We start from the raw sequence: 72,089 nt of genomic DNA on the forward strand, positions 1-72,089 counted from the left end.
AAAGAGTGCTGAATCTGGAGTGAGTGGACCTAGGTTCAAATCTTTCACCTGATATTTACTGAATAGATGAGATTAGAAAAAATCATTTAACTTTCCCAGGGCCTCAGCTTCCTTATGTGATAAAATGGAGGCTAGATCAGAAGGCCTTCAAGGCCCCTTGTAATTATGGATAGATGATATGGTCTATAAAATTGCCAAATGATCATGAAGATACTGCCCAGCTGTGTATGCTACAAAACTGATTTAGCTTAGGTTTTGGGTTCAAGAACTGGTTTTTATGTCTATGGCTAAGTTGAAGTTAGAAAGGCATCTTCTTATCTACCAAATTGTGTGAATAAAAGGAGTCATTCAAAATACCTAAACCTCATTTTCTTCATCTGTCAAAGGGGATTAATAATAGCTATATCACCTAAATTACAAAGCATTCTATAAACTTGACAGCATTTTATAAATCTTAAAGGGGTAGATAAATGTGAGTTATTATCATCACCAACATATCATCACCACCATCATTACTCTCATGAACATCTCCTTATTATCATTTATCAGTTAGGGTCCTTGCCCTCTGACTCTCACCATACCATTTCCCTGACATTATTTGTTTTCAATGCCAGGGATTGTGCAGCAGCATGTAAGTAATGGTCTTCCACATAGACAATACTGCCTAGGTAGTGGAATCTGAGTAGCAAATGATGTTCTCGAGTGGTCAGATATCTCCTTCATGAGATGCCTGAAATTCCACCATTAGAGATTAATTCCTTTGGGAATAGACATTTTTTTCACAGCATCCTTTTTGTAAATTTACTTATTCCTGAAGGTACTAAAATACAAAATCACTTCCACATTAGTGTGAATGAGTTTCAAATCCCCCTCCCCTGTGATAGGAGAAATAGAATAACATGAACACTGAACCAAGGTTTGTTTGAAAGAGACACAGAAAAGGAACACACACCAAAAGAACATCAATATTATTTCATGAAAAAGTCAGGATTATTCAGTATTTATATACATTTTGATAGACAGGTGATAGATAATTTAGATTAGATAGATCAGTGGAGGGAGGGAGAGAGAGAGAGAGAGAGAGAGAGAGAGAGAGAGAGAGAGAGAGAGAGGAGAAAGAGAGAGAGAGAGAGAGAGAGAGAGAGAGAGAGAGAGAGAGAGAGAGAGGAGAGAGAGAGAGGAGAAAGGGAGAAAGAGAGAGAGGGGGAGGGGGAGAGAGAGAGAGAGAGGAGAAAGAGAGAGAGAGAGAGAGAGAGAGAGAGAGAGAGAGAGAGAGAGAGAGAGGAGAAAGAGAGAGAGGAGAAAGAGAGAGAGGAGAAAGGGAGAAAGAGAGAGAGAGAGGGAGGGAGGGGGAGAGAGAGAGAGAGAGAGAGAGAGAGAGAAACCAAGCAGGTACTTATAAATCACCTACTGGGTTCTAGGTACTAAAAGTAGAAAGATAAAATTGAAACAGTCCATGCTTTGAAGAGCTTAGATCACAATGAAAGCTGTAAAAACACTAGGGTGTGGAGACTTCCTCCATCATAACAGCAATTTGTCTATAACTTGTGACCTTAGAGAGCTGTCCAAGGTACCAAGAATTTACTGACTCTACCAAGGGTCACACAGTATGTAGCAGAGGAAGAATCTGAACGCAAGTTTTAATGATGTTAAAGGTCATATCCACTTCACAATACCCATGTGTGTATTTTTTCTATAAATATGGGTTTATGCTAAAATATAGCATAGTAGAGTGGATATAAGGTCTAACATTGCAACTAGGAATACTTGGGTTTAGACCCTCTCTCAGAAAAATACTGTGTGAACATGGGGAAGTTCTTTCACTTCACTTCTCTATAAGTACCCCTTGCTGCCCTCTAAGAACACACACACACACACACACACACACACACACACACACACACACACTCAACCACTTTCATTCACTGAGAGACACAATGTAGAAGAATGTATTGGAGCCAAGAAGAATGAGTTTCCAATCCTGCCTTTCACATTTACTATGTGACTAGAGTTGGTTCACTTAATTTCTCTGAAATTTACTTTTCTCAAGCTCAATGATATACACGTAAGCTGCATAGAAGGATTGTGATGAGGCTCAAAGGAGAAAATAAATATAGCTAAAGTGCTTTGAAAACCTTAAAGTTCTATGTAAATACCAGTTATCTTTACTAAATTTAGTTTGATTTTTTTCAGTTATTTTTTCAATTGTGGCCAACTCTTTGTGACCTCATGTGGAATTTTCTTGGGAAAAATACTGGAGTGATTTTCCATTTCCATCTCCAGCTTATTTTAAAAATGAGGAAACTGAGGCCAACAGGGTTAAGTGAGTTATCCAGGGTCACATAGCTATTAAGTGTTTGAGGCCAGATTTGAATTAAGGAAGATGAATTTTCTTGATTCCAGACCTAGCACCCCCATCCACCATGCTACCTAGCTGTCCTCTGGTCTGATAGCTTCCTTTTAATCAGTCGTCACACATTCACTTCAACTCTACATCTAGGATAAATATGATACTCTGCAAACTTGTAATTATAGTTGTTTTAAATCTTTGATCCATGTTTGCCTTGTGTAGTGTACCTTGTACATTGATTGAAAGTCAATTCTTCTCCATAATAGATATTTGTTGGGTCTGAAACCATTTCTTACTGAAATCTTCCCATTGCTATGCTATTTTTTAATTTGGCCCGTATTACATTTCTATAATAGTCTCAATCTTTTTTTTTTTTTAATATCTTTAGTCTCATTGATTTTCCCCCATCTTGACATAACATTTTGTGATGTTTATAATTTTCACCTGGTAATGTATTCTAAAATCAAGTAGTAAAAGACTAGCTTTATTATATGTGTAGCTTTATTACATATCTAGAAAAAAATCACTTTTTTGTAGCACTTTGAAGTTCATAGAGCATTTTTCTTGCAATTAACTGGAAAGGTAGTATTTACATTTCTACCCATTGCACAAATGAATAAACCAAGGAATAAGGAAAGATAGTGATTTGCCCTGGATTACAGTCAGTAGGTAAAATTGGAGCCCAAGTCTCCTGACTAAGCAAAGTCTTCTTTTCATTTCACCATGATTCCAATTGTCTAGTTGTTTTTCTTTTCTTCTTATAGATGAACTTCTCTATCAAATTTTCAGCTTTCATAAAAATATTCGAGATATTCATTGATAGTATTTGAAACATATGTACACAAACACACATATATGTCATATAGAAATACAGAAACACTTTAACACATACAGATACATAAACACAATAGTCCACTTTTTCAAGCAAGACATTACCTTTTCATAATTAACTATTCATGTTATTTCTCTTTCTGTCCACTTTTTCTTTTTCTTTCATTTTTCTTTCTTCCCTTGTTCTTCCTTTTTTTCTTTCTTATTTCTATTGAAATATATATAATTCCAAGTTAACTTAATAACCCAGTATTTGTATTTTTCTTACTGTTATGTTTAATTTATCTTTGCTATCATATTTGATAGCTATACTGCTAGTGTAGAGGAAAGGAATAAAATGTTTTATGGATTCTGTTTATTTCTTCCTACATCCCCTGGATGCTTTGACTTTCTCTAGAAATTTTGTCATTTAATTTCTTTATTTTCCCTAAGTATATGCTTATATCACTACTTAGAAAGTTTGTGGATAAACTGCAGTGAGACAACTTGAGTTAGAATCCTGGATCTATTTCTTTACCACCTATGTGACCTTGAATAAGTATTTTTCTTTCTCTAGGCCTCAGTTTCCTCATCTGTAAAATAAAGGGTTTAGGTTAGTTGATTTTTAAGATTCCTTCCATACCTAAGTCTTACATCCCTGATGTTATTCTTTTTCACTTTCTGACAGTTAATCCCACTGGGATTTTTATTAATATATTTCATTTCACTTTGTTTGATAACACTTTGCAGATACAACATTTTTTATGAATTGAAGGTTTGTGGCAACCCTGCATCAAGCAAGTCAACTGGCAAGTCTATCCAACATCATGTGCTAACATTATATCTTTTTGTCACATTTGTGTAATTTCACACAATATTCCAAATTATCATTATCATTGCTATTATTATTGATATGGTGATCTGTCCTCAGTGATCTTTGATGTTACTGTTATAATTTTAGGGGACATCATGAACCACCCCCATATAAACAAAAAATTTAATCTATAAATGTTATGTTTGTTGTGATTGATTCATTGATCAGTCATTCGTCCATCTTTTTCCCTCTCCTCAGACCTTTGAAATTAGGCCAATTAATAACTTTATCATGGTCTCTAAGTGTCCAAGTGAACATAAGAGTCAATCAATGCAGCAGACATCATTGTTGTCTTATTTTAGGAAATTATCACAGTCACCACAACCTTCAGCAACTGCTACCTTAATCAGTAAAATGTCATCAACATTGAGGCAAGACCCTCTACCATCACAAAGATCACTACTTACTGAAGGCTCAGATGATGGATAGCATTTTTCTTTAGCAATAAAATATTTTAATTAAGTTATGTGTATTTATTTAGATATAATACTATTTTATTTCATTTTTAATTTATGGAATAAACTGAAATTTCCATAACATAGTATAATTTTTTTTAAAAAGATTACTCATGGAACTGCAAATCTATTATGTATGACTTGATACTCCATTTAAATATATAATAAAGTTGCAATGTTAATTTTCTCTTCCCTTTCTCAAGCCCTAGAGATGGCTACCATTACACATATAATATGTAAAATTATTCTGTACAGACTTCTGGTTATGAGTTCTTTCTCCGGATGCACATAGCATCTTTCTTCATATGTCCTTTGGTTATGGTTAATTTGGGTATTTATAATAGTCAAAATAACATTGCCTCAAAGTTATTCTTAAAAACAATATTGATGCTGATGTAGGTAATGTTCTCTTTAAAAGTATTCTAGCCTCCTCTCCTCCGCACTGTGGGTGTGTTGGTGGGTGGAGGGTGTGATGGAAACAGTGTGATGGTAAGAAGTATTAAGCCTCTTCGTGTGTTAAGAATGGGTCATGTTCCCTAACAGCAGTGATCAGTTTACTTCACAGTCATGATGTTTCTATTTAGGGAAGATTGGAGAAATCACAGGAGGGACTCAGAGATGAAAACAGCAACAGGACAAGAAGTTTTCAAGCTGTACCAGAGGATTTTCAGGCTTGTAAGGAGGTGGCATGCAGAATAAGGGCATATGGAAGATACCATCGAGAAAAGCAGTACATTATAAATGAAGCCAGAATGTTGTTCCAGAAAAGCAAAAAATCCTATGGATTCAGAACTAATTAAATTATGTATAGATGAATGCACAGCAAGAATTGAAATAGGATTGCATTATCAGATTCCATATCCAAGGCCAATTCACCTGCCTCCAATGGCCCTCACTCCCTTACATAGTTGTGGACTTCAAACCCAGAAGCTAAGAAAGTTTTCCAAACCATTATATCTCAAGTCTCACAATGAAGTTTCTTAATCCAAAAAATAGGTTCTCTGCGTGAATGGTGAGCCAGGCAGGGCCTGAGTACAAACTAGATGATGAATCTTTTCTACTTAAGTCAAGTCAAATAAAGGAAGGACAAAGGGGTAAAAAAAAGTATTCTAGACCACAGTAGCATAGGTATGGAGTTAGAAGGGGAGAACTTCAAGGTGACCCAGACCAACATTTTATGGTGGAAGAAACCAACCATAAAATAACTCCAGAGTCTCAAAAGGACTAGATCATAATGGAAAAGGAAGAATCCAAAATAACTCCAAGATTCTAGACTTTAAGTGGAATTGGTGCTATCAAACAGAAATAAAGAAGTTGGAGTTGGGAGTTGGGATGAATTTTTCAATGGAAAAGGATGAGTTCAGCTTTGAATGTGTTGAATTTGACATAACAGTAGGCCCTCTGTGAGTGTTTCCATAGGGCTTTCTGAAAAAATAAGCAAATGCAGTTTATAAATGCATATTTAACCGTCATTGATTTATATTATAATTTCAATTGGAACTAAACTTGCCAACTTCTTATTGTACAAATTAAAGATTGAGAAATGACCTGAGTCTATTTCCAGAAAACATCAACACTTTTAAAGAGATGATCTAAAAAGAAGCAGGAGTATCATCAGGGAATAGATGCCAATGGGACCAAGAATCAACATTATATATATATATATATATATATATATATATATATAATATTATATATATATATATATATATATATATATATTTCCTACAGTAGTTACTAGGCCTGAAGAATTAAAGAGAATACTTGGGAGCAGACAGTTTTCTAGCCACAGGTATAGTGGACGCCACCAGGTTTTCACTGGTTTCTTTATTGCCTTGATATACGTACCTTAAAAATAGCTTTAACTTATGGAATAAAACAAGCATTTCCATAATATAGTACAATAAAAAATGATCATACATGAAACTGCAAATCTACTATGCACAACCTGATATTCCTTTCAAATATATAATATTGCTATTGCTATATACAGTGTTCTTTTGGTTCTTTTCATTTCACTCTTCATTTATTTCATGCAAGTTTTTCCATACTTTTCTAAGATCATTGAGCTCATCATTTCTTATACCATAGTAGCATTCCAATCATATACCATAACTTATTCAGCCATACACCAATTAATGTGCATGCCTGCAATTAAATGTTCTTTGTCACAACAAAGACAGCTGCTATAAACATTTTAGAACATAGAGATTCTTTTCCATTTTCCCTACTCAGACTTAGGGGTGGCATTGCGTAGTCAAAGGCAGATTAATAATTCTTTGGTCACAATTACAGATTGTTCTCCAAAATGATTGGGTCAATTCACAATTCCATCAATAGTGAATCAGTGGCCCAGTTATTCCACATGCCCTCCAACATATTTTGCTTTTCCCTTCATTTGTTTTACCCAATCTGGTAGGTGTAAAATGATATATCAAGATTGTCTTAATTTGCTTTTCTCTAATCAATAATGATTTAGAATATTTTTTCATATGGCTATAAATTGTTTTGATTTTTTTTTCCATTGGAAAACTGCCTGTTCATATCCTTTGACCATTTATCAATTGGCAAATGACTAGTATTCATATAAATTTAACAAAATTTTGCATATATTTTTGATATGTTCTTCATCTATTCTTGCTAAACATACTTTTTGCCTCTATTTGTCCTTATTTTCAAAAAGGAACAGATAACAATTATATCAGACAGTATTTCATATCAAAAAGGAATAGTTAATGAATGTTGCAACAGAGTATAGCAATTCTTGAAGAATTTTAATTTTTTCACTGTAAAGGAAAATTATAGAATATTTGAGTGTCAACTTCCAAAATTATGGCTAGGCCACTATATTTGAATCCACATTCTGCCACTTACTCCTTATGTAACTTTACGCAAGTTACTTCACCTCTCTTACCCCCAAAGGTTCTCATCTATAAAATAAAAGGGATTATAACAGATTACAACAATCTTTCTAACTCTATGCCAATTATCCTTCAAAGATTTGTTGGTAAGCCCTATACAGAAAGGGATGAGGATGGTGATAGAGATGGGCACAGGGATTGGGACAAGGATGCATACAGAGGTTGGGAACTGGGAAAGGAATATGGATAGGTACAAGATGATGGATAGGGATATAGATAGGATCTGGGATTATATTGTTATTCAGATCTCCTAGGTAAGAAATTCCCTCTATTAAAGCGAATCTATGCCATCTCTGTAGCTTATAGCCATAGAGATTTGCCTAGACCACAGAGATGCTATGTGCTTTCAGCGGGATCATGCCACCAGATCAGAATCAAGATTCTAACTCCAGTCTTCCTGACATTGAAGGTGGCTCTCTAGCAATAATGACATACCCCCTATTGCTCAGTGATATGATTTGAAATTCCAAGGCCACAAACAGAAGTGCTTGATCCAGAACAAGGAATTGTGTGCTTCATTTTCTTAGTTCCTTCCAGCCTCCACTGCTGGGAGCCCCGTTGCCAGCAGTCCATAGTGAAGGCAGTACTTGATTTACTGACCCATGCATGGCATTAGCATTTTTTTCCTATTTCTATAGTCCCATTATTGGCCTATGGCAATATTCACTGTGGTAATGACTTGGAGATACACAGAATCCTGTGATTTATGATGCTGCTGATCAGAAGTGAAATGGGCATGAGAGAGAAATTTGCCTATCTTCTTCATTTTACAGATGAATAAAGACAGGTAGGTTAACCTTATAAAAAGCAAAGATTTGAACCTGTGCTTTCTGGTCACCATGTCAATGCTATTCTCCCCATCCCATGCTGGAAGCCAGAGTTGCTGCCATCAGGGCAATCATAGACAATTTAGAAGCAGAAATGTTCTGGTCAAGAATGTGACTGATATTGTGCTGTGTTGTTTGCTGTGACATGCCTTAGGAATGAGGGTGCAATTTAAATCTAGACTGGAAATGGTATTTGTTTTATTCTCTATGGTAGAGTGGAACAGAGAATACCCTGGTTTTGGCATCAAGGACCAGGATTGGAATCCTAGCTGTACTTTTTCTCTTTCAACATGGGAAAGTCATTTACCTTTTATGGGATTTAATTTCCTTATCTGTAAAATTATGACATTGACTAGATGTCTAAGGAGACTGATAGCTATAAATATGTGATTTTATCAGGTATGAAACTGACAAGAACATTGAGAAGCCATCTTTTTTATTCAAGTTCTATGTAGGCACTGGAGACTTCGTTTTACCCAAGATGAAAAGGCACTAGGTAAGAAAAATAAATGCTTTCATTTCATGTGACAGATGTCTTGTCTGCACATAAATATTTCCCAAGCCACACTTTTTTTTAAAATACGCTTTTATTAACACAATGTTTTTAAATTCCCTAAATTTATTGAGCTCTCCAAAATAACAAAGATTTTTTTGAGAAAAAAAAGAAAAAACAAAGTCAGTAAAAAACAATCAGTACATTAAAAAAGTCTGAAAATTCATGACACGTTCCACATCCATGGACTTCCCACTTCCAAAAAGCAGTGGAAAGGAATGTTCTCTTCTTTGTTCATTTTCGCATTTCTTCTTTAGCATCAAGCATATTCATTGCAATTTTGTAACCTTTTTTATTGTTATCATGGTGGTTGTGCTTTTCAATTACATTGCTGTAGTCACTGGGTATGTCATTTTCTTGCCTATGTTCACTTGATGTTGCATCTGCCCATGAATATCTTTCTGTACTTCTCTGTATTCATCCTTAGCCATTTTTATGATGTATTTAGATCTTTACTAGCCTACCCAGTCTGAAAACACGTATTTTTACTACAGCAAGAAATAACGGAATAACAATTTTTTGCAAAATAATTAAAAACATGCCAGGATAGAGTAATAGTATGTAAGATATTAAAAGTTCAAGCAAAAAAGTATTATCAATCATAAAAACATTATTAGTAATAATAAAGTCATTGTAGTTAAAGATTAGAGAGATGACCTGTCTCTGAAACCTAAAGTCTATATGACCCTGCACAAGTCACTTGACTTCTGAATAAACTGGAAATTGTCTAAGAATAGGAGGTGTATGTCAGGGGTCAAACTTTGTTGGTAGGTGGAAGTTACCTGCACACATGTGTGTGCGCACGTGCACATACACACACACACACACACACACACACACACGCACACTGCTAATGTCTGCACTTTGGGATTATAACTCATTTACGCTTCATCATCTTTGTACATACGTTCATATATTGTCTCTTCCTTTAGAATGTGAACTCTTTGAGCCTAGAATCCCAAGGCATTACCACAATGCCTGACATATAGTAAGTTCTTAAAAAATCCATGTTGTTGTCCAAAATTTTTTATGCCAATAAAAGCAGAGATTTGTTCCAAAAACAAAGAGCAAAAACTACTGTTGAACTATGATGTATCATTTCCAATTAGGATATTTCCTTATTTGTAGTTAATTCAAAGGAATCTTGCTTTTCAGAATGAGAGAAGATACCCAGATGGCACTGAATATTAACCCCCCAAATCCAATTGCATCTCAAGTCTTAAGAAAATGCTCCTATTCTCCAGCTTGTTTTGTTTTCTTTTTTCTGAAAATAGATTGAGTCCTACATCTGAATGCTACGCCTCCAAATCCTACATCTGAATGCTATGAATCCTCACCACAAAAAACGAGAAATTCAATTTCATGATCAAGGTATTTCACAGTCTGGTGTTGTATTAGGGTTCAGGTCCAAAGGATGGCTAAAGGCAATCATTCTGAAGTCACTGAATTCATTCTTTTGGGCCTTACCACCCATCCAGAGCTGCAGGTTGTACTGTTTATCATATTTCTCATCATCTATTCTGTTAGTGGTGTGGGAAATCTTGGCCTGATTCTACTAATCCAGGTCAGTTCCCATCTTCACACACCCATGTACTTCTTCCTCAGCCACTTGGCCTTTGTGGATTTTTCTGTTACTTCTACCATTACCCCCAAAATGCTCATTAACTTTGTTCAGGAAACCAATGTTATTTCTTTCCATGCATGTGCCATCCAGGTGTATTGCTTCATTTCATTTGTAAATCTTGAGATGTTTCTCTTGGCTGTGATGGCCTATGATCGCTATGTAGCCATAGGTAAACCCCTACTCTACACTGTTGCATGTCGCACAGACTCTGTGTACAGTTGGTAGCTGTTCCTTATATATACTGCTTCTCCATGGCACTCTTTAACACCATCATCACATTTCATTATTCTTACTGTGCCTCAAATGTCGTTAACCACTTCTACTGTGATGACATTCCTCTCTTAGCCTTCTCCTGCTCAGACACTCATGTGAAAGAAATCTTGATATTTGCCTTTGCTGGATTTGACATAATCTCTTCCTTATTGATTGTCATCATCTCCTATGTCTTCATCATTGCCGCCATCTTGCAGATCCGCTCAACAGAGGGCAGACTCAAGGCCTTCTCCACCTGTGGTTCCCACATGGTGGCTGTCACCATTTTCTATGGCACAATGATCTTTATGTATTTGCAGCCACGCTCAAACCATTCCCTTGACACAGATAAAATGGCATCAGTGTTTTATACCATGGTGATCCCCATGTTGAACCCCCTCATTTACAGCCTGAGGAATAAGGAAGTAAAAGCAGCTATTAGGAAAGTGTTGGGAAATAGCTGGGCAGTTGTTCATCTAAGACATTTAGGCAAATGAATCAACTCATCCAGCAGCAGACAGTATCCCAATATCCTTAATGGCTGAGTTTACAAGGTACTTTTGTTTTCAGTCTTGCTATAAGCAAGATAATGTGAAATTAATTTCTGAACAAAAAAAGTATCACAATTGTTTCTATATGTTTTTGAAATAACCACTATCTTAAATCCATAGCAAAATGGTACTGTTTCTTAATTCTGCTAAGTTTACTATTGTCCACATTTTAAGACCACTGTGAAATGAATGTGTTTAAGAAGAAGCAAGGCAGCAGAGTGGATAGCATGCCAGGCCTGCACTCAGGAACACTCATCTTCCTGTGTTGAAACCTGGCCCCATACACTTACTTACTGTGTCACCCTGGGACAGTCACTTAACCCTGATTACCTCTGTTTCCTCATCTATGAATTGAGCTAGAGAAGTAAATGGCCAAGTAATCCCGTGTCTCTGCCAAGAAAATGCCAAATTAGGTCATAAAGATTAAAAAATGACTGGAAATTTATGAAACAATAACAAAACTGGTAATTTGATGGCTAAAGTAATGTACTCCTAGTCAGGAAGACATGATTGCAAATTCTGCCTCTAACACTTCCTATTTTTGCAACCCAGGGAAAATTATTTCTCTTCTCTCAGATTCAGTTTCCTCAGCTATAAAATAGCATCTACCTCACAAGGTTTTCGAAAAAAAAAATGAGAGAAAATGAGTAAATTGTTTTTCAAACCTTAAAGTTATATATAAATGCTAGATAATATTATTATTTAAGCTTGACTCAATCAATTAGATAGTTTCATTTGACATTATATTGATCTATACTTGTCCATCAGAGAAAACGTATACAGTTGGAGAAGGCTGTCATCCTGTGGAAACAGTGGAGTACAATGAAAAGAGTCCTCAACTGACAGTCTGCATTATGATTTGGCTTTGCCACTATTGACTTGTATGAACTTTGCTTATGGGAACCATAGAATTCAAATTAGGCATGGCCCATAAAATCATAGTGCCAAAGCTGGGAGAGACTATCTGACCCAAAGGCCTAGGGAAGGGCAAAGTGGTTGAGGAAAAAAAAAGAGAAGGTCAAAGTTTCATGCTAATTATCACTGAGTACAAGCTTAAGTGTGGATGCTGAATTTATAGAGGAGGCAAGCTATGGTGAAGGAAGGAAAAGAAGGAAGGAAGAAAAAGAAAGAGAAAAAGAGAAAAGAAAGAAGGAAGGAAGATAAGAAGGAAGGAAGAAGAAAAAAGAAAGGGGGAAAGAAAAATGAATGAAAGAAAAATAAAGAAAGAAGAAAAAAAGAAAACATAAATGAAAAATAAAGAGAAAGGAAGGAAGGAAGGAAGAAGGAAGGAAGGAAGGAAGGAAGGAAGGAAGGAAGGAAGGAAGGAAGGAAGGAAGGAAGAAGGGAATGAGGGAGGAAAGGAAGGAAGAAGGAATGGAAGAAGTGAGAAAGGTAGAAAGGGAACAAAAGAGAAAAGGAAGGAAAATTGGAAGAAAAGAGGCAGAAGGGAGAGAGGAAACAAGCATTTATTAAGCAGAACTATGTTCCAGAAACCATGCCAGGCTCTTCACAAATATTATATCATTTGGTCCTCAAAACTGTCTTCATTTCTTTTTCAATAAAAGGAATGGAGGCAATAGAGGTTAAATGCATCACCCAGGATCATATAACTAGTGAGTATCTAAGGCTAGATTTGAACTCTAGTCTTCCTGACTTCAGCCCTAGTGAGCTACATACTGTGTATCTATTTTTTTTTTAAGAGTTAGTGTGGGTGAAAATTTTATTGCCATGAACAAGCCTCTCTCAATATAGCTTTACTAATTCCAAGTGACATAATCTTCCATCAGGACTAAGCTTGAATGTTTTCCATCGGAGAAGAAGCTCCCAGACTGTGTGCATTGTTGCTGGAGCAACTAAGATTACAAGATCGCTTCCAGGCCCCTATGTTGCACTGGAATGTGGTTGGTACTCTTATTGTACATCAAAACAGTATAGTCATTTATAAAGACATTTTGTTGATATAAATGAGGCAGACAGTGGCACAGTGGAAAGAGCACAGGGTTTGGAGTTAGAGTAACCTGAGTTCACATTTGGCCTTATTAGCTTTTTGACCCTGGACAAATTATTTAACTTCTATTTGCTTTAGTTTCCGCAACTATAAAATGGGGATTAAAATATCATCCACCTTGTAGGATTGTTGTGAGGAACAAAATAGATAATATTTGCACAATCACTGAGGCCAGTACTGGGCACATGGAAGGACTTAATGCTTATTACTTTCCCTTCCTTTTCTGTATATGGGGCTTGATATTTTTCCAAAACTGTTTCCAATCCATTTTCTCTCAGAATCTTTAAGTTGAAAGGTTCTAATAAAGTTTATATTACATGAGGAATGCCTTCCATGATAACATAACCAGCCCAAACTGTTCAAAGACTCTATGTTCTGGGGAATTCACTACTTTCTATATAATGCATTCCTTTTTTGTTTTGTTTTGTTTTGTTTTTCAGTCAACAAGCATTAAGGGCTTAGTATGTATCAGGCACTGTGCTAAGTGTTGGAAAAAATTATAAAAGCAAAAGGAAAGAAAATCCCTACACTCAAAGAGCTTACATTCTATTGGGAAAAGACAATACATTAAATAGGAACTGAAAAGAAAGGGTAGGAGGAAAGAGAAGACATCATTTGTGGGATCGTGGTTCAAAAACCCAAAAATTCACAAAGAGAGGCCTGAGATAAATGAAGAAGTGAGCAAGGCTCGCAAAAGTGCTTCCTCAAAATAGGAGAAATCTTTAATCTAAGGAGGGAGTCATTATGGTGAAAGGATCTTCCAGGATGACTTGACCATAGATTGGCTATATGGAATGATTTAGAGTGAGGAGTCAAGGATGACAGGTGTGTGATCTGAGTAACCATACACTTCGACAAAATGGAAGATCCTTAGGAAATTCACAGAAGAAAAGGTCACCAGGTGGTTGTGGTCCTATAGTCTTCAGCATGCAATGGCAAAGCTGAGGGTGATGCATTTTATTTAATATCATTGCACTAATAAAAATTTTTCAGTTACCTGTGTTTAACCATTTGACAGTACCAAGGATTTTCGTGGAAAAAAAATATCTTTTCTGGCTCTTCCAAAGCTGCAAATGTAGCTTTCTAGCTATACCATGGGGTCAGGGTATTTGGCTGTCACCATCCAGATCCTAGGAGAGGTGGTAATGGAGGTAATGCTAATGGTCTGATTCATCTGGCATAAGCTGTTTCCTGTCTCTCCCTCAGAGTTCCTTGCTGTTGTATAATTGCTATACACAGAAGGACTTGAGTCCTGGTCTTGATGACTTCAATTGCCCTATGCCATCCACTATGCCTATATTCTAACAACTACAAGGTTAAACTCTTGATTCTTGACACTTCTCTCTTTAATGTACTGTGTGTTCCAGTCTAATTGGCTTTCTTCCTGTTTCTCATGGAAAATATTTCATCTTTTTTCCTCTATACTACTGTATAGGGTGTCTACCATGCTTGCCCAGACTTTGCTCCCTCTTCATTTTAAATTCAAATATTAATTAAACACTACCTGGCACATGAGAATGATCCTGTCCCCCTCTCTCACCATCACCCCTTTAGCTACAAGGGCCACTTCCCACAAATTTCCTTCTACTTACTTTGTATATATTTTGAATAGCAATATATTTTCCTGATAGAATGTAAGACATTATTAAACTTTGTCTTTGTATCCTAAAGTTCTAGCCACGCAACTGGAGCATAAATAAACCCTTAATATGAACTTGTTGCCTGATCATCTTTTCTAATTCACTAATTAAAACATATAAATAAGTGAGTTTCAATGATAGATACATTAATTATTACACCTTTGATAGTGATATCATTTAATCCTCAAAATAGTTCTGTGAACTAGACACACAAGAGGAATTGTCATATGGTAGAGGAACTGCAAAGAGATAGAAGCCTTCTGAAAGCCACAACTATTGTTGAAGATACAGAGGGAAGGTACAACACAGGCCTCTTGACTTCTAACCTAGTACTCTTTCCACAATACCATTTCTAACACATTGATCAGTTTGAGGACAAATGCAATTAGAAACCATTGAGAATGGGTTGGAGGCTTCTGTTCCTTGGTTATTTAAAGCTTACAAATGCAATTAAAAGACGATGTGTTCTTTCTTCCCTTGAGTACTATTATTATATTTTTAACCTTCATGGGGTTCCATGTTTAGTCCAAAATGGATATAAAAAGCAATAAATATGTCAGACTTTTCTGAATAATCTTGTGCAGAATCAGAATAATCTGACTTCTAGCAGACCGGTCAGATGGACTGGGTGAGTCTAGCTTGTATATCCCACCCTTATGGATTATTCTGTTATCACACTTGCATAGTATGTGAGTAGAATGGATATTTATTCTGGGCAAGATGAAATGACTACAAGAAAACAAAATTTAAAAAAGTAAAGTGCTCTTCAAGGTCTACAAATAAGAATGCCCTGAACACAGAGCAGTCATAAGAAAATGTACTAAAGCTGTAGCTGTGTCAGTCGAGAGAAGAAGACATATCCAAGAGATGTTGAGACGAAATAAATGCCAAGATTTAGCAACACATTAGACATGTGGGGTGAATGAGATTGAGGAGTCAAGGATTGGAATAAAGTTATGAGCATGTGTAACTGAAGAGGGTGGTGCTTTTCCTATCATACTGACATATGAAAGAGTTGTGATATGAGGAGAAAATTATTGAGTTCTGTTTTTCATATGTTTGAAATGATGTTTCTAGAACATCTAGTCTGACATATTCAACATGCAATTTGTGATATGAGAGTCACTGAGTATAGTGGTTAAAGCTGTACATATAGATGGGGGAGACAAATCTTTATAGAGATGTTACTTACATCTTACGGTATTTGATGGAGTTGCCAGATAAGTGCACATAGAGAAAATCAAAGTAATAAAATGACCATGGAAAGAGCATGTGGTAGACCACAGTCAATTTCTGGCTCGATGTCAATGAAAATTAAACAAAAGAACATAAGAAGTGATAGTCAGATTTCTATGGCACATTGGTCTTTATATACCTACAACATAAATTGAGCCACTCCCTGGACAAACACAAAATGACAGTCTTCTACACAGTTGTGATCCCCATGTTGAGCCCTCTAATCTATAGTTTAAGGAACATAGAGGTGAAAGAGGCCCTGAAGAAGGCTCAAGCTAGAGGACATGAAACATTAAAAATGCTTAAGGCCAGAAAGTGAAGAGGATATTTGAAAATCAGTTGAGAGGACAAGACTTCCTTTTACTTACATTGGCTTTCATGAGTTGACTTCTGTAACACATTCATTAAATCTTTGTCATATCAACAGCTTTTCTTGACAAAGGGTAAGCTTGGACTTTGCAAAAGGTTGCAAGACGTCAGAGGTGCCAGTCAGGACACTCTTGGCCTCCAAATGTTACCCCTACTACCTTCCATTTCAATACTACAAGAAGCTATGATACTGTTATGAATATTCCCTCCTTTACAACCTAACAGATAGTATTAAAAAGTTGTTATGGGTAAAAAGGAAGTCATCAGACTGTAAGACACATGGTGGTATAGTCAAAAGAGCAGACTCTATAATCAGAAAATCAAGTAGCGTTCCTACCTCTAATGGTTTTAATTTGTCTGACCTGGACAAGTCCATTAAACTCTCTGGACCTCTTTTTTCTCACTTTAAAATGGAGGTTAAAATAATTGGCCTCTGGAGATGGTTCAGGCTCTACTGTAGATCTGTGATCCCCATGTGCCTGATAGAACAGCTTGGCTGATTTTCAGATACAGAAAATGCCAACTAGAGTCTTACAATCAATTCTTGACACCATTCTAGCAGTGGAGGAACTGAACTATATGAATCCCTCACTGACATACCTTTCAAGAATTCAGGTTGCTTCTGTGCCCTGATAAGACAGGAATAGAAGAACGATTGATACTACTCAGAATTCCTCCATCAAAGATTGGTTGCTTTTCACTAAGCGAGAGTGTACTATTAAGAGGCTGATAGCCTTGGCCATAATTAGATCAATTTAATCAAAAGTGATTATTAGCTCTCCTTTGTATAGAAAAAAAAGATAAGTGTCCTACCAACCACATAAGGTTTGTTTGTGTGTGTGTGTGTGTGTGTGTGTGTGTGTGTGTGTGTGTGTTTTGTTTTGTTTTGTTTTTGGTGAGGCAAAGATGAGAATGAATATGAAAATGCTTTTGAATATGTCACATACAAAAATAAAAAATAAAAGTCTTATTAACGCCACACAATTGAGAAGTCATTACATATCATATGGCTATTTATTATTTTATGGCTAAGAATACAAAAGGTCAAATTCCATCTGTTGCAGAAGACATTTTTATGAAGTATGCTATCCACGTTAATCTTTTCACTAACAGGATGACTTGGCAACTTGTAAATCATCAATCATCTTTAAGCTTTGAGGTTTCATTTGCTTTTATATTATTTTTGTAATGGTTTTGGGTTTTAAATGAACCAGTCACACAATTTAAAAAATTTTGCTATGACTCTATTCAATGTTCTCTTGGTTCTGCTAATTCAGCTCTTTAATATGTGATACAAGTCCTTCCATATTTTTTCTAAGATCATTAAGCTCATCATTTCTTATAGTACAGTGGCATTCCATTACAATCATTTACCATAACTTGTTCAGCCATTCGCAAATTGATTATCTGCCCTTCAGTCCCCAGTTCTTTGCCACCACAAACGGAACTGCTGTAAACAGTTTCGAACATATAGGCTCATTTCCATTTCACCTAATCATCTTTGGAAATAGAGCTAGAAGTGGTATTGTTCGGTCAAATGGTATAGGCAGTTTAATAACTCTTTGGGCATAATTGCAGAATGTTCTCCAAAACTGTTGGATCAGTTCACAATTCCACCAACAATGAATCAGTGGCCTAATTTTTCCACATCCACTCCAACATTTTTTGTTTTCCCCTTCTTTCATTTTATCCAATCTGGTAGGTGTAAAATGATATTTCAAGATTATCTTAATTTGAATTTCTCTAATCAATAACGATTTAGAGCATTTTTTCATATGACCATAAATTGATGGTTTTGATTTCTTCATTAAAAAATTGCCTGTTCATATCCTTTGGCCATTTCTCAATTGGAGAATGAATTGTATTCTTATAGATATGGCAAAGTTTTTATACATTGGAGATATGAGATCTTCATTTGAGAAACTGTCCACATTTTTTCCCAAATTTTCTGCTTTCTTTCTGATCTTGTAAAGACTGATGATTTGGGGATAATAATTCACTTTTTAGTAAAAATTGTTGGTAATACTGGAAAACATTATGGCAGAAGCTGGGCATAGATCAATATTTTCCACCATTTACCAAAATACGGTCAAAATGGATACATTACCTATCTATAAAGAGAGATTTTGCAAGAAAATTAGAAGACTATGGAACAATTTTTTTTTCAGATTTACAGATAGATGAGCAATTTATGAATAAACAAGAGGCAGAGAACAAAGTTCATTATAAAATGGATAATTTCCATTAAGTTTATTTAAAAATATTTTGCACAAATAAAACAAATATAGCCAAGATTAGACCTATCATTGCACATTTAATCACCTATAGTATAGTGTAAAGATAATTCATATATGCACTGGGAATCCAAGAAATTCATGTGACTTGCTTTATTGTGATATTCACTTTATTATGCTGATCTGGAAATATACCTTCAGTATGACCTAGGAATGCCTGTATTTAAAAAAAGTAAAAAAAAAAATTAAAAAAAATAAACAATCCCTGATCCTTCAAAGAACCCACAGTCTCATGGGGAGACAACATGCAAGCGACTCTATGTAAATAAGCCATATATAGGGAAAAGTTAAAATATTGCAAAATTGGCAGATTATATCAATTTCTATTTTGGTGTTTAATTAAAGTTTTTTAATTTATGATTTTCTAAGTTTTTTTTTAGTTGCATGACCTTTTTGTTGATCATCTCTCTCTCTCTTTAGTTGATGAAAACATACAAAGATATATATTTTCCCCTAAGTATTGATTTAGAGTATGTTACCTTGTGGTTCTCATCATTTTAATGAAACAATTGATTGTTTCTATAACTTGTTCTTTGACTCCTCCATTCTTTGGAATTAAATTATTTAATTTTTTATTAATTTTAATATGCTCTTAAAAGGTCTACTACTCAAAGTATTTAAAGTATTATAATTAGTAAGAGATATTTCTTTTTTTTTTTTTTTACTTTTCTGCATCTGTTTGTAAGGCTTTTTGTGACCTAACATATGGTCAATTTTTTTTCTTTTTTATTAATTTATTTATTTTTAGTTTTCAACAATCACTTCCATAAGCTTTTCAGTTTTGAATTTTCCACCTTCCTTTCCCTTACTCCTCCCCAAAATGGCATGCAGTTTGATATAGGCTCTACATACACTTTCCTATTAAACATATTTTTATATTAATTATTTTGTAAAGAAGAATTAGAACCAGCAGGAAGAACCAAAACAAAGAAGGAAAAAAAAAACAAAAGAAAAAAAAACAAATACTATGTTTAGATCTGCATTCAGACTCCGTAGTTCTTTCTCTAGATGTGGATAGCATTTTCCATCATGAGTCTTTTGAAGATGTCTGAGAACCTTTCATTGCCGAGAAGAATTAAATCTATCAAACTTAGTCATCACACAATGTAGCTGTTACTGTGTGCAATGATCTCCTGGTTCTACTCACTTCACTCAGCATCAGTTCATACAGGTTTTTCTGAAGTCTACCTGCTCATCATTTGTTATAGCACAGGAGTATTCCATTACATTCATATACCACAACTTTTTCAGGCATTCCCCAATTGATGGGATAGCCAGTCAGAAAATACAAAAATAATGACATTTGTATTAGAGCAATAAATAGCAAAACAATAACTTTTACAAAATAAGTAAAACATGTCAGGAGAGAACAATAAGACTGAAAAGATCAGAAGTTTGAGAAGAAGAAAATGTATTATCAATAGCATAAAATATTATTAAAACTATTGATGTCCATATGGTTTGATGATTATACAACTGAACTGTCTCTGAAACACACTGCCGATATGATCCATGAATATTGACTTGATGACTCAATACTCTGGCAATTCCCAAGAATATAACATGTATGCAGGTATCAGTCTTTGTTGGTAGATGGAAGTTACCTGCATGTGTGCATGCACTCACACACACACACACACACACACACACACACACACACACACTGCTAAAATCTTCTGAGATTACTACCCATATTCACTTTATATATCTCCTTTGTACATGTTTGCAAGTTGTCTCTCCCTTCAGAATGGGAGCTCATTGAGGACAGGATGCTCAGGGCTTACCACTTTAAAAGTTCTTTAAAAATACTTGTTGTTTTCTGAGTTTTCTTTATAGCAATAAAAGTAGAAGTTTATTCCAAAAACAAAGAGCAAAAACTGCAGTTTAGTTATGATACATCATTTGCAATTATGATTTTCCTTTTTTACAGTTAATTCAAAGGAATCTTCTTTTGTTTTGCTTTTCCAGAAAAGCAGAGAAGAGACCCAGGTGGTGCTGTATAATATCCTGCTTCCCCCAATCACATCTGAAGTCTTAACAGAATGCTCCTAGTCTCCAGATTGGTTTTTTTTTTCTGAAAATGGATTGTGCTTTACAGATGGGCCACATTTGAATCCTCATCATAAAAATATGAAATTCAATTTCATAATCAAGCTGTTTCATAGCTCAGTCATGTATTAGAGCTCAAGTCTAAGAAATGGCTGAAGGCAATCATTCTGAAGCCACTGAATTATTCCTTTTGGGCCTTACCACCCATCCAGAGCTACAGGTTGTAATGTTTATCATATTTTTCATCATCTATTCTGTTAGTATTGTGGGAAACCTTGGCCTGATCCTACTAATCCAGGTTAGTTCCTACCTTCACATACCCATGTACTTCTTCCTCAGCCACCTGGCATTTGTGGATTTTTCATTTATTTCTGCAATTACCCCTAACATGCTCATTAACTTTGTTCAGGAAACCAATGTTATTTCTTTCCATGCATGTGCCATCCAGGTGTATTGCTTCATTTCACTTGTAAATCTTGAGATGTGTCTCTTGGCTGTGATGGCCTATGATCGTTATGTAGCCACAGGTAAGCCCCCACTCTACACTGTTGTGATGTCTCACAGACTCTGGGTACAGTTGGTAGCTGTTCCTTATATATACTGCTTCTCAGTGGCACTCTTTCACACCATCAGCACACTCCTTTTTTCTTACTGCACCTCGAATGTCATTAATCACTTCTACTGTGATGACATTCCTCTCTTAGCCCTCTCCTGCTCAGACACTCATGTGAAAGAAATCTTGATATTTGCCTTTGCTGGATTTGACATAATCTCTTCCTTTTTGATTGTCTTCATTTCCTATGTCTTCATCATTGCTGCCATCTTGAGGATCCACTCAACAGAAGGCAGACTCAAGGCCTTCTCCACCTGTGGTTCCCACATGGTGGCAGTCACCATTTTCTATGGCACAATGATTTTTATGTATTTGCAGCCATGCTCTAGCCATTCCTTGGACACAGATAAAATGACATCAGCGTTTTACACCATAGTGATCCCCATGTTGAACCCCCTCATTTACAGCCTGAGGAAGAAGAAAGTGAAAGAGGCTTTTGGGAAAGTATTGGGAAATAGCTGGGTAGTTGTTCATTGAAGACATTTAGACAAATGAATCAACTCATACAGCAGCAGAAAGCCTGCAATATCCTTCATAGATAGGTTGAGAAGGCACTTTTTGTTTTCAGTCAGGAGAACAATATTTATTGATTATCTGCTATAAAGCAAGACAATGTGACATTCATTTCTGGACCCAAAAAATGTATCACAACTTTTTCTATATGTTCTTGAAGGAGGCACTGTCTTACATCCTCAGAAAAAAATGGTAGCCTCCATGCTTAATTCTCAATTCTACTATGTTTTCCTGTATGCAACTGTAAAGACCTCTGTGAAACAAATGAATGTATTTAAGAGGGAGCAAGGCAGTACAGTGGATAGTGTGCCATGCTTGGAGTCACTAAGACTCATCTTCCTGAGTTGAAATCTGGCCACTGTGTCACCCTGGGACAGTCATTTAATCCTGATTGCCTCAGTTTCTTCATCTGTAAAATGAGTTAGAGAAGGAAATGATAAACCATACATGCATCTCTACCAAAAAGATTCCAAATAAAGCCATGAAAATGCAAAAATGACTGGGAAATGATGGAACAACAACAGCAGGTAATTCAGGGGGTAAATTAATGTATTTGAGGTCAGGAAGACCTGAATGCAAATTCTGCCTCTAGCTTTTTTTATTTGTGCAACCCCAGGAAAGTTATTTCACTTGTATCAGATTTAGTTTCTTTACCTATAAAATAGCATGTACCTCACAGGGTTTTTGAAAACATAAAAGGAGAGAGAATGAATAAACTTCTTTTCAAACCTAGAAGTGCAGTAAAAATGCTAGATACTATTATTATTTAAGCCTGATTCAATAATTGCACAGGTGTATTTGATATTATATTAATCTAAACTGATCCATCAGAGAAAATGTATATAGTGGGAAAAGGCTTTCTTACTATGGAAGCAATGTAGTACAATGAAAAGAGCCCTCAACTGACAATATGCATTATGATTTAGTTCTGCCACTACTGACTTGTTTGAACTTAGCTTACTGGAATCATAGACTTTACGTTGGACATGGCCCATAAAATCATAGCGATACAGCTGGAAAAAACCATCTGATCCAAAGGCCTAATGAAGGGCAAAGTGGTTCAGAAAAGAAAAATGGAAGATCAAGGTTTCATGCTGATTATCAGCAAGATCAGGCTTTTGTGTGGATACTGAACTTAGAGGAGGCGCAAGATGTGGAGAAGGAAGGAAGGAAAGTAAGAAAGAAAGAAAAAAGAAAGAAGGGAGGGAGGGAGAGAAGAAAGGGAGAAAAGAAGGAAGGATGGAAGAAAGGAAGAAAAGAGGAATGAAGGAAGTAAGAGTGGAAGAAAAAGAAGCAGAAGGGAGAGAGGAAATAGTGTTTCTTAAGCACCTACTACATTCGTGACATCATGCTGAGCTCTTCACAAATATTATCTCATTTGTCCCTCACAACAGTCTCTATTTTACAGTCAAAGAAACTGAAGCAATAGGGATTAAGTGAATCACCCAGAATCCCATAATTAGTGAGTATCTAAGGCTAGATTGGAACTCAGGTCTTCCTGACTTCAGGCCCAGTGAGCTATCTACTGTGCATCTCATTCTTTTAAGAGTTAATGTGGGTGAAAACTTTATCATCATGAAGCGAAGTCAAGCTAGGAGCAAGCCTCTCCAAACTTAGTTTGACTAATTCCAGTTGATAGAGTCTTTCACGAGGCCTACACTTGAATGTTTTCCATCTGGGCAGCTCCCATTCTGTGTAGCTTGGATGCTGTTGTAGCATCCAAGAAGATAAGATCACTTCCAGGTCCCCGTGTAGCACTGGAATGGAGTGGTGGTTTCATTGTACATCAGCATGGTGTAGTCACTTATAAAAACATGCTTATTCATATGTATGAGTCAGCTGGTGGCACAGTGGAGAGATTGCTGGGTTTGGAGTCCAACTGATCTGAGTTCAGATTGGGCCTCAGACACTTATTAGCTTTGTGTTCCTGGGCAAATTATTTACCCTCTGTTTGCCTCACTTTCCTCACCTATAACATGGGGATTGAAATAGCATCTAGTTTGTAGGATTGTTGTAAGGAACAAATGAGATGATACTTGCACAATCAGTGAGGCCAGTGCTGGGCACATGGAAAGACTTAATGCTTCTTCCCTTTCCTTCCTTTTCTGTATATGGGGATTGACGTCTTTCCCAAAATCTTTCCCATTCATTATCTCTCAGAATCTCTAAGTCGGAAGGTCAGAGGCTGGCTAGTCAAGATTATATTATATGAAGAATTCCTTCCACAACAACATAACCAACCCAAAATGTTTGAAGACTCCATGTTCTGGGAAATCCACTACTTGCTGATCTTGTCCATTCCTTTTGTGTGTGTGTTTTGTTTTGTTTCATTTTAAGTCAACAAGCATTATGCGCTTATTTTGTGTCGAGCACTGTGCTAAGTGTTGGAAATACTTATAAAAGCAAAAAGAAAGTCAGTTCTTACCCTCAAAAGACATACATTCTGTTGGTGAAAGACAATACATTAAATGGGAGCTGAAAAGAGGGGGCAAAAGGAAAGGAAAGGCATCAGTTGTGGGGGCATGGTGCAGAAGGCCAAAAAGGTGCCAATAGAGATGTGAGATGAAGGAAGAAGGGGACATGGCTGGCACTGGTGTTTTCTCAAAAGGGGGTAAATAACCAGCCTACGGAGGGAGTCATAAAAGTGTCTTAAGGGACAACTTGACCATAGATTGGCTATATGGGATGACTTACAGTGAGGAGTCAAGGATGACAGGTATATGAACCTGAGTAACTATATACTTCCTCAAAATAGGAGATTCTTAGGAAATTCACCAATCAGAAGAAAACCTCACCAGGTTGTTGTGGTTCTATGGTCTTCAGCATCCAATGGCAAAGTGGTGTGTCATTAAGATGATTTGCACTAATAAAATTATACCAGCTCCTAGTGTTTCACCATTTGACAGTGCCAAGGATTTTAGTGGCAAAAATACATATTTTCTAGTTCTTCAATAACTGTAATGAAGCCACTGCAAATGTAGTTTCCTGGCTACATCATAGAGTCTGGTTATTTGGCAGTCGTTATCCAGCTTCCAGGAGAGGTGGTAATGGAAGCAGTGCTGATGGACTGACTTACCTTGTGCAAGGCGCTTCCTGTCTCTCCCTCAGAGTTCTTGGCTGCTATATAACTTTCTAAGGAAAGACTGGAGTCCTGGTCGTGGTGATTTCAAGTGCCCTACTCTATCCACCATGCCAACAAGTTCCATTAAAATATCCTAACAACTACAGGGTCACACTCTTGATTTTTGAGACTTCCTTCTTTAATTCATTGTGTGGTCCAGTAAAATTGGCTAACTTGCTGTTTCTCTTGGAAAATATTTCATTTTTTTTCCTCCATACCACTGTATAAGATGTCTACCATGCTTGCTTCAACTATGTCCCCTCTTCATTTTGAAATCAAGTCTTAATTAAGCACCACCTCTCACACTGGATTTATCCTAATTTCCCCCAGCCACCATCATCCCTCTAGCTACAAGGGCCTCTTCTCACAAATTTCTTTCTATTTACTTTGTATGTATTTCAGATATCAGTGTGTTTTCCCTATAGAATATGTTTCCCTGTAGAATGTAAGCCCTTCTTAAACTTTTTCTTTGTATCCTGAGGTTCTAGACAAGTGACTAAAGCATAAATGAACCCTTAATATGACCTTGTTGACTGATCAATTCCTCTAATTCACTAATAAAAATACTCGTAAGTGAGGGTCAATGACAGATACATTAATCATTATACTTTTGGTAGTGATCTCATTTAATCCTCAAAATGGTTTTGTGAACTAGATAAGTAAGAGGAATTGTCACTATTTCAAGGATGAAGCCAAAAGAGATAGAAGCCTGCCTAAAGCCACACATATTATTAAAGGCACAATGGGAAGGATGACCCAAGCCTCTTGACTTATCACCCAGTACTCTTTCCACAACAAAACTTCTAAGACATTAATTTGGGAACAAATGGCATTAGAAACTATTGAGAATAGGTTGGAGGCTTCTGTTCCTTAGTGATTGTAAAGTATGCAGATGCAATTAAAAGATTTTTTTCTTCCCTTGAGAATGATCATTTTTTTTTAATCTACATGGGATTTCATGTTTGGGCCCAAAGGGATATGAAAAGCAATAAATAAGTTACATTTTCCTGCATAATCTTGTGCAGAGCCAGAAAAATCTGACTTCTAGCAGGCACAGTAGACAGCCTGGGTGAGTCTAGCATCTACATCCTACCTCTATAGATTACTTTCTTATCACACTTGTGGGATATGTGAGTAGAATGGATATTTAATCTGGGCAAGATAAAATGACTCCAGGAAAAAAAAAAAGAGAAAAAAATGAGTTCTCAGGGTCTCTGAATATGAATGACCTGAACACAGAGTAGTCAAAAGGAAGTGAAATAAAGTAGTGACTATGTCAGTAGAGAGAAGGTGACAGATCCAAGAGATCATGGGGAGAAATGAATGCCAAGATTTAGGAACATATTTGATATGTGGGGTGAATGAGATTGAAAAGTAAAGGATGACAACAAGGTTATGAGCTCGGGGGGACTAAGGAGGATGGTGCTTTTCCTATCACAGTGACATATGGAAAAGGTGTGATATTAGAAGAAAAGGCATTGAGGCCTGATTTTCATTTGAGTTTGAAATTATATTTCTAGGACATCTAGTTTCAAATGCCCAACATGCCTTTGGTGATATTAGACTAGAACTCAGTATAGCAACTAAGGCTCAATATATAAATCTAGGAGGCGTTTTAAAGACATTTTACTTACATTTTATGGTATTTGATGAAATCACCAAGTAAGAGTGCACAGAGAAAAAAAAAAGTAAAAAAGGACCCAGGACAGAACCTTGTGGTATACTCACAGTCAATTTTTGGCTTGATTTCAATGTAAACTTAAAAATAGATCATAAGAAGTGGTAGTCAGAAATTTAGAAGGAGAATCAAGAGAGAACAGTTATCAACAGTGATAGAGTTGACAATATTAACTATATATTTCCCGAGGTTTTTTTTTCTGCTTTCCAGAGAACTTCCTCACTACAAATGAGGTCAGGTAAGGCAGGAATGTTCAAAAGGATGAGAATTGAGAAAAATATTATTAGATTTCACAGTTCCGATATCATTGTTAATTTATCCAGAGTTAATGACTATTATCCTGTTTCATACACTCTGCTTTCTAGCCAAATTGGCCTAGAGTCTATTCTCTGACTTTGGCATTCCATCTTTTTATCACACAAGCTATGCTTTTGCACAACCTGTCCCATATGATGGGAATACTGTCTCTGTTCACCTCTTCCTATTTTAATCCTTAGCTTCCTTAAAGTGCCAACTCAGATGCTTTGTTCTATGTGAAATCTTCCCTGATTCTTCTAATTGTTGGTACACATTGCCTCCTCAAATTCTCTCTCTTTCTCTCTGTCTCTCTCTGTCTCTCCAGATATGTACGTATGTACACATACATGCATACTCGCATATATACATAAACATATTGCTTATACTTATTAATATGTTGTTTGATTGTAATGTTTCTGTGTCCATTGATGTCTTGGTAATTACACTCTTAGAACATTAAGTAGAAGGAACTCTAAGGAAGTCTTACTACTAACTCCCCTATCTTTTAATTCCAAAATTTTAATGTGGAGTATGAGATAGAAGTTAAGTAACTTGCCCAAGGTTACAAAGATAAACGTAGGAGCAGTGCCAGAATCAAAACTCTCTTGACTTCCAAGTCACTGGACCTCCCCATCTTCATCTCTTAGAATTCACATAGTCCTTCAAACTCAATTACATTGCCCCTTCTTTCAGAAGGGTTTTCCTGATTTCCCCAATTGCTAGCCTCCTGAAATTGTGTTTGCTTGTATTTCATATTCACTTATTCCTGTTGTTTTTCATAAGAGAACATAAGCTACTTAAGGTCAGGGGCTTTTTTGTATTTTTCTTTGTATCCCCAACATAATATCTAAGAGTGACTGACATATAGTAGACACTAAATAAATGTTTGTGGTTTATTGATCCCTTTTGTTTATTACACATCCTTCCTGAGAGGCAGCTAAGTCATGCAGTAGACAGAGCACTGGTTCTTAAGTCAAGAAGACCTGAGTTCAAATCCAGCCTCAGGTATTTACTAGTAATGTGACCCTGGACAAATGACTTAAACTCTATCAACCTCAATTTGAGGATGATACAGTGATAACTGTATCTACTTCACACATTTGTGGTGAGGATCATGAGATAATATTTGTTAAGCATTTAGCACAGTGTCTAGCCAGCACATAGAAGATGCTTAATAAAAACTTATCGCTTCTATCCCCTCCAAATTTTAATTAGTTTGTCAGTGATGATGATGATGATGATGGTGATAATAATGATGATGAATAATTCTTTTAGTAGATCTTTAAGGTTTAAATGTGCTTTAAATGCCTCATTTATTCAAGCCAGAATCATGGTCTCTTTATGTTCTTAACATATTCAGTCCAGTGCTTAGTATAGAGTGGACAATTTATGGTGCTTAAGTGGCTGAATGAAGCAAAAAAAAATCATCAGTAATTTCATATCTATTTAAAAAGAAACAGCTCACATATATTAGTACTTTCACAATCAGGAGACTGAACCTGTGATTTCATTGCTATAAGAAACACATACATGAGGGGACTGCCTCTCCCAAAGCAGAGTGGCATCTTCTCCATAACTTAGCATTTGGACAATTCCTGGAACACCGAGAGTTTAAGCGTCTTGCTCAGGGTCAAGCAGGCAATATGTATCAAAGGCAGGATTTGAACTCAGATCTTCCAGGCTTCCAGAGTAATTCTCTATGGATCATGACACGCCTACTCCTTTTCTCAGGGAGGCAGGAACTAAAGTTGGGTTTCCATAAAAGATCCATTGAAACTACTGAAAGGATTCTAAGCAGAGGCTAAGTCACAAAATTAGAAAATATAAAAGCTAGAAGGCATTGTTGAGATCATCTGGCTCAACCATTTCATTTTAATCCTAGAGATGTGAGGAAACATACTCAAAGTTACACAGTGAGTGAGCATCAGAGGCAGAATGTAAATCCAGTTCTGACTTCAAGTCCAGAACTGTTTCCACCAAACCACTATTATTCCTTTCATCCAATAAACGTTCGATGGCCAGGGAACAGTATTTATGCATCTCCAGATGTACCTCCATCATTTATGTGGCATTTACATTTTTCTTTTCCCACAGATTAAACCCACGGAATGGCAAAATTCAACTTCACACGCGTGACTGAATTTATTCTCAAAGGTATCACAGATAGTCCTGAGCTCCAGGCACCACTCTTTATAGTTTTCTCAGCCATCTACACAGTCACAGTGGTAGGGAACCTTGGCCTAATTATATTAATCAGGATTGACTCTCAACTTCATACACCTATGTACTTTTTCCTTAGTCATTTAGCTTTTGTTGATTTCTGCTATTCCTCAGCCATCACACCCAAGATGTTGGTAAATTTTGTAGTGGAGAAAAATACCATTTCATTCAATGCTTGTGCAACCCAGCTAGGATGTTTTCTGACATTTATGATCACAGAGTGCTTCCTTTTAGCATCAATGGCCTATGACCGTTATGTAGCTATTTGTAATCCATTGCTTTACTCAGTCATTATGTCTCAGAAAGTCTGCATTCAGTTAGTTGCTGTTCCATATATTTACAGTTTTTTGGTTGCATTGTTCCATACCATTGTCACATTCCGATTATCTTACTGTGGCCCCAACATCATCAATCATTTTTATTGTGATGATCTTCCCCTCTTGGCTCTGGCCTGTTCAAGCACTCACACAAAAGAGATGTTGATTTTTGCCTTTGCTGGGTTCGACATGATCTGTTCTTCATTGATTGTCCTTATCTCCTATATTTTCATAATTTCCGCCATTTTGCGTATCCATTCCACAGAGGGCAGACTCAAAGCTTTCTCCACCTGTGGGTCCCATATGACGGCTGTCACAATTTTCTATGGCACATTGATCTTTATGTACTTACAACCCAAGTCGAGCCACTCCCTAGACACAGACAAAATGGCATCAGTTTTTTACACAGTGGTTATCCCCATGTTGAACCCTCTAATCTACAGTTTAAGGAACAAAGAGGTGAAAGAGGTCCTGAAGAAGGCTCAAGCCAGAGGACATGAAGCATTCAAAATGCTTCAGTCCAGAAAGTGAAGAGGATTTTTGAAAAACAGTTGGAAGAACAAGATTCCCTTGTGCTTACATTGCTTTTAGTAAGTTGACTTATGGCAGTCATTCATTAAATCTTTATCACATCAAGATTTTGTCTTGACAAGGGGTAGGTCTGGTTTTTGCAAAAGGTTACAAGATTTCAGAGGTGACACTCAGGAGACTCCTGGCCTCAAAATGTTACCCTTACTACCTGTCATTTAAATACTATAAGAAGCCATGATGTTGTTATGAATATTCCCTTTTTTAAAAACTGAAGAGATAGTCTTGGGGAACTGTTATGGCTAAAGGAAAGTCATCAGTCTATAAGACACCCAGTGGTATAGTCAAAAGAGCAGACTCTAGAATAAGAAAACCAAGTAGCAGTCATACCTCTGATGGTTTTAGTTTGCCTGACCTGGACAAGTCCCTTAACCTCCTTGCACCTCTGTTTCCTCATCTGTAAAATTGAGGTCAAAACAATTGGTCTTTGAAGAGTCATCAGGCTCAACAGTAGATCTGTGATCCCCATGAGCTTGATGGAAGTGATCTAGGCTGAATTTCAAATACAGAAAATGCCAACTGTAGTCATATAATCAATTCTTGATGCAACTCTAGCTTTGGAGAAACTGAAGGAGCTTACCCCACCACTGACATTCCTTTCAAAAACTCAGGTTGCTTCCACAATCTGATAAGGCAGGAATGGAAGAAAATTTGATACTGCTCAGAAGTTGTCCATCAAAGTATGGTTGCTTTTCACTGAGCAAGAATATACTATGAAAAAGTTGATATCTTTGGCTATAATTAGATCACACTTTATCAAAAAGTGATTATTAGGCCCTTTTGACTACAGGAGAAGGAAGACAACTGCCCTACCAACCCTGTAAGTTTCTTGTGAGGAAAAAATGAGACAATGAATATGAAAATTTTGAAATATGCCACACGCAATGAATAAAACATAAAACCATTATTAATTCCACATAATAGACAAGATATCAAATTATGTGGGTATTTATTATTTTGTTGATAAGGTTATATAAGGCCAAACTTCCTCTGTCTTGGAAGACATTTTTATAAAGTTTGCTGTCCATTTTAATCTTTTCATTCACAAGATGATTTGGGAACCGGTGAATCAGCAATCATGTAGAAGCTCTGAGGGCTTCATTTGTGTATATACTATTTTTTGTAATGATTTTGAGATTAAAATGTCCCAGCCATACAATGTATCAACTTTAATTGTGTCTAGAAGTGTGTTTGTTGCAAGATAGCTGGGGAAAATTTTAATACGAATATTTCTATTACGAGATAACATTTGTCTAACCCCATTCTTAATTCCTTGTTTCTGAGGTTACCTTCCACTTATAAAAGTGTACATATACACACAAATGCACACATATTATAGGTATGTATATATAATATATATATATATATATATATATATATATATATATATATATATACATACATATATATATATATATATATACACATATATATGTCTGTATCTAGAAGAGGGGTGTGTGTGTGTGTGTGTGTGTGTGTGTGTGTGTGTGTGTGTGTGTTCAGTTTCAGGTGCCATAGTTTAAGGTCGTTAGAAATCTACAGAGCATCCAGACAAGGGTTAGCAGAATGTACAATAATGAAAGGCCTTGGGTCCATATCACTTAAGAAGCAATTAAAGAAACTGGGAATACTTACCAGGAAAAAAAAATACTTATCAGGGAGAAGAGATATCTCAGAGAAAACCAGGAGTAATGGGCAAAATTATGAGGAAGCAAATTTAGGCTTGAAATCAGGATAAATAGAAACAACAATTTTCTAACAATTAGAGATGTTCAAAATGGAACTAAACTACCTCATGAAGTGAAAAGTTCTCCTGCATTGGAGGTCTTCAAGGGAAGCTGGATCTGCCAAAATATAAAAGATACTGTGAATATGCTTTATTAAAGATTACCTTTCAAGTATGAGTTAGACTAAGTAGCTTATGTATTCCATTTCAACTCTGAAATTGTGCAAATTCTGATTCTGGGTAGGCCATCATTGTTTTGAGTTGGGATCCGAATGATAATTTCAATTGTCATCTATAAACTTCACTAATAATGAGGCTATACTAATGCCAGGTGAATAATGGTGCTTGGTTATGATATAGGTATGAACAGCTGGTCTATAGTTACCTGAAAGATGGAATAGCATACTTTTCATTCAATTATTTTAAATGGTATATACAGACAGAATCACAAAAATTTAGCTCTGTAAACGTCCATCAAGTTCATCCAATCTAAAATTATCCTTTTATAGATGAGAAAAACGAGGACTTGAGGTTAAGATTCTTGATCAAATCTATAATTAGTAGTTGAATTTCAAGAAGGACCAAGATTGTTTAAGTTATTTCTTGGTGTGTTTTATATTACACTGGACTGTCTCTTTAAATTTTTAAAGCAACTATATGTAAATAATTTGAATTATTAGTGATATATTTCTGTTAAAATTATACAAAATTACACCAAAAATCAAGAAATATCAATATCAGAGTACAATTAATACTTTCATTTTTCTTAAGTGTTATTCCCACTCAAGCTATCTCTACTCTCCTCCAGATTTAAGCAAGGAATGTCTTTTGAAGACATTACTTGTGTGCGTATGTTTGTATATACATACAATCACATATACATACATACACACATACACAATACATATGTATTGTGTATGTATGTATATACCTATATGCACATATGTATAGGTATGTGTGCGAATTTTTTCTTAACTTGCTTGATAACCTACAGATGATCCCTGGTGCATGGCCATGTCTCCTGAGAATTTCACCTTGGCTGTACTCCCATGAAGGAAATCCTCTCCCTCCTCATCTCCATCTCCTGGCATCCTTGGCTTTCTTCAAGTCTAAATAAATATCTAACCTTCTATGATAAGGTTAATATTAGTGCCTTTCTTCTATAATTACTGCCAACTTATTTTTTTTTTATAGATATAGAGGTAGAGATACACACATAGACATATACACAGAGATAAGAGATAGACAGATATTGTTTATATATAGTCATTTACATATCATATTTTCCATTAAAGTGTGAGCTTCTTGAAACAGGGATTGTTTTTGTTGAGAATTTTTGCCTTTTTTGTACCTGTAGCCCTTAGCACAGTACATGGAACATAGTAGGAGCTTAATAAATGCTCATTGACTTGAAGATAACTTTCTAGTCAGAAGAACTTTTCAATTTCATCTAATGTTTATTATTGAACATGAAATTTTGAAGGGAAAATATATTTGTATCACTAATATGTAGCACCGTGCCTTCACTATAAAAATTGAACAAATATTTATTGAATCTAAGGATGCATTATTAAGTTTGAAATAAATTCATGCAATGGTGGCATTTATATACCATCTTCCTTATAACAAAGCTGTGAAGTGTATAGTGTAAGTATTAATACTTCCAATTTAAAAATGAGGGAAATGAGGTTCTGAAAGTTAAAAATATGTTACTATAATCACTGAGTTTGTGTCTAAAGCAAGATTTAAATCCTAATCTCTTGCTTAAAAGTTCAGAGTGCTATGAAGTATGTAGTGTTCTAGAATTCACTTTCCTCATAACTTTCTGCAAGGCATTTTTCACCTTCTTGTCATCAGGATAAGGAGGTGAGAGAGTTCAGTATGGGAATGACCACTATGTAGAATAGTATTACAACTGAAATTAAGGTACACTGAGGCACAAAGGTTTGTTTCTTAAATTTATTGTTAAAGTTCAAATTTATCAATAAATAGGTTATTCGTTTCCCCAGCAAAGCAAAGACACTGCTTTGGGTCCGAAAACACTTCTTATAATTTTTAGGGAAGTACAGAACAAAGAACAGAATTGGGTAGGTGGAGAAAACAATGTGATTTGTTACAGGCTAGACACCATCATGAGGGTGGGGACCGCATGATTAGTTGCATCAAAGAAAATAGGACAAAGGTGAATTATGATGTGACAAGAAATAATTTATCTTAGTTTTGCTGAACCACTTCTCAGAATGTTTTTTTTTCCTTAAAATTTAATTTAGTTTTGGTTTTCAACTTTCACTTCCATAAGTTTTTGAGTTTTAAATTACCTTCCCCTCCCACTGCTCTCCCCACTCCACTCAAGATGGTGTACAATCTGATATAGGCTCTACTTATACATCCATATTAAGCATATTTTCTCATTAGTCGTGAGGTAAAGAACAATTATAACTAAAGGGAGGAACCACAAAAACGGAGCAATAAAACAAAACAACAAAGGAAAAGGAGAGGAAATAATATGTTTCTATCTGCATTCAGACTCCATAGTTCTTTCTCTGGATGTGGATAGTAATTTCCATCATGAATCTTTTGGAGTTGTCTTAGATTCTTACCTTGCTGTGAAGAGTCATGTCTATCAAAGTCAGTCATCACACAACATGGCTGTTACTGTGTACAACGGTTTCCTGGTTCTGCTCACTTCACTCAGCATCAGTCCATGCACATTTTTCCTGGTTTTTCTGAAGTCTGCCTGTTCATCATTTCTTATAGCACAATGGTATTCCATTACATTCACATACCACAACTTGTTCAGCCATTCCCCAATTGATGGGCATCCTCTCAATTTCCAACTCTTTCCCGCCACAAAAAGAGCTGCTATAAATATTTTTGTACATGTGGGTCCTTTTCCCATTTGTATGATCTCTTTGGGATATAGTCCTACAAGTGCTATTGCTGGGTTGAAGGGTATGCACATTTTTATAGCTGTTTGGGCATAGTTCCAAATTGCTCTCCAAAATGGATGGATCATTTCACAACTCCAAGTGTTCCAGTTTTCCCACATCTTCTCCAACATTTATCATTTTCTTATTTTGTCATGTTGACCAGTCTGATAGGTATGCTGTGTACCTGTGAGTTGTTTTGATTTGCATTTAAATAATCAGTAATGATTTGGAGCATTTTTTCATATGACTATAGATGGCTTTAATTTCTTTATCTGAAAACTGCCTACTCATATCCTTTGAACATTTATCAATTAGGGAATGCCTTGTATTCTTATAAATTTGACTTAATTCTCTATGTATTTTGGAAATGAGGCCCTGAACAGAGACACTGGTTGTAAATTTTTTTCTCCAATTTTCTATGTTCTGTCTAATCTTGATTGCATTGACTTTGTGAAAAAAAACCCCTTTTCCATTTAATGTAATCAAAATTATCTATTCCAATTGACAGTGATTTAGAATTTTTTTTATATGACTACAGATAGCTTTAGATTCTTCCTTTGAAAATTCCCTGTTTATATCCTTTGACTATTTATCAATTGAAGAAAGACTTGTATTCTAAAAATTTGACTTTATCAGAGACACTGGCTGTGAAAATTCTTTCCCAGTTTTCTGCTTCCCTCCTGATCTTAGTCACATTGGCTTTAAGCAAAAACTTTTCAATTTAATGTAATTAAATTTATATATTTGCATTTCATAATATTCTCTATCACTTGTTTGGTTATAAATTCCTCCCTTCTCCACCTTGGCCACCTTTCCCTGCATTTCTTTTCATTAGTTCCCTTGATATTCTGGATTTTTTGTTCTTCCAGATGAATTTTGTTATTGTTTTTTATAGCTCTATGAAATATTTTTGGTAGTTTGATTAGTACGACACTGAATAAGTAAATTAATTTAGGTAGAATTGTAATTTTTATTATATTAGCTCAGCCTACCCATGAGCAACTGATGTTTTTCCAATTATTTAGGTCTGACTTTATTTGTGTTAAAAGCTTTTTGTAATTGTTTTCATATAGTTCCTGGTTTTGTTTTGGCAGGTAGACTCCTAAATATTTTATAATACCTGCAGTAATTTTAAATGGAATTTATCTTTCTATCTCTTGCTGTTGGGCTTTGTTGGTAATACATTGAAATGTCAATTTATGTGGGTTTATTTTATATCCTGCAACTTTGCTAAAATTGTTTATTATTTAAAGTATTTTTTTACTTGATTCTCTAGGATTCTTTAAGTATACCATCATATCATCTGCAAAGAGTGATAGCTTTGTTTCTTCTTTGCCTGTTCTACTTCCTTCAATTTCTTTTTCTTCTCTAATTGCTACAGCTAACATTTCTAGCCCAATATTGAATAAGAGTGATGATAATGGACATCCTTGTTTCACCCCCAATCTTATTGGAAATGCTTCTAGTTTATCCCCATTACATATAATGCTTGCTAATGGTTTTTGATAGAACACAATAATGTTTTAATGGTATAAAATAAAATACATAGTATTCCCATAACCTATATTTTTTCAAAATATATTTTTTTTTAAAAATCCAGGAGTCCTTAAAATGTATTCTATGAACTTCATATTAAGAATTCCTGGATTAGATGATCTCTAAGGTTTTTTTCTGGCTCTAACATTCTATGCCTTAAGGTTCACAGTAGCTCCAAAAGCTTGGCTTCTAAGCCTCACCCCTATTTGCTTTTAGATACCTGGCCTTGGGTTGGTCATTAAAACTTTAGAACTTCCCTCAGCTATAAAACTGTAAATCCCTTAATTCCAAATTAAGAACCCTTGATGTAAACAGTGAAAATTATTCAACTAAACTTCACTTATCTAAATTAATTTGTTATTCATTAGGTCACTAGATGCTGATTATGATTCATTTGAGGGGTTTTATTTTAAGCAATCACCATTGCTTCCTTATACATGGCAAAATGCCTTGAACTTAGAAGGCACATTAAAAAATGGATTGACTTGATTTATACATGGCCCAATATAAAGTATTTGTTAATATAAGCATAACCTATTTTACCTTGGAACACACTTTTCTCAAAACTTTTTGAAGGGCACTTTTCACCTCCTTGTTTCTAAGACTGTAGATGAGGGGGTTTAACATGGGGATCATTATTGTGTAGAACACAGAGGCTACCTTATCAGTATCGAGGGAATGGTTTGACTTGGGTTTCAGATAAGTGAAGATTACTGCTCCATAAAACATGATGAGGGAGACAATATGAGAAGCGCAGGTTGAGAAAGCCTTCTGTCTCCCTTTGGCAGAATTGATCCTCAGGATGGCAAGAAAGATGAATAGGTAAGAGACAAGGACAATCAGCAAAGAAAGAAGTGTGTTGACACCAGCAAAGACAAATATCAGTAGGTTTTGGATATAAGTATCAGAACAGGCCAAGGCAACCAAAGGTACATCATCACAATAAAAGTGATAGGTGGAAAGTAACAATGGTCTGTAGAATTCCACCACACACGCCATAACTATAAGTGCTTGCAACCATTGGGATACAGGCTTTCTGAGAAATGACTACTGCATAGAGTAGGGGATTACAGATGGCCACATAGCGGTCATAGGCCATGACTGAGAGGAGGAAGACCTCACAAACTACAAATGTAATGAAACAGCACATCTGAGTGGCACATCCAATGAAGGATATCCTTTTAACCTTTTGCATGAAGTTCACCAGCATGTTTGGGGTGATAGAGGAAGTGTAGCAGAAGTCAACGAAAGCCAGATGATTGAGGAAAAAGTACATAGGAGTATGAAGTTGAGGACTGATCTGGATTAAGACAATCAAGCCAAGGTTTCCCATGACACTGATCACATAAATCATTAGAAAGATCCCCAAGAGGAAAGGCTGGAGCTCTATATTATCTGTAAGGCCTACAAGAATGAACTCAGTCAGCACTGAGTGATTACTTTTAGCCATAGAATGGCTCAGTAGAGCAAGCCTATGCTGACTTATCTTGGTTTTTGTCAGAGTTCAGGAGATATCAGGATATGCCTCCTAATCAACTCTCACTTTCTGGTACACATGCTAATGTCCTTTAGCTGGACTGCGAGCTGTTCTCTGCATTTTAACCCTTACTCGTTGTGGACATTTCAATCAGGTATCAATCAAGTCACCTGCAGGAGGAAAGAAAGAAAAGAAAGGGAAGAAGAAAAAAGAAATAGAGGAATAGAGAGAGGGAGGGAGGAAGAGGAGAGAGAATATATATATATATATATATATGGAATAGATGTGTATGCATATATACATACACACATTTGAAAAGAGATAAGGTATATATAGGAGAGAGAGAGAGAGAGAGAGAGAGAGAGAGAGAGAGAGAGAGAGAAAGTTACATCTTATGAGAAAAAAAATATTCTTGATGCCATTCTACTCCACATTCTGGCCAGTGAGAAACTTCCCATGCTTGGGAAATTCATGTTAGAACCAGAAGGTATTTTAGCTATAATGCAGGCCCGCACCCTCATTTTACAGATTAAGAAAGTTCAGACATTTAAAATATTATACCAATATTTGTTCAATAGCAAAAGGCAGAAGTGGTATTTGAACCAAGATCTCTGTACACAAATTTGAAAACCTTTTTTATTACTCCTTGGAGTGACAGGGACTAAAAGAGAAACTGTTTGAATCAGCTGTTTAGCTAATTTGGAGTCCATGAGCACATGCATACAACCATATATGTATATACATTTTATGATAAGACAGAAATTAATATTACTTCTGATTTTTACTTTATTGATTTTATAATGTAATAGATTTTATACTGTATTGATTTTTATAATGCTTAACATCTGCCTGGACTCATCCTACTCAAAAATGCACTCAGAATCAGCTTCAAGGTGTGGTTGAAAGGGAAGGAGGTTATGACTCCTGTAATTAGCCCCCGGGATACTTGCTTGCTAATCAGTTTAACCTGGGACTTCAGTTTGTTATCTGTAAAAAACTGGCCAAACTTAAGCTGGAGCCCCTTCTAATAGAGAATTCTTTTGCCCCAACTCTCCTTGTGCATTAGGGGTGATTTGATCTCCAAGGGGTGACTAACTGTGTGGTCCTGATTTATGTGCTTCTGATTTTTTAGTCAATATTATTAAAGGCAGTTGAGGCCCATAAAGCAATTAGCATTCCTTTATTGTTGGAGAGGAACATAATCAGCCACACCTGACAAACACCATGCCTTCCCCAGCTGTAGCCAATTGTAAATCTCCCCAACTACCTGGCACCTTCTTTTTTTGCTTCTCAATAAAAATGGTCTTTCTCCTCTCATGGAGGTCATTGTTCTTACCAGTCTGACCCACTTTGTTTTTTTGTTTTTGTTTTTGTTTTTGTTTTTGTTTTTTTAATAGGCAATGGGGTTATGTGACTTGCCCAAAGCTAGTAAGTGCTATGTGTCCGATGCTGGATTTAAACTCAGGTCCTCCTGAATCCAGGGCCAGTGCTCTATCCACTGTGCCACCTAGCTGCCCCATGACCCACTTTGTTAAAAGCTGCATGCATCACTCTTAACAAACTGATTTTGGTAGGAGAAACATGCCTTAGTTTCCTTGTTACTGCATTTTCATTGAAATAATGTATATGTGTGTGTGCATATATGCTGATAACTATTTCAATATAATTGGTTTCCTTTTGTAATCTCACATATTTTATTTTATGTGACTAAATCATCATTCTGAGAAAATATCCATAGCCTTTTCCAAACTTCCAAAAGGGATAAAGACTCAAAAAAAAAACCCTATTGATTTAGATCAATTCATGGATGATAAATATATAGCAGTTTTTTAAGGGAAAGCACAATGTTTGAGGGTACATACATCCTTAACACTGAAGGCTAAGACACTATGATGGAGACAAATATTGGACTATGAGTAAACAGTTCCAGTCCTGTTTTTACCACTTACTCTTGAGTAGGTCACTAATTTTATTTTGACCTCAATTTACAAGAGAGGAAACTAAGGCACACCCTATTTGTTCTTTTTTGAGGATAAGGATACAATTGTGTTTTGTAAACTGACTGGATGCTCTAGAGAAGTAAGACATTCTTCTTTTTGTCTTATATTTTACCACAGAAAAAGCCAGTAGCAGTTTCTGCCCTGACATGCCTTGATATCATGAAGGAATAATAGAATTGGCCCTATGTAGCAAGTCTTTAACAATTCAGTTTCTCTCTCTCTGTCTCTTTCTCTCTGTCTCTGTCTCTCTGTCTCTGTCTCTCTCTCTCTCTCTATCCCTCTCTTTCCCTTCCCCAAAATTCTTCTTACATCATAATTTTATTTCTCTCTAGCACTTTAGGATTTTTTTTTCATCATGCCAATACCAGTTGCTAGGCAATACACTGGAGAGATATTTGAGAAACAGAGAGAAAGAGACAGAGAAAAATGAGACAAAGATAGAAATGTTAAATAATAATATACTTTGACCAAAAGATTACACAAAAAGGCATATACCCCCAAAGAAATAATGATGCACATAACCCAAGGTACTCATTCTATGACTTTTTTGAAGTAGCAAAGAACTGGAAACAAATTAAGTGCCCATCTATATGTTAATATAATGTAGTATTACTGTGGCATGAGAAATTAATAACATGAAGAATTAAGAATAAAAAATGGGAAGATGGATATGATGGAGGTAGTATGATACAGTGGACAGTTTGTGGATTGGAACTCCCAAATCTGGGTTGAAAGCCTGGGTTTGCCTTGCTACCCTGTGACCTTGGACAAGTCACTTCAAATTTGAGTCTCACTGTGCCAATCCACAAAATGAAGAGGATGGATGAAATGGCCTCTGAGTTTTTTTCTAGCTCTAAATCCATTATTTTTGATATGATGTAATGTGTAGTAAGCAAAATCAGGGCAATTATATGTACAATGACAAAAACAAAATAAATGGAAAGAAAAATGAAACTGAATTTTAAAAAAAAGAAAGAAGGAAGGAAGGGAGGGAGGAAGGGAGGAAGGGAAGAAGGAAGGGAATGGAAGGGAAAGTATAGTAAGAGTCAATTTAATTCTCAATTTGAATTTTGACTTCCTGATAACACCAAAGCTGACTGAGTAAGAATGTCAAATCTTTAGCTGCAACATGGCTCAGTGAAAAGGTTAGTCCTGAGTCATAAGAAACTTGTGTGTGAATCCCACATGAGTTTGTGAGTTATTTTGCAATGAGCAAGGTACTTATCTTCTCTGAACGTCAGTTTCCTCATGGAGATAAAATCTATTTTACTTCCATCACAAGGGTCATGCAAGGATGAAAAGAAATGTTTTACAAACTTAAAGCACTATATAAATGTCTATTATTATGTGTTAATATTTTACGGTATAGATATAGGAACTTTATTATCATATAATCATCATTATGATCATTATGAATACGTAACAGAACAGAGGTGAATTATTTTTTTTCCAATCACTGGATTAGTGATTCTTTACTTAAGTCAATAGTTGAAAAAAAAAAGAAATATAAAAACAAAGGCATTGCCCCCAAAACCAATGAAATACCTTCAATAAACCCATATGGAATTAAACATATCTGAGTGAACATAGTCCTTGTGAGCAGCAAAAGTTGTTGGAATGTGGGGAACATACGCGTATTTATCTAGGCAATATTAGCTCCTCTGGGATATTTTTCTTGCATTACATCATTAAAAAAATTTCATTATTAAAATGAATTTATAATTATGCCCCATAGAAAAACAAAAGCCAATTTAATTTAAAAAACTGTCCTGTGAGGATCTATGTAGCAGGCATTGCAGCAAAGCTATTTGATTCACGTGATGAGTTCAAATCTAGGATTTGACACATTCTGTAACCCTGACACACTGCAAACCCTGGGAAAATTATTAATCTCACTAAGCCTCAGTTGTCTTGTCTATACAACAGGGATAATAACACCTGCTCATATTCATAAGGCTGGAAAACGCTTCTCATATCCCCAAAGTACTAAATAAAGATATAATTATCACTGACTACTTGACCATTGGTGGATATCATACGTAGGGAAGCAACATGACAGAGTAAATAAAATACAAATTCTTCAGCTTGCTATTTAAAGCTTTTTAAAATTTTACTCCAATTTAGAGGGAGTTTTTGCGATTTTTTAAAAACAATAATAATTTATTTTCTCAAACACCTCCCCATCTTTACTGAAAACAAAACAAAACAAAACAAAACAAAACTTGTAACATGCATGCATTGTCAAGCCAAACAAATGTTCATTTTGGACATGTCTAAAGATGTGTGTCTCATTCTACACATTCAGGCCATCACTTTTTTGTCAGAATGTGAGTGGTATCCGTCACTGGTCATCTGGGATCATGGTCGATCACTGCACAGATCAGAATTTTTAGGTCTTCCAATGTTTTTTGTTTTTTCTCCTTTTTACACTGTTGTGCTAGTGGAGACTATTCTTGTGGTTCTTCAGACCATTCTGTATTAATGGATCCCAGCCATTCCAGATGTCACTGGAACAATATCCTTTGTCATTATATTGACAATATCCCGTTATATGCGTATGCCACAATTTGATTGGTTATTTCATAATTGCCATATGCTCACACCATTAGTTTCAGTTCTTTTCTACCAAAAAAAGAGATAAATATGTGTGTGTATATACACATACATACATACGTATATGCATACATAATTTATAGGACCTTTTTTTCTTTAATTTCTTTGAGGAAGGGTTATATATATAGTAAGGATATCACTGGGTCAAAGTGTATACATAATTTAATAACTTTTGGGTTCTAGTTACAGATTCTTTTCCAGAATGTCAATATGAATTCATAACTCCACCAATAGCACATTGCTATGTTTATTTTCTCAAGCCCTTCCAATATTTGTTATTTTCTGTAAACTTTGTCAAATTGATGGATATGAAGAACTTCAGAGTTGTTTTAATTTACATTTATCTAATTATTAGTGATGATGCATTTTTATTTCATGTAGCCACAGAAAGTTTGGAGCTATTTACTCCTTTGAGCATTTATTAATTGGTGAATAGTTCTTATTCTTAATCATTTTCAATCATATCATATTAATTTTAAACACAATCATATCTTGGAAATCAGACCTTTTTTAGAGAAACTTTCTAGGCTTATTGCATATTAGTATAGTTTATAGATATCACGTTTGTTTATTTTTTTTTCTGCAATCTGGCCTATTTGCTTTTCCCCAAAGACAAAATGGAATGACAATTTTCATCTCCCATCTCTGTGCCTCTGCATAGGCAGTTCCCCAAAACCAATAATGTATTACATTATCACCTGTAAGTCTAACAATTCCTTGTTGTCTTAAGGGCTCAGCTCATGTACCATCTCTTGTTGGAAGACTTACCTGATTCCCTTGGAGTTCTCTGTCTCTCTATCTCTTTCCTAGTCCATCTCTTAATCTCTGATTCTATCTCTGTCTTTGTGATTATCACGTATATTTGTGTGATACCCTATTACTGTAATTAGCACATTTTAAGACTAAAGGAGTGCAAGGCTCAGAATTTAACAAAGGGCAAGCAGAAGCGCTTCAAAGATAGATTTTATTATCAGGATCATGCAACCTGGTGACAGAGAGGTCTTACTTACTGCCTTGCCTACATTTTGTGCTGACCTTTGACTTTTATACTTAGGCATGTCTTTCTTCTGATTGGCTGACAATGTGTCATTGGAGCATCCTTTGGCAATCCAGACTGGTGGATATTCTAATGAGGAGATGACCCAAGAGTTCACAGCTCCTCCCCCATTGAATCATTACAGGGAGGAGAAGGACTGCTCAGGTGGGCAGATCCGTACAGCTTCCCTATAGCGAAGGGAAATTGCTTTTCAATATGGCTGACCTGTCCCTCTGTGAACATCTAAATTTGTACCTTCATGATGGGGTTAGCCTGGATTATCTTGAAGTTCTTTTGCAGGTTTGACATTCTATGAGCATCAGCATCGCCATCACATCAGGTCATATCCCTAAACCCTGTTTATCAATATAGAGCCCTGCACGAAGTAGACAATTACAGAGAATGGGACTGAAATGAATGCTTATCAGAATGCTGATCTTGGACTCGCTAAAAGCACTCACTGATTTTTTTTTTTGTAATGCCATACATCTACGAGTCATGGAATACCAGTCTCTGAAGAAGTACTTGTGGGTTATCCAAAGGAACACATTATATTGTCAGTCTAGAATTTCACGGAATCAGTGTAATTGGCATCATCATATATAAAATATGACAGGGAGAGGAGTTAGGCCTGTCAGGTAGCCAGATTAAGAAATAAAATGATTTCTCTCTCTTCTTCCTTTCCTTCCTCCCACCATTTCTCTATGTCTCTTCCTTTTCTCCCTCCCTCTATCTCTACATGTAAATGTGTCTATTGTTATTTTATACATGTACAAAATAATATATGTATTTATATATAATATAAAAATATTAATACATGCATTGTTAACTTTAAATTTATTCAGTGTGTGTATTTTATATGTTCTTTTTGTATATAATTCATTAGAATATAAACTCATTATAAATGGAGATTGTTTTATTCTTTGTACTTGTGTTTCCACTGCGTAGCCCAAAGCCTGGTACATAGTAAGGACTTAATAAACAGATTTTTTAATTGATTCAATTGTCCCACACTGTATTAATTTTATGGCTGAAAGATATAGAGAAAGGCCCTACTACAGAGGGTTTCTACGAACATATAGACAAGAGTGACAAAGGATATGAAGGTGGAGATGTGTTGTACTCATAATGAGATCATACAAATCTTACAAGAATCAAAAATTAAGTTTGGTGGCATCTTACTTCCACAGTTCAAGGTATGATTCGTTAGAGTACTTCATACTAATGCAGTATGCAATGTCTCTTCAATTCAGAAGTTGGTCTTCAAGAGTTATGACTATTTTTTTTTTCTTTATCTTACACTCAATGTGGTGGTGAAACCCTCAGAACCTTGCTAATTAGTTCTCATGAAACAGAAATGTAATCTGTCTTCTGCTCTGTGCTTGAAGCTTTTCCAACTTGGTAGAAACTTCTAAAACATGTGATGACCTGATATAGTCTTTGAGAATCCAGGGTCACTTCTCATGCCTCAGTGATGCAGAATATGACTTTAATAATTAATAGAAATAAATAAAGAACATTGGGAATAAAGATACCATACATTTGCTGGAGGAAAGAATATAGCATATGCAATTTGAAATTGAGTTTGTGGGTCCATTCAGTAAAAATCACTGATCTTGTAGCTCTGTGGAGACAAAGATTGCTCACTTCTTCTCTATTTTCCCCTATCCTTATGGGGATAGAAAAACTGAGAGGGGAACTTTAGATTATATCATCATAATAACTTTGGACAACATAGATGGCAATGCATCCATAACTCTTCTTCTGTGATTTTTTTTTCCTATTTCCTACCACAAACCCTCCACAAAGGATATACCCAATGAATTGGAGACCTTGTTTCAGGTCTTCTCACATTATGAGCATACCAATGACGGACTTTAATCATTCTTTTAACATTCTCTTTCATCATGCTCTCTTGCTATATATCTGCACCACCTCCTTTTCCTATTATAATTTTCCTGGGAAATGTCTTTTAATCTACTTCTTGAGCAAATCAATGATGGAAATATTCTATAATTCATTTATACCTAATATGTATTTCTCTGTTGGCCCCTAATCACACATAATTTTGACTTCCTGTAGTTTTTGTGTTAAAATAATTTCTTTTAAAAGTTATTTGTATGGGATTTTTGGTTGTTTTTGGTGTGTTGTGCAGGAGAGGAGTGTTGTTGTTCATGGTAGTGGTGGTGTGTGTGTGTGTGTGTGTGTGTGTGTTTGTGTGCATGTGTTTGCATGTGGCCAGTTAAGATCATTAAAATGACCATCAAATCTGGTGCCTAAAATTGAAAGCACTCTAAGAATGTAGCCTGAAAGCTTTCAGGTTTCCTTTTCTTTTATATTGTGTAGCTAGTATTTCCAGTGACTGGTAAAAAAAGAGGTGTACAATACTGTTTTTTAACCAATTAAATTCCTTTTTGTTCCTGTCACAAGTAGTAGTGCTTCGATTATTTGAAGAAGCACGTTACAAACTTTAGGCATTTGAGCACCACAATATGCCTTTCTTATCCTTCACTTACCCTGAAGATTAGTAAAAGTAAATAAATAAATAAAACAATATTTAAATAAGGTTGTGTATAGAGAGGCACAGATATATGTAGAGTTTTAACCATCAAGTTATTATATTCTATTATGTTATTATGTATTATACCTTTTAGTTGCAATTTAAAGTCTGTGTTGCCCAAATTAGCTTGTTAATTAATTATATAATTCAAATATTAAAGTATTCACAAAGCAAAGAAAACAAAATTATGAAAAGGTATTTGCTACTCTGATGGAGGAGTTGAGGATGACAACTTGGGGCAGTATACAGCACAATGATTAAAACTACCAATTTACAGATGAATGAAATGAAACAAAAATGGTTTGCCTACAATCATATAAATAGTTGCGTCCAAAGCAAGAATTGAAAAGTAGTCTCCTGTCTGAGGTCCAGAACTCTATGAACTATGCAGTGCTGTGGAAACTACTTTCCTTATAACTTTCTGCAAGGCATTTTTCACTTCCTTGTTCCTCAGGCTGTAGATGAGGGGGTTCAGCATTGGAATGATCACGGTGTAGAAAAGGGAGGCTATTTTATCAGTATCCAAGGAATGACTCGATTTGGGCTGAAGGTACATGAAGATAACTGTACCATAAAATATGGTGATGGATATTAGATGGGAAGAACAGGTAGAAAAGGCTTTTTGTCTTCCCTTAGTAGAGTTGATCCTCAGGATAGAAATTAGAATAAACACGTAGGAAATGAGGACAATTAGAAGAGAGAGAAGAGTGTTGAAACCAGCAATGACAAACAGCAACATTTCTTTGACATGAGTATCAGAACAGGCCAAGGCTACCAAGGGCACATCATCACAGTAGAAGTGATTAATTACATTATAGGCACAGAAAGACAAATGGAATGTAAAAGTGGTCTGTAGGATTCCAACAAACAAGCCATAAGTATATGTACTGATAACCATTGGGATACAGGCTTTTTGAGACATCACAACTGTATAGAGTAAGGGATTGCAGATGGCCACATAACGGTCATAGGCCATGACTGAGAGGATAAATAATTCACAGACCACAAACGTGATGAAGCATCCCACTTGGATGGCACATGAAAAGAAGCTTATCCTTTTAACCTTCTGCATGAAATTTACCAACATATTTGGGGTGATGGAGGAAGTACAGAAGAAGTCAACAAAAGCCAGATGACTGAGGAAAAAATACATGGGGGTATGAAGTTGAGGACTGATTTGGATTAAGACAATCAAACCAAGGTTTCCCACAACACTGATCATGTAGATTATTAGAAAAACCCCGAAGAAGAGGGCTTGCAAGTCTGTCCTATCTGTGAGTCCCAGGAGAATGAATTCAGTTAGCACTGAATGATTGCTTTTGGCCATGGAATGTGTGTTGAAGTGTAGCATCCAAAACTCACCACAGCAAGGGTCCACTAGATCATCTTGGCTTTGGTTGTGATCAATAGAATACCAGAAGGTGCCTCTTGGCACAAGGATATTGACAAAGTCTGCCAATTGCACTCGGAACTGTATGAGTCTTTCAGCACAAAGAGTAATTACTCCAGAAGGAAATTTTATTTAAAAAAAAATCCTCAGACCTCCTATTAAAGAAGAAATTAATTTGAATCTTATGAATGCATATTTAAGACTTCGTTCCACCTTCCAAATTATTCAAAATTGTCCATGACACTGAAAAAAAGGGATAGGTCATGGGAATTAGAGCTAGAAAAGACTTCAGAAATCATCTAGTCCAAACCTTTATTTTTCAGGTGAGGAAACTGTGACTCATGGTGAAGTCCAAGGTTATACAGGGAGTAAGTGACAAATGCTAGATTAAAAGTCAGATCTTCAGGATCCAAATCCAGTGACCTTTCCACTATACCAAATGGTTGTCCTGGCTAAAAGTATATGTTTTTGAAGCAAAAGTATTCATTCATTCATAGATGACAAATACTAGCAAGTTATTAAGGGAAAGTATAATGTCTAGGGGTTAGAGGTAAGAAGAGAGGTAAGAGCTGGAATCAGAAGACCTTGTTCCAATGGTCTCTCTGCCATTTGTTCTCTTTGTGACACTGAACAATTTTAAGTCGCTTATGCTCTCTAATCCTCACTTTCTACCACTTTAAAACCTGTATGATATTAACAACATTGCTTCTCTCATAGGATTCTTAGTAAAAATCAAATGAGATTGTGGTGGAAAGTGTTTTGTAAACTATGAAGCATTAGACAAATGCAAGGTTTTCTTTTATTCTTATCATACAGACTCTCCCAATGTGATAGCTTCTCCTATGAAAAGAGACTGGAGCAGGGCTAAGGGAAGAAGGAGGTTTTGAGGTTGGCTCAGCATGCCAATTATTGTCTCTCTGCCTCTGTAGAAAACCTTCAGAATAAAACACAACAAAAACCTTCAGAAAGTGCTACTTATAGTACAGTATAGTACTCTTAAAGCTTAAAAAAAGAAAGGTCATGGGTAACCAACCCCTAAAATAAAAAAAGTGATTCTGACAAATTAAAATATTTCATTTGAGTTCTCCATCATTATGGGACAGCAGAAAAATGACAAATTATTTCTTGTCCCATCTTTTTTTATGGTAAAGAACTCTGTCTGTCTAGTCTAGTTGATCTTTCCTTCTGCCCACTTTCTTTGAACACAGTAAAGAAATGACAAATTAGTTTTATCTCCAACAAATCATCACAGAGTTGAGCATACCTGAGGAGTTCCAGCCATTGTGAACACCAATGGTTTTGAGACTATAGGGAACCTGACCGCATTTGTCTGAGCTGTCTTGATTCCTTTGGGATCTTATGCCTATATTACATCATTATTTAAAATATTTTTTTCTGAAGAAGCAATTATAATGATTCTCCCACAGGCAACAGAAAAAGAGCTTGTTGAAAGACATTCCCTTATGAGACCTATTTAGGAAGGAATGTGGTATAGCAGAAAGATCACTGATGTTGGGGTCTGATGTCTTTTTGGGTTCAAGTTCTGGCTTCAATAACTGCTAGTGAAACTAAGCAAGTTATTTATCTACTTGTAGCCTTGATTTTCTCATCTGTATAATGGGATAATATTTGTGAACGCTTTCTCACAAGGTTATTGTTAGGTAAAAGCATTCTGTTTATCTTGCTATCCAAAAAGTTAGGACTTATGATGGTAGAATTGGGAAATAGGGATGTATGTTTTGAGAATTGAAAAGGTAATCCTTAGACTGGATAGGCAGATCAACAGGACTTGCTCCTTAGAATAAAGGGTCAAGTGACATGGAGCACAGGTGTGTGCACTAGGAAAAATAAAGATTTTGACTTTTTTTTTAACTCACCTGAAGACAACAGAATTAGAGATACAGACCTAAAAGGGATCTCAGGAGCTAACTTGTCCAATGTCCTGGCTTTATATATAAAGAAACTGAGGCTTACTGATGTTATGGGACTTAACTAAAGTCAAACATGGGCAGTAAGTATCACATGTGATAGTTTAACCCAGATCCCATGACCCCAGAGGCAGTGTACTTGCCCTCCACCACAAATCCTAATGCAACAGGTTGCTTTTGTCAAGGATAATCTTGCAATCTCTTCTTAAACTGTTTTTATAAATACTAGTCAATTGCCCATGAGTTTAAAAAAGCAACCAAGGTAAGGCTAATGTGGAAATTAGGAAGTGGCTCTCAAAACAAGAAAATCTCCCTACCACTTGTTTCCATTTCCTAAGACTTCATTTTTCATAGAAATGGTGTGATGATGACTTTGGCCTGGGAGTCTTTTAGACCTCTTGAATTTAACCTATTATTGTAGAGAGCTATAGATATGAACAAGCGCTATATATATATATATATATATATATATATATATATATATATATATATATATATATATTCTGAAGACTTCACTGAATTTTAGTGGTCTAACATTTTTTTGAAAACTACAATGAGACCTTCTCTTGAGAACTTTGCATGAGATGCAATTAATGTGTTCTTACCAGGAAATAGGTTGGCTTGTGATATACTTAGCACTATATCACTGAAGAGATTTCAGCAAAGACATTGTGGTATAGTGGTGGGGAGAGGAGAAGGTATCTGGGTTTGCTAATTATTAACTGTTTGATATTGGGGCAATCACCGCTTTCCTCAGACTCCATTCCTTCTATGCAAAATGAGGGAGTTAGAGCAGGGATTCCAAACATTTTTTTTGTTTGTTTCACAGGCTCATTTGACAGTCTGGTGAAGCATATGAACCAGTTCTCAGAATAATGTTTAGAAACATAAAGTCAAATACATGATTAGCAAGAACTATTTTTTCAAAATACATTTTAAAGAATCAAGGATCCCTTAAATTCTATCCTATGAGCCTCACATTAAGAATCTTTGGATTAGATGATCTTGAAGGTCCTGTCTGGCTCTGACATTCTGTGCTTTAAGGTTCTCTATAGCTCCAAATGCTTAACTTCTAAACTCTACTTGATTCTAGAAATGGAGCCTTGGGCAGGTCATTAAAGCTTTGAAACTTCCTTCTTCTATACAATAGTGGCATTTTTCCTCCCCATATTGCTGTGAATGAAACATTTTGTAAACTGTGAAGTGTTCTAGGAATATTTCCTTTTCTGCTTTTCAACTTCAGGTGTTCTTAATGGGTGACTAAGAAGAATGGAGTCAAATGAAATAACGAATGCAAAACACTTTGGACATCTTAAAGTGCTATAGAAACGTCAGTTATCATTAGTAACCTACAGTCTCCTGGCCTCAAGTTTGGTGATGACTTCACTACTAGCTTTCTACTGGACTTCTGGTGAGTTCAAGCAATGTTGGTAGAATAATATAAAAGTGTGCCAATAAATGTTTAAGAACTAATTTTTTTAAAGTATGTACACAAACTTTTAAGTTTCAAAAGCATTTTTGATGCTTTCTTAAGTCTAGATAATCAATAAAAGAGTAAATCAAGCTCGCCAATTTCTGAGGTGTAAATGCTCACAATGACAATTCAATAATCAGGTCTTTTGAGGGGTTAGAGCTGACTCCAGTAGTCTCTTGCAATGGAGGCACATTAACCCTTGGATACCACTTCATACATTATATTATAGTTCATAGAATCATAAAATATAAGTGAGAAGCAAGGGCAGCTCAGCTCTACTTTTCAGAGCCAGTTATTAGTTTTTGAGTATGAGCGTTAACAGTCTGGAAATCAGTATGTCAAGACTTTTTTTTTTCCCCGCCTGGAAAAGTGGTTGTTAAATGTTTACCACCACACAATTCGTTCAGAGGCCATCTAGTTCAGCTCTTTCCCAAACAGAAATCCTCTTCACAAAATCCTTGGCAAGAGGTAGTCCAACTTTTGCTTCAAGATCTCCACTAAAAGGAATCCATTGTTTCCTGGGGCAGCCTATTCTAGTTTGGATTAGCCCTAAGTGTTAGACATTTGTTTTCCTTGTACCTTGTGAAAACCTGCCCCTTTTCTAACATGCACCCATTTATTCCCACTCTAGTCTTCTGGAACACAGAAGAGCAACTCTTATCCCTCTTTTCAGAAGATAGTTCTTCAGTTGCTTAAAAATAACTCTTATATTGCCCTTAAATTTTCTTTCTCCAAGCTAAATATCCTCATACTCTTCAGCCAATCTTCATATGATAGTCCTGATACACTTCATCAGCTTCATTGTCTTCTCCTCTTATCAACGTCCTTCTTAAAATGTAGTTCTCAGAAATGAACATGATACTGTTGAAGTGTTCGAGAGAAATGGAATAGGGTGGTATTCTCAACACCCCCCTCCCCAGTCCTTCATACCATGCTTGCTTTTTGTCTTTTTCTTTTTTTTTAAATTTTCCAAATTACATGTAAAAACAATATTAACATTCTTTTTTTTTTAAATTTGCATTCCAAATTCTCTCCCTCTCGTTCCTCTCCCCCCTCACTGAGAAAGAAAGCAATTTGACATATATAGCCATGAAAAACACATTTCCATGTAAGTCATGCTTTGAAAGAAAGCACAAACCAAAAAAAAAAAAGACAAAAGAAAAATAAAGTAAAGAAAAAACATCCTTGATCTACATTCAGGCTCCACCAGTTGTTTCTGTGGAGATGGACAGAACCGTTCCTCCTAAGTCTTTAAGAATTGTCTTGGATCATTGTGTTGCTGAGAATAGCTAAGTTATTTATAGTAGATCATCATACAATATTTCTATTAATGTGTGCAGTGTTCTCATATTAGTATTCCGTCACAATCATATACAACAGCTTGCTCAGCTATTCCCCAATTGATGGACATCCCCTCCATTTCCAATTCTTTGCCATCACTAGAAAGCTGCTATAAATATTTTGTGTACCTAAAGGGCCTTTTCCTTTTATAAAATTGTTATAGAGAAATGGTTAATGGTATTTCTCATTCAAATAATATATATGGTTTTATAGCCCTTTGGCATAGTTCCAAATTGCTCTCCAAAATGACTGAATCTGTATACAACTTCACCAACAGTGCATTATTTTAATTTTCCCTCATGCCCTCCAACATTTGTTATTTTCCTTTTCTTTCAAATTAGCCAATTTGATAGGTGTGGGGTGGTAGCTCAAAGTAGTTTAAATTTTCATTTCTCTAATCAATAGTGACTTAAAGCATTTTTCATATGACTATAGATACCTTTGATTTCTTTGTCCGAAAACTGTCTGTTTATATCCTTTGAACGTTTATCAAATGAGAAATGGTTATTATTGCTATAAATTTGACTCAGTTTAGTTTTTTTCATCATGCCAATACTAGTTGCTAGGTAATGCACTGGAGGGGTAAGTGAAGGAGAAGGAGAGATAGAGACGGGGGGACAGACATACAGACAGAAAGGAAGATGGGGTCAGAGAAATACCAAGAAAATATATTTATTATTTAACAAAAATTAAATATTAACATCCTTTGACCTAAAGTTTGCAGAACAAGGCATATACCCCCAAAGATATAAATAAACATATCATCTAAATCAAGGTACTCATTCTATGACTATTTTGATGTAGCAAAGAACCGGAAACAAATTACGTCTTCATCTGTTGAGGAAGGGCCAAACTATTTTCCAAATATAAATATAATGGAGTATTACTGTGGCATAAGAAATTACTTACATAAAGAATTAAGATTAAAAAATGGGAAGATGGATATGATACAATGGACAGATTGTGGATTGGAATCACCAAATCTGGGTTGAAATCCTTGGTTTACCTTGCTACCCTATGACTTTGGAAAAATCACTTCAACTTTGAGTCTCACTGTGCTAATTCATAAAATGCAGAGAGTGGATGAAATGGTGTCTGAATTCCTTTCTACCTCTAAATCCACAATCTTTGACATGATGTAATGTGAAGTAAGCAAAATCAGGGCAATGATACATAGAATGATAATAACAAAATAAATAGAAAGAAAAATGAAACTGAATTTAAAAAAAAGGAAGGAAGGAAGGAAGGAAGGAAGGAAGGAAGGAAGGAAGGAAGGAAGGGAAGAAGGAATGGAGGAAGAAAGGAAGGAAGGAAGAAAAAGAAGGAAGGAAGGAAATAAAGAGGGAGAAAGGATGGAAGGAAGAAAACAAGGAAAGAAGGAAAGAGGAAGGAAGAAGGGAAAGAAGGAAAGAAGGAAGGAAAAGGAAAGGAAGGGAAAATATGATAATATTCTAGTTGTTTACAGCAGGCATTGTAGCAAAGCTATTGGATTCAGGTGATGTGTTCAAATCTAACATTTGATACCTGTTGTAACACTGACACACTATAACCCTAAGAAAATCATTAATCTCTCTGAGTCTCAGTTGCTTTACCTATAACACTATTCTTTCTCATATCCTAATATAAACCTTCCACAGGGCACATGAGCAATACATTGGAGGCCTGTTTCTAGGTCTTTTCAAATATTGAGCGTATACATATGAGGCACTTTTATCATTCATTTAACATTTTCTTTTATCATTATCTCTTGCTATGTGTTAGCACCACCTCCTTTTCCCTTTATTTCCTGGAAAATGTCTTCTAATCCACTTCTTGAACAAATCAATCATGGGAATATTCATTTATACCTAACATTCGTTTATACCTAACATTGGCCTCTTGTTACCCACAGTTTTGACTTCCTATAATTTTGGTGTTAAAATATTTTCTTTTAAAAATTATTTGTATGTTTTTTCTCTTTGATTTTACTCAGGAGGGTATATGTGTGATTGTGTATGTCTGTGTGTGTGTGACTAGTTTCAGATTATTAAAATGTTATTATTAATTTATTAAAATTAATTATCATTAAACTAAGTATACATATGAATAACATAATACTGTTGGTATTAATATGTTGTTGATATAATTATATATTTTTAATACTGATTATTTAAAATAATTATGATTAAATTATTTTTAATTATTCAAATTTAAATGATCTTTTTAAAATAGGGTACCTAAAATTGAAAGAATTCTAATAATAAAGCCTAAAAGCTTCCAAGTTTCTTTCTTTTTTTTTCTTTCTAACATTGTCTAACTGGTGCCTCCTCTGCAGAGACGGTAAAAAGAGCTTTAGAATCCTTTGTTTACCTCTGGGTTCTCTGAGATGAACTGGAAGAAAAAGATGAGTAAAGGAGAGACTGAATGCAGGAGTACAGTGCAGTGGTTATTATGCACTTGAATACGGAAGAGTTAGGAGAATGGGTTATGGGGAGGCCAAGGCATTCTCTGGTCTTGATCACATTTAAGCTGGAAAGTCAGCAGGATCTTGAAGGAAGGCCAAGGAATATTTGCATGTTGTTTTTCTTTCTCTTCATTGCCTGGGAAAGTATTTTGCTGAATAAATTTGGTCCAATCAACTAGATTCCTTCTTAAGCCTGCCTTAAGCAGTGGTGCTCTGGGTGTTTGAAGAAGCACATTACCAATTTTAGGCATTACAGCACCACAATATAGCAATGGAATACCTTTTTGATTATTCACTTGCCCTGAAGATTAGTAGAATTGAAAAAAAAAATAGAGCACTATTTCAATAAGGTAATGTTTGCAGAGGCACAGATGAATGGAGAGTTTTAACCATTATGCTATTATATTCTATGATGTTATGCTATATTATACTTTCTTTTCCCCCTCACAATTCACAGTCTATATAGTGTCCAAATTAGCCTGGTAATTGTCTAATTCAAATATTAAAATATTCACAAAGTAAGGGAACAAAATTCATGAAAAGGTATTTTCTATTCTGATGGAACAAATGCAGTGGAGAATATATGTTTAATAAGAAGCTTCCTGTAGATGCCAAGTTCCTCCAGATATTTTTGTTTGTGGGTAACATTGGGTAGGTTGCATCAAGTCCTAGAACTCTAAAGGTCTCCTGGAAGAGATCTAAGAGTTGGGTCTAACTACTCATGTGGAAATTAACAAATGTATAAAGATTTTCTATTGCCCAGATTATTACACCAGGTTGAATGGACAATGCATAGTAATTGTGCATTAGGAGGCACATCCAGGACAGACAGTGCAAATGGACAAAGAATCAGACCCAACACTGAAAAAGAAATGTAATGGATTGCCTTGAGGAAATTGCAAAGTTCCTTCAGTGGTACCAAACTCCACCCCACAATCCCTAAAAGGTTCCTTGTACCTAGGGTTGTAGATGAGGGGGTTCAACATAGGAATAATTACTGTGTAGATTCAGAGGCTATTTTATCAGTGTCAAAGGAATGACTCGATTTTAGCTAAAGGTTTATGAGGATGGTTGTGCCATAAAATATGATGATGAATATCACATGGGAATATATTTTCAATATCAGTATTCTATGGGTTGTGGTGTATAACCTAGAGACATAGGACACAGATATCTCCAAACAACTCTGAAAATGAGTATCACACAGAAACCAACAGCAAGGTTTATAATACATATGAGGAAGTTCATGGAAGAACAAGAGTAAAATATATCAACAAGGAAATTGTAGAGCAACATTTTATTTTTTCCCATGTCATCTCAAAGATTTAAATTTTACATCATGATTTTCTAAAATGAAGACATCTTTGCATCCCTAAAACTGCACCTTTCTTGTGATAGAGATTATTTTTTGAATGCAAGTATGCGTTATTAAATGGGCCTATTTGTTATTTTGAAATCAATTTATTTAGTGATGGTCTAATAATAAAATATTCATACAGTCAGTTTCTCCATGAGCATTTGTTAAGTACTAATGAGTGCCAAGCACTGTGCTAAGTGCTGAGGATATAAAGAAGGGCAAAAGACAGGCACTGCTCTTGAGGAGCTTACAAGCAAATGAAGGAGATAACCGGCAAACAAATATGTACAAACATGTAATACATAGGAAAAATTGGATACAATCAACAGAAGGAAGGATTGGGAAAAGGCTTTCTATGGAATATAGAATTCACCTAGTACTTGAAGGAACCAGGAGGTAGAGATGAGTAAGAAGGGTATTCTAGATATGGGGAACAGCTAGAGAATTTGCACAGACCCTAGAGATGAAGCATTTTATTCAGGAAACAACAAGGAGGCCAATGTCACTGGATTGAAGAGTAGGTAGGGATGATATAAGGTTAAAGGAGACTGGAAAGGGTTGGGGGAGGATATTGTAAGAGGTTAAATTATAAATGGCTTTGAATACCAAAGAATTTTATATTTAATCCCAGTGGTGATGAGAGCCACTGGATTTTATATTGAACTGGAGAGAGGGTTATGATTAGACACACTTTAGGAAAATCACTTTGGTAGCTGAATGGAGGATAGATTAGAGTGGAGAAGAGATTTCAGATATTTAGATCCACAAATACGATATTGCAATTGTCCAAATGTGAGGTGATGAGGGTTGGATGCAGGGTGATGGAAGTATCATAGGAGGCAAAGCAATATATTCTAGAGATGTTGCAAAGGTGAAATCAACAGGCCTTGGAAGCAGATTCGATATGGCATGTGAGAGTCAGGACTTGAGAATGACACCTATGTTCTAAGGCTGGCATCCTTCCTTAAAACAACTCTGGACTAATTTGCAGATGAAAATTAATTTAAAATGGCTTGCCTAGAAATCATATAAATAGTTAAGTGTGCAAAGCAACAATTGCAAGCTATTCTCATGACTAAAGTTGAGAACTCTATGAACAATGCAGTGTTGTGGAAACTACTTTCCTTACAACTTTCTGCAAGGCATTTTTCACTTCCTTGTTCCTCAGGCTGTAGATGAGGGGGTTCAGCATGGGAATAATCACTGTGTAGAAAAGGGAGGCTATTTTATCAGTATTCAAGGAATGACTCGATTTGGGCTGAAGGTACATGAAGATAATTGTACCATAAAATATGGTGATGGATATTAGATGGGAAGAACAGGTAGAAAAGGCTTTTTGTCTTCCCTTAGTAGAGTTGATCTTCAGGATAGAAATAAGGATAAACACATAGGAGATGAGGACAATTAGAAGAGAGAGAAGAGTGTTGAAACCAGCAATGACAAACAGCAACATTTCTTTGACATGAGTATCAGAACAGGCCAAGGCTACCAAGGGCACATCATCACAGTAGAAGTGATTAATTACATTATAGGCACAGAAAGACAAATGGAATGTAAAAGTGGTCTGTAGGATTCCAACAAACAAGCCATAAGTATATGTACTGATAACCATTGGGATACAGGCTTTTTGAGACATAACAGCTGTGTAGAGTAAGGGGTTGCAGATGGCCACATAACGGTCATAGGCCATGACTGAGAGGAGAAACATTTCACAGACCACAAAAGTGATGAAGCATCCCACTTGGATGGCACATGCAAAGAAACTTATTCTTTTAACCTCCTGCATGAAATTCACCAACATATTTGGGGTGATGGAGGAGGTATAGCAGAAGTCAACAAAAGCCAGATGACTGAGGAAAAAATACATGGGGGTATGAAGTTGAGGACTGATTTGGATTAAGACAATCAAACCAAGGTTTCCCACAACACTGATCATGTAGATTATTAGAAAAACCCCAAAGAAGAGGGCTTGGAGGTCTGTCCTGTCTGTGAGTCCCAGGAGAATGAATTCAGTCAGCAAAGAATGATTGTTTTTGGCCATGGAACGTGTGTTGAAGTGTAGCATCCAAAACTCACCAGAGCAAAAGTCCACTAAATCAGCTTGGTTTGGATTGTGACCAGTGGAATACTAGAAGGTGCCTCCTGATCCAGGGATACTTGACAAGGTCTAATAATTTCAGTTGGAGCTATTCTAATATTTTAGTACCAGGAGGAATTTCTCCAGATGGAAATTTTATTTAAAAAAAATCTTCAGACCTCCTATTAAAGAAGAAATTAATTTGAATCTTACAAATGCATATTTAACAATTCAATCAACATTCCAAACAATTCAAAACTGTCTATGACACTGAAAAAAAGGGATAGGTCATGGGAATTAGAGCTAGAAAAGACTTCAGAAATCATCTAGTTCAAAACCTTCATTTCTTAGGAAAGGAAAATGAGACTCATGGTGGAGAATTGTCCAATGTTATCCAGGGAGTGAGAGATAAATCTTAGCTTAAAAACCAGATCTTCAGAATCCAAATCCAGTGACCTTTCTACTGTACCAAATGGTGGTCCAAGCTAAATTTCTAAGTTTTTGAGTCAAAAGTATTCATTCATTCATGGATGACAAATACTAGCAAGTTTTTAAGGGAAAGTATAATGCCTGGGGATTGGACGTAAGAAGTGATACTGTAGATCTCTGGAGCTGGAATCAGAAGACCTTGTTCCAGTGGTCTCTCTGCCATTTGTTTTCTCTGTGACACTGAACATGTAAGTCACTTATCCTCTCTATTCTTCACTTTCCACTGTTATGAAACTAGTATGATATTACCTACATTGCTTCTCTCACAGGGTTCTTGGTAAAAATCAAATGAGCCCATGAATGGAAAATTGCTTTATAAACTATAAAACATCAAAAATGCAAAATTTTATTTTATTCTTCTCATATATACCCTCTCCCCCAATATTGAAAGTTTCCCATGGCAAGAGATCCTGGAGTAGGGCTGAGGGAAGAAAGGGATTTCAGGGTAAAAGTAATACAATTGTTGTATTTCTGACTCTGTATATAACCTTCAGAATGTGTTACCTACAGTACTAAATCATAATTTAAGAGTAGAAAAGAAAAAAAATATTACGGATAACCCCAAAATACAAAAAAATGATTCTGAGAAACTAAAGTTTCTCAGAACTAAAGTTCTCGAAGTTTCTAGGACATCAGAAAAATGTCATATTATTTTTGACCTATCTATTAATGTTAATTCTTCTCATCTAGCTGATTCTGCCTACTTTCTTTGAACACATTAAAGAAATGACATATTAGTTCTAACAAAATCTCATAGACCTGAACATACCTGAGGGACTCCAGACATTGTGAACACCAATGCTTGTGAGACTGTAGGGAACCTGAGTACATTTTTCTGAGATATCTTGACTCCTTTGGGACCTTATTCCTATATTACATCATTTCTCTGAAGAAATAATTGTAATGATTCACCCATAGGCAACAGAAAGAGAAGTTATCAAAAGAGATTCCCTTCTGAGATTTGAGTAGGGTGTCTGGTATAGCAGAAAGATCATTGATATTGGATTCTGATAACTTGGGTTCAAATTCTGGCTTCAATAATTGCTAGTGAAACTAAGCAAGTTATTTATCTACTTGAAGCCTTGATTTTTTCATTTGTATAATGGGACAATATTATTATATTTGTGATATATATCTCACAAGATTGTTGTGGGGAAAGCATTCTGTTTATTCTGACTGCCAAACAAATAGGACTTATAGTTGTAGAATTGGGAAACAGGGACCTGTGTTCCGAGAATGAAAAAGATAAATTTTCAGACTGAGAGTAGTGAGGAAATTGTAGGTAGATCGATGGGACTTGCCCCTTAGGTGACAGGATCAGGTGACATGGAGCACAGGTATGTGCTATAGGAAAAACATAGATTTTGGACTTATTTTAACTGACTTCAAGACAATAGAATTATAGATGTAGAGCTGAAAGGGGCCTCAGAACTTATCTAGTCCAAAGTTCTGGTTTTATAGATGAAGAAATGAGGCCCATTGATGTCAAATGACTTCACTAAAGTCAAACACAGGCAGTGAGTGTCACAGGTGATAGTTTGATCCAGGTCATGTGACCCCAGAGGCAGTGTTCTTGACATTCCATCACAAATCCTAAAGCTACAGGTTACTGTTTTCTGGATCATCTTGCAATTTCTTCTTACATTGTGTTTTTATAAAGAATATTTCATAATCTATGCATCTAAAAGGTCAACCAAGGCAAGGCTACTATGGAACTAAGGTAGTGTGTCTCAAAACAAGAGACTACTCTCTGTCCCTTTTTCCATTTCCTAAGACTTCGTTTTTTTCATGGAAATAGCATGAGTATGACTTAGGTCTGGACATCTACCTCTTCAATTTAGCCTATTATTACAGAGAACAATGGATATGAACAAACACCATGAATATTCTGAAGACCTCATTAAATTTTGTTGGCCTAGCATTTCTTGAATAGTACCATGAGACCTTTTCCTGGGAATTTAGCATAAGGTAGTAATTTATGTGCTCTTAATCAGGAAATAGGTTGGGTTATGGGGTACTGAGCTCCATATCACTGAAGAGATTTAAACAAAGACATTGTGGTATAACAGTGGGGAGCAAAGGAGGTTTCTGGTTTTCCTAATTTTCACTCATTTGATTTTGGGTGAAACATAACTTCCCTCAGCCTCAATTCCTCCTCTTCAAAATAGGGAGGTTGGATTAGAAAAGATCTTGATCTTTTTTTTTTTTTTCACAGACACATTTGGCAGTCTGGTCAATCCTTTAACCCCATCTCAGAATAATGTTTTTAAAGGTATAACATAAGATATCTAGGCTTACAAAGAAAACAATTTGATTGAAATGTATTTTAAAATATGTTAAAAAATTAAGAACCTTGTAAAATCTATCCATGGACTATGAACCCTAAATTTATAATCCTTGGAATAGAGATGATCTCTAAGGTTCTGTCTCTAATACTCTACGTCCTAAAGTTTACTGTAGTTCCAAAAGATCAGCTTCTAATCCCCAGCTCCATTTGTTTCTAGATGTAAGGCTTTGGGGTGGTCACTGGTGGCACCATTACTCCCTGTATAGTTGTGAAGGAAGCATTTTGTAAACTGTGAAGGGCTCTAGAAATGTCAGCTATTATTTTTTAAACGTGACTCTGTCCTGAATAAAACAAAACAGGCAGGAGAAGGGAGTATGTCAAGAAGTTTCATTAGGCCTTCAGAGACAATTGGAAGGGAATGGTTTGAACTGGGCTGTAAGTACATAAAAATCAAGGTCCCATAGAAAATGGTGACAGCCACTATGTGTGAGCCACAGGTGGAGAAGGCTTTGCACCTGCCTTCAGCTGACTGCATCTTTAGAATTGCAGAGATAATATACATGTAGGAGACAATGAACACTCGGGTGCTGTTTCACAATCCCTCTTCCTGTTTGCCCCTACTTCCTTCTTCAGTACAGCCAGTTCTTTCTGAGAAAGCCTGGGCTTCAGTGGGGGAAAAATAACCTAGCGATTAAGCCGTCAGGACAATTCTCTTTATTCCAGGCCAGTCCTGGAGCCATAGGTTTTTGTTTTTCTTTCACTGTTGTTGTTTGCTTGTTTTTGTTTTTCAGTAGGAATGATGCTGTCATAGGATGCCAACAATGCAGCTCTCTTTGAGGAACGGCATGGAAGGGAATGTGGTAGGCTTTGGCCCTCAGGTACAATGCTTACTTCCTCTCAGATGTTCTTGTAATCTGCTGGTGAAAAAGATGGGGCTTGCCAAAGGGTCTTTATGAAGGCTCAAGGAAAATTCCAGAACCAGCACTCAGTTAGCTCTCTCCAAGCACCTGCAAGACCTGGAGACACGATCACAGCACTAAGGAATATCAAATGCTTTTAAAAATAAGTAATTGATTCATTTGAACAAGGAGCCTATAAGAATCTATACAATTTTGGTCTCCTATCAGCTCCATCCTGCTTCTATTGAGACTTTCGTCTAGAGCAGAAGCTTGTCTGTAGCCTCCAAACCCCATCCTACCCCAAATTTGAGGTTCAGCATGGGGCCAAGGTTACTTTTATGAAGACAAACTAGATCAGAGGTCAGGTGAAGAAATGGAGAGTTATGGACATCACCAGCCCTGGATTTCCCAGGAATAAGTGCATGGAGGCTTCCAGGGCACCTAACTCCATTCAGGATGCCAGTGGATAAGGCATTCACTTTATGCCAATCCTTTCTGACTGTCCCTTCTTTTCTGAGTATTTTCCCTCAGTAAAGCTGGTTTACTTTTCTATCTTGTTATAATGTGCAAAACAATAAGAAAAAGAGAAAACAGTTTCCTAAATCAATGTATTATTTTTTTTATAAGACCATGATTACTATCGCTTAAGGCCCTCTTCAAAGCATCCTTCACTTCTCTGTTTCTTAAACTGTAGATCAAAGGATTTAACATGGGAATGATCACAGTATAAAAGACTGAGGCCATTTTATCTGTATCAAGGGAATGGTTTGAGCTGGGCTGTAAGTACATAAAAATCAAGGTCCCATAGAAAATGGTGACAGCCACTATGTGTGAGCCACAGGTGGAGAAGGCTTTGCGCCTGCCCTCAGCTGACTGCATCTTTAGAATTGAAGAGATAATATACATGTAGGAGACAAAGACAATCATAAGAGAAGAGATAAACATGATCCCTGCACAGGCAAAGATCCATATCTGTTTGGAGTGGGTGTCAGAACAGGACAGCCTCAAGAGAGGCATGTCATCACAATAGAAATGATTGATAATGTTGGAACCACAGTAAGAGAGGCGGAATGTAAGGATAACATGGAATAATGCAACCAGAAAGCTGTAGATATAAGGTACAGTTACAAGCTGAACACAGATTTTAGGAGACATCAGAACCATATAAAGCAAAGGATTGCAAATGGCCACGTAGCGATCGTAGGCCATGGAAGCTAGCAGCAAGCATTCTGCTGTCATGAAGGCAAGAAAGCAACCTAGCTGGGCAGCACACGCATTGAAAGAAATAGTATTTTTCTCATACAAAAAATTCCCCAACATTTTGGGAGTAATAGATGAAGAATAACAGAAATCAACAAAAGCGAGGTGACTTAGGAAGAAATACATTGGGGTTGTTAGCCGTGCGTCCATTCTGATGATTATGATGAGACCCAGATTGCCCACTACTGTGAACCCATAGATAAAGAAGAACACCAGGAAGAGGGGCATCTTCAGCTCCTGCTTGTCAGTGATGCCCAAGAGAATGAACTCAGTCACCTGGGTAAAATTAATCTCAGCCATTTATTCCATCTGGGAGCCTGGAGGAGGGACGAAATAAAAGAAGTTCAATTTCAGGTTCTTCTAGCTTCATAATGTTCTTAATCCCTGCCGCCATTATTATAGCTAACAATAAGTGGTCGTGTTAAGAAAGCATTTTTTTTATTTTCTTTTAATTTTATCAAGTTTTTGCCTCAGTAAAATGCAGTGAGATAGGCAATGTAAAGATTATTATATCCATTTTACTATTAGGTAAAACAGGCTCACAGAGTACGTGAGTTTTCCAAGATTGTTCACCTAAAAAATGTCAGCATACATAGCTTAGAGACTTGGCTATTACTACAAGTCTTAGAGTTTTTCCAATGTGTAATGCTGCATTACCCTCAGTATATAATAAATTCATATTTGTTTTTGTTGACAGGTACTTTGTGTAGTTACCATTATTGCTATTTGTTTTCAGTTTCTCTCTCTCTGTCTCTGTCTCTGTCTGTCTCTGTCTTTTCTTTCAGTATTTCTCACTCTTCCCCACTCCTCTCTGTCCCTATATCAATTGGACATGTAAATTCAAGCTTATTTTGTTACACACACACACACACACACACACACACACACACACACACACACACACATACTATTTATCACCCTGAATTTTGCTTGGTACTGTTGTTCATATAAATTATTTTAGGATAACTATTACATAGAAATAAAATGTGGGTTGAATTTGAGTAATGCCAATAATGAGAAAAGAAAAGATGGTGATGATGAAAACAGAAATCAAGAGTGGAGTTAATAAAATGACGGTTTTTCCCACTAGATTGTTTGTTTATTGTTTCCTTTCCATTACATCCCATGTCCTACCAGCTGCTGTCTTGTAGATTCTATCTCAACTCCGTCTGCCATATTGTTTCCTTTCTTTCTACTCGCATAGCTATCCCTCGGATTCATGCACTTATCAATTCTTGCCTTCACTATTGCAAAATCTTATAACTGGAATTTTGCTAGTGTTTTCACAATCATCATCATCATCATCATCATCATCATTGTTAATTGATCCAACCATTCCTTCAACCTGTCTTCCCTTTTATAACCAAGCTCCTCAGTGTTGGGGTGGGTCCATGGAGGCAGGGATAATCTTAGATATACTTACTCTACTTCTTCTCTCATATGCTGTTCCATTCCTTATAGTGTGGATTCTGACCTCACTCAACTGAAATGGTATTCTCCAAAGTTCCCAGAGATCTCTTCACAGTTTCCCCTCAATCTTCATCCTCTTCACAGCACAAGTGATCGCTCTCTCCTCCTTGGACTCCCTCTGTGCATGGCACTGTTCTCTTTTGATTTCCCTACCATCTGTATTGTCACTCCTCAGTTTCTTTTTCAAGACTGTCATTCCACGTAAGAGCTCAAAGCAGAGGTATGAAATAAAGAACTGTCCTGGGACCACTCCTTTTGCTGCCCTTATCTCTTGCTGATCTCAAGTTCCATGGGTTCAACTATCATCTCTAAGCGGGTGACACCCAGATCTACACATCCAGAACTAAGTTCACAACTTTCAGCTTCTGTTTCACCTATTACCATTTAACATTTGAAATTGATGTTCTATAGCCATCTCAAACAAAACCAAGTAATATAGTCTCATATTCAGAGAGGTTATACTCTATTGGGGAGACATGTTTTTATACAGGAGTATACAAAATAATAAAAGGTGATTTGGGGCGGAAAGACCAGCTCTGGGGATCATTTCTCCTTCATTTTAAAACTTAAGAGACACAATTTTGAGTTACAGAAGTTGTTTAGCCAGTCCATCTTTCTGTCTGCCCCTGTGGCACCAAGGAATATTTTGAAAGACTTAGACATTAAAAGATGGGAGATGTCCTCTGAATATCCCTAACAATGGAAGAATTAGCTTCTTCTATGCCATCTGGTGACCTATTTCAGACAGAGGCATCAAGGAGCTAATTGTGATTGCACTGAAAGGCTAGAGATCCTCACATCTTTCAAGTATTCAAACTTCTACTAATAAATTGATTCCATTATAAGCCATTATTTATTTGAATAAACCTAAATTTGTCTAAACCTCTCTTAGACCTATTTTTCAGCCTGCACCTTCTCCTAGAGTCCTAACTGCTGTTTTCAACAAGAATATGTAACACAAATTAGGAAACTAATACTTATCTTTGCTTCATGAATTTTTATTGATAAGTGACAATATTTGTTACTGTAGTTGCTCAATATGTTTGCCACGGTCTCCTCCAGCTCATTTTACAGATGAGGAACTGAGGTAAACAGTGTTATGACTTACCAAGGGTCACAAAGCTTGTAAGTATCTGAGGCTACGTTTGATTCTAATCCTTCACAAATGTCAGGTCCTCACCCATCAATATAATTAATACTAAGCGAAACTATTTATAATTATCAGGAGCTGGCCTAGCTATTCTTTGCTAATTCAATGATTATTAAACTGTTAATTAACTGCTGTTTGATTGATCTGGCCAATCAGTCATGAGCAATCCAGTCCGGTTATTGTGAAAAAAGTGCTGGATTTGTAATTGGAGGACCTGAATTCGAATCCTGATTCTTTCACTTACTGCCTGAATGACTTTGGGCAAATCACTGACTCTCTATGGATGGAAATTTGTACGAGGAGGTTTGAATTGGTGACTTCTAAAGTCCCTTCTGGTTCTAAATTGATAATCCTATTTGATTAAAATTATTTAACTAGATTTTTGTGTAGGTTTAGCTCAAGGACTCAGTAATCACCAAATATTTCATATATAGTGTACAAAAATCTATTTCAATATTCCCATCTATACTCCATATATCTGGCACATACCTAGTTATTTACATGTTGTTAGAATGTAAGCTCTCTGCTGGCAGAGATGATGTTTTTTGTCTTTCTTTGTGTCCCCAGCACTTGTATCCCGGCCACGGTGCTTAATAAATGCTTTTTGACTGAAAATAAATTGAAGGATAGTCACTTCAGTTTTTCTCCTAATTAGCTGGCAGGAAATTTTCTATTCAAATTATCCAATGAAATACAAGCTTATAACATTACCTTACCTGATTGCCTAGATTACATTATTAAAATGTTAAACAGCTGGTCTGAGTTCTCAAGTTTTCTGGAGCATTTTAAACTTCCTAGGATGAGCAAACAGGGCTCCCCAGAATGCAGAGGATGGAACAGAATACAAGGCTTTATTGATGTCTGTGTCCCAAAGGACCTTAGCCCTTAACTCTTCCCGAAATTCATTGCTCACACAGGAATTCACAAAGAAACTAAATTTAATTTCTGTAGGGAATCCAAAGCAGTCTAGATGTTAATTGAGGAGCTGCTATGGGTGCTGGAAAAAGTGAGTATCTGAAACTACTTGTCACACAAAAAGGATGTGAGGAAGCTAACTAGACAGTTGGAAGGACTTTGGCTATTGCTAGAGAATATCTTCAATGAGCAGCGCCGAAGAGTTGGAATATTGCTTGTTTCCCATTGCTGTCTCCAAACTCTCCCCCTCTACCTTCATCAAGTAATCTCTTTTCCTTTGAAGTTCACATTACACGCACACACACACACACACACAGAAATACAGATATAGATATATTGCTCAATCTAGACCCCAGTGGCTATTATCTGTACACTCCAAGGATGATCTCCTTTCTTTGTCCGTGAGCTCAATGCCTGGTACACTTTTGATCTTGCCATTCACAACCCCTAATCATGCCCTTCATCTTCATTGTTATCTCCAGTACCACCACCTCTCAGTTCTTTTTCTGGTCATCAACGCTCTGCTGGGCACAGTCTTCTTTTTCTATCTTAATCTCTTGGTACATAAATTCAACCCTACACTATCCTCCACATTTGAGTCTCTTGTCCCCTTATCTGTTCACTGATCTTGCCTTGCTAAGACCAAGCTTCTACCATCTGTTGTCTACTTCTCTTCATATGAATGTGAGTAAATGAATACTCAATATTAAATCCTATGAATACTTAATGAAACTAGAGAAAATCATGAAACAGGGCTGACTGGATCAACTGCACATTAATGTTATACAATCTCAACTTGGTCATTGCTGCAGCAAGGCAATCCTTTCACATCACCCTAATTGATTAACTGTCTTACTCACAATAGCAGGCATTTCAAACTTTTCCGTCCTTCTTCAAGTTTCCCATGGCATCCCCTCTCCCCATTCTCTCATCTAAGCACTTTGCATCATACTTCATTGAAAAAAAAATACAAACCACTTATTGAGAGCTCCTTATCCCAAATCACTCAGATGTACTCCCCCGATATCTCATCCTTCACTATTATTTCATACCAAGAGATGGCATTTCTTGCTCCCTTCTTACTAAGGCAAACGCCTTTACTCTATATGTACCTCTGATTCCATTTCATCTAGTCATTTTCAGCAGATCCTCCCTCTCACTAACTTTCAACGTCACCTTATCTGCCAGTTGTTTCCCTGCTGACTACAAACATGATCATGTTTCCCTGTTTCCCTCATCTTTAAAAATTAAACCGACCAAAAAAGAAAATAAAAAAATTAAAAAACAACCTAATAATAGATAGGAACAAACTAGTTATCACTCTAGATTTCTCCTTCCTCTCAAGCTCAAATTCCTTGAAAAAGCCATGTACAGTCTGTGCATCCATTTCCTTTCCACTTATTCTCTTCTAAACACTTAACCATTGGGCTTCCAACTTAATGATTTAACTGAAACATTTTTCTCCAAAGTTATCACTGATCTCTTAATTAAAAAATTTTCTGGACTTTTCTCAGTCTTCATCCTTGACCTCTCTACAGCCTTTGATAGCATTACCCTCTCGAGAAGACAGCTCAGAGGGGCTGAGGCCGGAACCTTTCTCCTGGCTGAGCCTCAGGCGGAACTCAAAGGCTCCGGGCACTGGGGACACCTTTCTCGACGGACCGGAAGGAGGAAGTTCCGGTGTGTTGCGAACTTCCGGTGTTATTCTGACTCAGGAGGTTTTCGTGTGTGGTTCAGGGAGGTTGATGCCCGGGGGGGGGGGGTCGCCAGGACGCAGGAGGCCCCAAAGCTCCGGGAGGGCATGGCTAGGTCCCTCGTAATGCAGAGGAGGCAGCTGAGGCACCGAACATAGAAGGGAGGGAGAAAGGGAGGAAATGAACAAGCATTTCTTAAAGTGCCTACTGTGTGTCCAGCGCTGTGAGGAAGGGACTTGGGTCTCATAGGACCCGCGAGCTAGAGCCCCGGGGGATCTCAGAGCCGCCAAGCACAGCCCGCTGGTGTGACAGGTGAGGAAACTGAGGCAGCTTACCCAAGGCAACCCAGGATCATACTGCGAGTCTCTGGCGTGGCCGCGTGGGGGCAAGTCAGTAGAGCGCGGGAGGAAGCGCCGAGTTCAGGCTCAGCTTCAGATGCTTCCTAGCTCTGTGCCCTGGCAGAGTCATAATCCCCTTGAGCCCGAGTTTCCTGGTCTGTAACATGGGGGTGATACCTCAGAGGGAAGCTGTGTAGATCAAGCTGGCAGCCCCTTACAGGGGGGCCCGGAAATGACTCCTCCAGGTTCCAGGATCACAGGGTACTAGATACAGAAGTGGAAATTGGGTTTGGAGAAGGAGAAAGCTGAGACCGGAGTGATCAAGTGACTTGCCCAGGTTCACACAGCTAATAAGTATGTAAGGGGGGATTTGAACCCAGAGCTTGCCCACTACACGTCTCTACTGTGTCACCTAGCTGATAATGGGCCTAACTTTGCCTTTGCTTAAAGACTTCCAGTGAAAGCCAAGTACTCATTCCTGAGGTAGCCCATTTTACGTTTCGACAACTAGTTTTTATAAAAGTTCTCACCCCTATTATACGTCTCTGGAAACTTGCACCCTGTACCCCTAGATCTGTTCCCTGGAGCTAAGCAACACCAGACTAGTCCCTTGTACATGTGACGTTTCACAGACTTTGAACCCCACCCATCCCTCAGTTTCTTCTGCAGGATTGAACATCCACTTTGCTGAATTCATCCTCATGGAATGTTCTCCACTTGTCTCAGCATCAGGATCCCCTGGTTCTTGTTAAATTCCAGCCATGTCTTTCCTAAATTATGAAGCATAGGACAGACCATAGAATTTAAGATATGAGAGCAGGGTAGGTCATAGTAGAAGTACTAACTCATTCCTTCTGAATACTGGGTTTTTCTTACTTATGTCTAAGAAAGCATTAGTTTCAGTGACAGGATACACTGTTCCCGTGAATTGGGCTTGTGATTATCCTACTTACCCTTCGTATCATTTAAAAGGAAGTTTTGTGTAATATCACACTATACTGAGCAAGCTGTTTTTGAACACGTCTGTAGTCTTTCATTCATTTGTTATACTTCATCTTAGACTCAAAAGAAGATTGGGACATGGATATGGGATGGTAGCTCAATGGGGTAGAGATGGCAAAGTAAAACTTTTTCATGTATGGTGAGAATTGAGGATGTTTTGAAGATTCCAGTTGATAAAGGAGAATTTGAAAGTACTTGAGAGGATACATGATGTTTTTTTTAATCAAATTCTTGGAATACACTGGATAAAATGGGATCGGGACTAGGGATAAGGATTAGAATTTAAGAGGGAAAAGTAAAGACTTTTTTGTAATTAAGGAAAAGGTGAGAGTCATTGATGATAGAGATATTCAGATGTGGAGAATGAATGAATGTATATAAACATTAATCCCGGTGTTCGCTTACATAGGAGGAGCAAACTGTTTGCTTTAAGCATAGACATTAATAAAAGTCATGTGTAATAAGCAGCGGAGATTATGTGCTGCATAGTGGAGTCCTTCAGTGACTTTCTTTAGTGATGCTTAGTAGACCAGAAGTAGGAACAAGCAAACTAGAAGGGAGGGGCTAAGAGAGAAGATAAATTGGTAGCCTCAGAATATCGGGAGGCAGGGCATTGTAGTATAGTGGCTAGCGATGCATTACAAAGAAGTAGATCATGGATTTGAGATTGGGTGTGGAGGCAAACCCATCACCTGGAATATTCCAGAGACTATTCCTAGGCATCATAATGAGAATAAGGAGACTATGTCTTGTGAGTGAGAGAGGAGAAGAGATGAAAAAACAAACGTTTTTGGTTGGTGAGCAGAATTTCAAAGTTCGGGAGATTGGAAGCCGTGCAATTTGGAAAGATAATGAAGTCTGAGATGTGTTCCCATGCTAGCGTGTGGCTGATGTGGTAAAAGGAGAAAGTCTTATGAGGCAGTTTAAAAACATTTCCTATTTAATCTTGTTTTCATAAAAATGTTTAATATGGAATTCCCTAATCTTCTAGTAACTTCAACCCAAATGATGAAGTTTCATATCATTCTTAGAGGAGCTAGAATGAATCAGCTAACTTCCTGACCTCATCTTTCTTATAAAATGAATAAAATTTTCCTAATTCCCTTATTCTCAAGGGAGATAGTGTGAAAAGAAAGAATGGTAACTAATGTGGAGTTCCAGCTTCAGATGAAGTGATAGCTAACAAGGCTATGATATTAGTTTTGTTTCTCATTAATCAGGAACTAACTGTATATTCATTCTGTGGGTGTCTGCAGAGGAGATTTAAGGACAGTGATAGATGTCTTCTAGTATTTGAAAGGGGAATGGAGATTTACACTTGATATTATTTCTCTCTTCAAGAGCTCTGTATCGCCAGTCACTTACTTGGTATCCACTTCCTTTCCCACACCCTCTTTCCAGACACGGGCAGACTAACTGTTCCCTGATTTCTGCATTTCATCTATTTTTTGTACTGGTTTTCTGTCTTTGGCAGGGACACACCTCCTCCTCATTTAGCCTCTTAGATTCCTTAGCTTTCTTAAAGGCTCAGCTAAGATACCAGCACCGAAGTGAAGCCCTTCTTGATTACCCTGGTATTTAGTGCCACCTCCATCCTTGAGTTTATCTTGTTTTTGCTTATCTCTGTATATCTTTTATTTCCTCATTCTCCCAGTAGAATATAAGTCCTTTGAGGTCATCAACCAATTTACTTTTGTTTTTGTCTCTCCAGGGCATAGTGCAATGCTTTGGACATAATTGAGGTCTGATAAATACTGTTTAATTGAAATGAGTCTAAGTCGTGTTTTCTTTTTGACCTTTAAGGAGTAGGAATGCCAGTTATTGGTTGCCCAATATATTATAAGGCTTTTGCCTTGATTTTCAAAACAAAGAAAAGATCCAAGTCTGCCTGCCTACAGGGCTCAGCAATGGGCATGATATTATTGTCTAAGATCCTGGAACATGGACTTGACACGGACATATTTCTGTGTACAGTCTTTTCTGGTTTGATGACCAGCAGGAAAGAAGCCTTGCTGAGTTATATGCCCATATTTTCTGCTCCGAAGTGTTTTGTGTGCTTTGGTCATGCTTAGACCCAAGAATTTCCTGATTTCCAATAAGAACTAAATCTTTACTGATATGTTTTTCAGAGAAGAGGAAAGATAGACTTCTTTTATAATAATGATTTTGAAACTGTACCCAGCTTCCCTATGGCCATCTTGAGAGACAGAGATGTAAGCAGTAACACTGGTTTAAGTAAAGCCATGCTTCCCATGCAGAGTGTCCCAGAAGGAACTAAACAAGGAATTACAGGCATCTGTACATCCTCTGAAATACTTGGAAGGGGAGATCAATATTTAATTAAAAGCTTTCGATATGGAATATTTTGATGTGAGGGATTATCAAAATGTATTTTTTTTCTGAGAGACAGAAAATCCCCAGTTAGAATATAAGCTCCTTGAAGGCAGAGTTTCTTTGATTTGTGCCTTGTATCCCCAGTGACTAGTATGGCAAATAGTAGAAACTTAATAAATTCTTGTTGGATATTGATATTAGAT

At 36.4% G+C, this 72,089-nt stretch overlaps 6 protein-coding genes and 2 pseudogenes across 6 annotated transcripts; 4 read left to right on the forward strand and 4 right to left on the reverse strand.

The window, feature by feature from the left end:
• Positions 1–5,107: 5,107 nt before the first annotated feature.
• Positions 5,108–5,473, forward strand: LOC110199474 (LYR motif-containing protein 1 pseudogene; annotated as a pseudogene).
• Positions 5,474–10,204: 4,731 nt separating this feature from the next.
• LOC110199636 (olfactory receptor 8U3-like) lies at positions 10,205–11,163 on the forward strand. The gene is given in 2 exon segments (XM_020974516.1): positions 10,205–10,604; positions 10,607–11,163. Coding segments are annotated over 2 exon segments (957 nt in total).
• A 9,798-nt stretch (positions 11,164–20,961) lies between these two features.
• LOC110199666 (olfactory receptor 8U3-like) lies at positions 20,962–21,903 on the forward strand. Its single transcript, XM_020974544.1, has one exon. The coding sequence runs from the start codon at positions 20,962–20,964 to the stop codon at positions 21,901–21,903; it is 942 nt and encodes a 313-aa protein (XP_020830203.1).
• A 7,237-nt stretch (positions 21,904–29,140) lies between these two features.
• OR8U3 (olfactory receptor family 8 subfamily U member 3) lies at positions 29,141–30,103 on the forward strand. Its single transcript, XM_020974391.1, has one exon. It carries the CDS (start codon positions 29,144–29,146, stop codon positions 30,101–30,103), a length of 960 nt encoding a protein of 319 aa, XP_020830050.1. The 5' UTR covers positions 29,141–29,143.
• A 6,783-nt stretch (positions 30,104–36,886) lies between these two features.
• On the reverse strand, positions 36,887–37,802 carry LOC110199665 (olfactory receptor 5AL1-like; annotated as a pseudogene).
• Positions 37,803–46,414: 8,612 nt separating this feature from the next.
• Positions 46,415–47,374, reverse strand: LOC110199567 (olfactory receptor 5AL1-like). The gene has a single exon (XM_020974441.1). It carries the CDS (start codon positions 47,363–47,365, stop codon positions 46,415–46,417), a length of 951 nt encoding a protein of 316 aa, XP_020830100.1. The 5' UTR covers positions 47,366–47,374.
• A 4,985-nt stretch (positions 47,375–52,359) lies between these two features.
• Positions 52,360–58,024, reverse strand: LOC110199646 (olfactory receptor 5AL1-like). Its single transcript, XM_020974526.1, has 2 exons — positions 57,092–58,024; positions 52,360–52,386 (listed from the first exon to the last, which is right to left on the reverse strand). Exons 1-2 carry the CDS (start codon positions 58,010–58,012, stop codon positions 52,360–52,362), a joined length of 948 nt encoding a protein of 315 aa, XP_020830185.1. The 5' UTR covers positions 58,013–58,024.
• Positions 58,025–62,326: 4,302 nt separating this feature from the next.
• LOC110199568 (olfactory receptor 8U9-like) lies at positions 62,327–63,292 on the reverse strand. The gene has a single exon (XM_020974442.2). The coding sequence runs from the start codon at positions 63,281–63,283 to the stop codon at positions 62,327–62,329; it is 957 nt and encodes a 318-aa protein (XP_020830101.1). The 5' UTR covers positions 63,284–63,292.
• Positions 63,293–72,089: the final 8,797 nt, after the last annotated feature.

This window comes from Phascolarctos cinereus, unplaced genomic scaffold (genome assembly GCF_003287225.1).
Source record: "Phascolarctos cinereus isolate Bilbo 61053 unplaced genomic scaffold, phaCin_HiC Scaffold_9;HRSCAF=440, whole genome shotgun sequence".
Taxonomy (NCBI): domain Eukaryota; kingdom Metazoa; phylum Chordata; class Mammalia; order Diprotodontia; family Phascolarctidae; genus Phascolarctos; species Phascolarctos cinereus.

What these genes read in the sequence shown, in the direction of transcription:
- LOC110199666 (XM_020974544.1), top strand. Translation starts at nt 20,962, where the DNA reads ATGGCTGAAGGCAATCATTCTGAAGCCACTGAATTATTCCTTTTGGGC.
- OR8U3 (XM_020974391.1), top strand. Translation starts at nt 29,144, where the DNA reads ATGGCAAAATTCAACTTCACACGCGTGACTGAATTTATTCTCAAAGGT.
- LOC110199567 (XM_020974441.1), bottom strand. Translation starts at nt 47,365, where the DNA reads ATGGCCAAAAGCAATCATTCAGTGCTAACTGAATTCATTCTCCTGGGA.
- LOC110199646 (XM_020974526.1), bottom strand. Translation starts at nt 58,012, where the DNA reads ATGGCCAAAAACAATCATTCTTTGCTGACTGAATTCATTCTCCTGGGA. An exon ending in TGCAGAAAGTTGTAAGGAAA is followed by an intron (nt 52,387 to 57,091) that starts GTAGTTTCCACA and finishes ACTATGCCAAAG; the next exon opens with GGCTATAAAACCATATATAT.
- LOC110199568 (XM_020974442.2), bottom strand. Translation starts at nt 63,283, where the DNA reads ATGGCTGAGATTAATTTTACCCAGGTGACTGAGTTCATTCTCTTGGGC.